The sequence below is a fragment of the Notothenia rossii genome, assembly GCF_949606895.1.
Source record: "Notothenia rossii genome assembly, chromosome: 3".
NCBI lineage: Eukaryota > Metazoa > Chordata > Actinopteri > Perciformes > Nototheniidae > Notothenia > Notothenia rossii.
This window is the reverse complement of record NC_136901.1, coordinates 9,052,104-9,124,192: the sequence shown is the minus strand read 5'-3', so window position 1 is coordinate 9,124,192 and position 72,089 is coordinate 9,052,104. Positions and strand designations below refer to the sequence as shown.

The window sequence follows — 72,089 nt, the reverse complement described above, 5'->3', positions numbered from 1 at the left end:
TCTCCCCACAGCGGAGACTAAGATCTGCTTTAAGTACTATCATGGTGTAAGTGGAGCGTTAAGAGCAACAACACCTTGCATCACTGTCAAGAACCCTGGAGTGCCGGTACGTTACCCAATCTTTCCTCCTATTTTCTCTCTCTACTCCTTTCTTTCTCATGTTACTTCCTTTACAACTTTTCTCCCAGTTTTTCTGTGCATTGGAATTTCTCTCACATGCTCAATCCTGCTGCCTAATCGGATTCCAGATGATCAGTGAGCATATTTCAGAACAAGAACAGCCTTAAAGAGCTAATGGTATTACTGGAGACTCTTGCTCCATATACATAAGGCCTGTGCGTATGAGGTGAGGCATTAAGCATTTTCCACTGCCTACTACCGGTAGGCCTATATACAAATGTTTTAAAATGAAGGCTAATAATATGGTTCAGTTCAGGACATGTGCTCTACGAAGAAAATCCCCTTCATTGCAGCCCCTTAACACCTAGATTGAATTGCATAACATTTTGGGCTCCTCTTAGCAAACATAGAAACAAGAATAGAGAATGCAGGGAGGCAGAAGAAACTGAGATGAAGTGACTCTTGCTCCAGTTCAGTCAGTACAGTTTAAAGCCGTTATGTTGAACTCTCCGTTATTCCTTTCCTTCTCTGATGTTCCTTCTTTTAGCTTTTCATCAAACTCTCATGTATTTTTCTCCCTAACAAATCACTTAAAGTAGTCAAAAATAATCCACTCATACTGCTCTCCTATTGGTTTCCTCATCAGGTGGGAAGTGAAGGCCGAGTGGAGGACCAATCAGGCGTTGAGCACTGTCGGAAACTAGTCAGCTTCACCCTATCAGGTGCGACGAGTGATTCTGTTCAATTGTGGTGTGTAGTCCATTCTTATTAACGTGAGGTTTCCACTATAGACATCCGGGCGGTGGGTCTGAAGAAGGGCATGTTCTTCAACCCCGACCCCTACCTGAAGATGTCCATCCAGCCTGGGAAGAGGAGCGGCCTCCCCAAGTTCACCCACCATGGCCAGGAGAGACGCTCCTCCATCATCGCCAACACCACCAACCCTGAGTGGCACGGAGAGGTCAGCGCAAACACACACACCGACAAATCCAAGGCATCCGAAAGTGTTTAAATTAGTGTGAATGCACAATGAGGTGGCCCTAGGGTAGCAAATATTCAGAATAGGGAATACTTCCACAATTTCAGCAGTTAAGGGACAAAAGCAGAGGTGGAACTAACCCAGCAAATGCTGATTAATAACATTTAAATCCGATGTATCTCTGTAGAAGTACACCTTTGTGGCGCTGATGACGGACGTGTTGGAGATCGAGGTGAAGGATAAGTTTGCCAAAAGCAGACCAATCATCAAGCGCTTTCTGGGTCAGCTGATCCTCCCTGTGCAGAGACTTCTGGAGGGGCCGGCATTGGAGTAAGTACACACACACACACACACACACACACACACACACACACACACACACACACACACACACACACACACACACACACACACACACACACACACACACACACACACACACACACACACACACACACACACACACACACACACATAGCACCTCTTGCTTTTTTGAATGTGCACTCAGACAGAAAGCAGAAATGTGACCTTCAACACTTAACCACAGTGACTCTACAAACTTGAGTCAATACCGATCAATGAGTCCTAATCAGCTCATTGTTCAGACATTGATCTGATATTGATTAGCGACTGAGGACATCATGTACTTTAGTGAATTGTGATGTATAGTATGTGCCCAGGGGGACCGTTTGTAGGCCCTTTTTACATTTAGATACATATTATATTTCAGAAATATTAGGTATATGTAGTGGGTGCACACAATTGCTTGTATGCCTGAATTATGTGTCTCTGGGAACTTCTGATGATGTATCGTTAGTATTGAAATCCTATGTATGCATGTATGTGTGTGTGCAGTGATCAGGCAGTCAGCTACAGCCTGTGTCGGCGTCTCCCTACGGACCATGTGAGCGGGCAGCTCGTGTTCAGAGTGGACATCACCTCTATTGGACATGAAGGTGTGTGTGTGTGTGTGTGTGTGTGTGTGTGTGTGTGTGTGTGTGTGTGTGTGTGTGTGTGTGTGTGTGTGTGTGTGTGTGTGTGTGTGTGTGTGTGTGTGTGTGTGTGTGTGTGTGTGTGTGTGTGTGTGTACATTATACTTTTTGTTGGATATGTATATGAGAATCACATAATTGATGTAACTATAAACAAGTCCTCAAGTTTCAAATACCAGTATTTAGTATTTTGGCGGGGATAAAAACAAATTCACATGTATTGTTGAAATAAAGAAATGCATGAAAACTGGTAAGAGAAACCAGAGGGTTTTTAACTTTATTATAAAATAATATCTGAATTGGCATGAAGTCCGACAATTTCCAGAAACGTGGCTAAAGGATCGACATGTGATTCTCTCTTTATTAATTCTCTACAAAATGACATGTGCCGTTTTTGGAATCTTTCCCCCCCCCCCCTCTCTCTGTTAGAAGCCTCTCCTGACATAGTGGGGACCCTCCTAGGTGACGCAGTTAACGGGGACCCTGGGAGTCCCTCAGACGACGAAGACTTCCCCCACCTGTCCTCCTCCCCACGCGTATACAGACCTTCTCCCACCGGCCCCGATGAGGACTCCCTGTTAGTCAATGGCGCTTATTGCTATGGCGATGACAGTGTGTGGCGGGAACCGGGGCAGATGGGAGAGGAGGATCTGCTCGCCCTGGCAGTGGGAGGTCACACCCACCGGCAGGTGTCGCTCAACGACTACCTGGACGCCATCGAGGCCCCCACGAGTCCAGAGGAGCAGCCCCCAGCGGGGCCTTCGCCCAAACTGCGCTCCAGCTTTCCCACGGACACGCGGCTCAACGCCATGCTGCACATAGACTCAGACGAGGATGAGGAGGCAGGGCAGCAGGAGGCTGGGACGCAGCAGAATACAGACTCATCAAAGACATCCTCTGAGTCTCAGGAGAACCAGAGTCCAACCGCAGAGACCCTCACTGGAGCTGCAGAGGGGGCCGTCCAAACTCAGGCCGGAGCAACAGCTGCTGGACCGTCAGCTTCAGACAGTTCCTCAGCTCCCAGCTCATCTCAGGCAGCAGGGGCGGAGGCAGCATCAGCAGCAGCAGGGCTGGGGGGGGCTCTGGGGGAGTGTACCTGTCAGGAGCAGAGCAGCAGGATGGGTGATCTGCCCTGCACCCCCTCACTTGCTCCACTTTCCCCCATTCAGGTGAGCAGCTGTAGTTTGTTGACTAACTTACTAACTTCAAAATCTCTTCATTACATCAAATGTAGCTTTTATTTCAACTGGCACACATTAGCTTAAAATAAACCAAACTGATGCGTATATCACTGGCTGTCCTGATATCAATTGAGAGCTTGATCCACCAGTTTAGAGACACAATACAAACTGGCAGGTTTTAAATCTCTTTTTCTATTGTCCTCAGGAGGTGGTGGACACAAGGAAAGAAGTGGCTCCAAAGGCGGAGGAGGAGGGGGAGTCATCGAGCAGCGAGGCCAACGCTCCGGTAGCAGCTGCTCCTGCAAACCGCAGCACAGCTGACCAGGCAGGAGCGACATCAGAAGTTGGTAGGTGGTTGTTTAAAACACAATGATTACAATACTACATCTCATATGAAATGTGTCTAACGGTTTAAATGACTTTAAATCTCCCACATTAGAGTTCATTCACACATTAAAAATGTTGTTGTTTACAGGAGCGAGGGCCAGTAGCAGGAGCAGTCGGGAGCAGCAGGAGGAGGAGGAGGTGTGGACGAGGAGGCAGTCCCTGCAGGCCTGTGCAGGCCCGGTCCAAACCCAGGAAGTGGGGGTGGAGGGGGAGACAGGTGAGATGCTCGATTATCTCAATTAGAAGTCATTTTTATATACAACCGTTTTTATAGCAACACTTATGATTCTCCACACACATGATCTGTATTTGACAGAATTGTTCACATGTTAAAGTGGCATATTAAAACAAATTGATCCCATGACAAAATTAATCATATGCTGTACCGAAATGAGTAATAAGAGAAACATCCCCATCCAACATTTGGACCACAGCCTTCGTGTCATAGGCTCAGGGATTAATAATATTAAACTGGAGTGTGTGTGTGTGTGTGTGTGTGTGTGTGTGTGTGTGTGTGTGTGTGTGTGTGTGTGTGTGTGTGTGTGTGTGTGTGTGTGTGTGTGTGTGTGTGCAGGTGCCACAGCTCAGGTCAATGGCCAACAGTCTGTTCGCTCTCTGCCATCTGTGCGCCATGACATCAGTCGTTACCAGAGAGTGGACGAGCCACTACCACCTAGTGAGTGTGTGTGTGATTTGTCAGCAGATGGATAAATACACTTTTCCAAATCTCTTGCAGACATAGTGTATTGGGTTATTAACCATTGGTTTATTCTAAATGAACTGCTTCTAGATGGTAAATAAGGGGGAGTTGATCTTGCTTATCATGTATTGCTTTATTGTTAATATTATTACAAAAGCTACTCTGCTGAATGTGCTCTCACTTGTGTGTGTGTGTGTGTGTGTGTGTGTGTGTGTGTGTGTGTGTGTGTGTGTGTGTGTGTGTGTGTGTGTGTGTGTGTGTGTGTGTGTGTGTGTGTGTGTGTGTGTGTGTGTGTGTGTGTGTGTGTGTGTGTGTGTGTGTGTGTGTGTGTGTGTGTGCCAGACTGGGAGGCTCGTATCGACAGCCACGGTCGGATCTTCTACGTGGACCATGTGAACAGAACCACTACATGGCAGCGTCCCACCGCTCCGCCCCCCCCACAGACCCTCCAGAGGTCCAGCTCCATTCAGCAGATGGAGCAGCTCAACCGCAGGTCAACACACACACACACACACACACACACACACACACACACACACACACACACACACACACACACACACACACACACACACACACACACACACACACGTGTTATGCAATTAAAATAATTTAATTTAATTTAAACCGCTTCGTCCTGTATTAGTGTCCGCCTTGCTCTGCCTCCACATGACATGGTCACTTTACCTGTCACTATGGTAATTAACTAAACACTTCTGCAGGTATCAGAGTATACGCAGGACAATAACCAATGACAGCAGACCAGAGGAACCGCCAGCCAATGAGCTGCCTCCAGATGAGACTGACATGCAGCCGTCCATCCCAGGTGATCCTGTCGATGCACTGCATTCTGGTCCATGTGTAAAGCATGAGTAAATACTGATACGTTGTGTGTGTGTGTGTGTGTGTGTGTGTGTGTGTGTGTGTGTGTGTGTGTGTGTGTGTGTGTGTGTGTGTGTGTGTGTGTGTGTGTGTGTGTGTGTGTCAGAACTCCGCAGGGACAGCGTAGTGGCTCAGTCCAGCTCCAGGTCCCGCCTCAGCCTGCTGCTCCAGTCCCCCAGCGCCAAGTTCCTCACCAGCCCCGACTTCTTCACTGTGCTTCATTCCAACCCTGTACGGACTCTTTTTCTTCTTCTATCGCTTTATTCTTTCCAAAGATCAGTCTCTCTTTGCCCTTACCTCCATAGTATAGGTCGCACTAACGTAGATAATTCACTATTTGCCAAAACTACATTCATTTCTGGAAAGGGTTGGATGGTAGCCCCACACACATTTAGCTTTTACTCATTACACTACTGCTGAAATTGGTGAATTGATATAGATGATATAATATCCCAGTGCTTCCACTTCACTTAACTCCACGTTTCCCTGGTGGATGTGTTTCCTCTCTCCTTCCTCTCCTCTCCTGCTTCCCTCGCTTGCTCAGAGTGCCTACCGTATGTTCACCACCAACACGTGTCTGAAGCACATGATCAGTAAGGTGCGGAGGGATGCTCACCACTTTGAGCGCTACCAGCACAACAGAGACCTGGTGGCCTTCCTCAACATGATGGCCAACAAACAGCTGGAGCTGCCCCGAGGCTGGGAGATGAAGCACGACCACACCGGCAAGGTGGGGGCGCACCCAAAGTCCTTAGCATTATATTACATTTGAAACCTCCATCCTGAGTACATCTAGAGTTAATTCAAGCCGTCTACCTTGAGCTGATGTTTTAAAATATGTGAAGAAATACTTAGGGAGGCTGTGGCTCAGTGGGTAGTGTGCTGGACTTCGCAGGTTCGAGTCCCACTGCAGTCAGCATGTCATTGTGTCCCTGGGTTAGACACTTCACCCCAAATTGCTCCTGTGGGGATTGTCCACAGTATTGAGTATGTAAGTCGCTTTGAATAAAAGCGTCTAACAAATGACATGTGATGTAATGCTTGACATTTGTTGTGTTGTGTATACACGCAGCCTTTCTTTGTGGATCATAACTGCCGCGCCACCAGCTTCATCGACCCCCGGCTGCCCCTGCAGAGCACCCGGCCCCCCAGCGTCCTGGCTCACCGCCAACACCTGACCCGCCAACGCAGCCACAGCGCGGGGGAGGTCAGCCCCCGACGACTGGTACGTCAGCTACATACCTGAAGCACCTGTGTGTCATCCCAAATAACTTAAAGTAGACTGATGTTTTAAATGTGCAGTGCAATACTGACCAGCTAACTGCACATTACCCACGTTAAGGACGGCTTACTAAATACATCTATCAACATCCTATGATCAACGTTATGCCTAACAGCAGTCCTCTCGAGAGTAATAACAGACCATCAAATGTGGAAATGGACCAATCAGGATCCAGTATTCAACTAAGCCGTACATAAAATAATTGTCCTCTCTGAAGGTTGGTGAAGACCCTCGTCACGCCGGCCCCCCGGTCCTGCCGCGACCTTCAAGCACCTTCAGCTCCACCAACAGGGGGCAGAGTCAGGACGTGGTGCCAGTGGGTCAGTACCAACACACACAACCTGTCTGCTTTTCAGAAACGAGTCAAATATGACTGATACAAATATCTCTGCTTTTCTTCCAGCTTACAACGACAAAATTGTGGCGTTTCTTCGACAACCAAACATCTTCGAGATTTTACAGGAGAGACAACCTGAGTTCAACCGGAACCATTCACTCAGGTACACACACACACACACACACACACACACACACACACACACACACACACACACACACACACACACACACACACACACACACACACACACACTCAGATTCACACATTTGACTGATGGGTAAAAAAGCTGTTACGAGTCCTGTATTCAAAATCACAGTTACAGTCAGCAGCATCTGTTTCATTGTAATGTTGCTATGACGACAGGGAGAAGGTGCAGCTGATCCGCACTGACGGAGGCTCAGGATTGGCCCGGCTGTCAGGTGACGCTGACCTTGTCATGCTGTTAAGGTAACAGCTGAATTGAATTATTTTCCCTTTCCGTGGTCTTATTGTATTATCTGTGTATCACTCTTCTTCTTCACTTCCTCCGAATGTGCCTCCTTCCTTTCGTACTTTCTATTGAATGTGTTTCCTCTCCTCTCTCTCCTCTGCAGTCTGTTTGAAGATGAAGTGATGTGCTACGTACCGCCTCACGCCTTACTGCACCCGAGCTACTGCCAGTCTCCCCGGGGGTCGCCCGTCTCCTCCCCGCAGAACTCTCCTGGTAAGAGACACAGACATGGCATCTTATTGCATTAAGGCCAACACCGTATAGGCAGAAGTTATTAGAACCTACAGTAGCTGCCTTCAGACCTGCATTGATATCCTGTAATACCAGCTGTGGACACGGGCCCTGAAGGAGTACATGTCTCCCCCCCCCCCTCCTCTCTGCCTGTAGGGACTCAGAGAGCCAATGCCAGAGCCCCAGCCCCGTACAAGAGAGACTTTGAGGCCAAACTACGCAACTTCTACAGGAAACTGGAAACCAAAGGCTACGGTCAGGGACCAGGGAAGCTCAAGTAAGGGATTCACATCTGTCGGAGGAAAACATCTCCTCTGTGTGTCTGTCCGCTCACCTGCCTTCTGTCCCTGTCTCAGGTTGATCATCCGCCGGGACCACCTGCTGGAGGATGCCTTCAATCAGATCATGTGCTATTCCCGGAAAGACCTGCAGCGCAGCAAGCTCTACGTCAGCTTTGTGGGGGAGGAGGGGTGAGTAGGTGGGAGGGAAGGAATACGCATGAAACCCACACAGGTGGAATGTAAATAAATATATCCATCAGAATCAGAATACTTTAAGTTATCATCATAACTTGGATTGTACAGCAATGCAGTAACTATTGGTATCTAAATGTGTGTTTTGCAGGTTGGACTACAGCGGGCCTTCCAGAGAGTTCTTCTTCCTGGTTTCCAGGGAGCTGTTCAACCCTTATTATGGTCTGTTTGAGTACTCGGCCAATGACACCTACACCGTGCAGATCAGCCCCATGTCCGCCTTCGTAGACAATCACCACGAATGGTGAGCTTCTACTACCAGGTTTATTCAACACACAATGAAGCGCACAGAGGATCTAATGTGTGTGTGTGTGTGTGTGTGTGTGTGTGTGTGTGTGTGTGTGTGTGTGTGTGTCAGGTTCCGGTTCAGTGGTCGTATTCTGGGCTTGGCTCTGATCCATCAGTACCTGCTGGACGCCTTCTTCACCAGACCCTTCTACAAAGGCCTACTGCGCATGTACGTACAACGTGTGTGTGTGTGTGTGTGTGTGTGTGTGTGTGTGTACATGCACAAATACACATTTATTAAATGTTTATATATATTTCTGTTGACGTGTTTAAAATGTTGAATATTGGACTATTCTTCCACACATTTGCTGCTCCTCCTCGGCCACACACACACGTTCCCACACTCACTCCCCTGCCCCCCCCCCCCCAGCCCCTGTGAGCTGAGTGACCTGGAGTACCTGGACGAGGAGTTCCATCAGTCCCTGCAGTGGATGAAGGACAACGACATTGAGGACATGCTGGACCTCACCTTCACCGTCAATGAGGAGGTCTTCGGACAGGTGTGTGTGTGTGTGTGTGTGTGTGTGTGTGTGTGTGTGTGTGTGTGTGTGTGTGTGTGTGTGTGTGTCTTTGTATTTGTATTTGTGTTGTTGTGTGTTTCCTTTTCTTCTTAATGGTGTGCATCGGTGTGAGTGAGCTTTCTTCGTATTTAATTGTGATGTGTCTTGACAAAAGAAGCGATGGGCAAAGTTAGTTTGATTTCCCGCATGTGTGTGTGTAGATCACAGAGAGGGAGCTGAGGCCCGGGGGAGCAGACATCCCAGTGTCGGAGAAGAACAAAAAGGAATACATCGAGCGGATGGTGAAGTGGAGGATAGAGAGAGGGGTGGTGCAGCAGACCGACAGCCTGGTCAGAGGCTTCTACGAGGTACTTCAGGTTGTCCTTTTATGATAAGCTTATACTGTCTGTACAAATATGAGTTCGTATTCTGATCAAAGTGCATCTGTTTAATGAAATCATCTGATATGTAAGAAGTATAAACAGGTACAGTAGGAAATGGGATCCTCAGAGGCTCTTCATGTTGTGTTCCAGGTGGTGGACTCCAGGCTGGTGTCAGTGTTCGATGCCAGGGAGCTGGAGCTGGTGATCGCCGGCACAGCGGAGATCGATTTATCAGACTGGAGGAGCCACACGGAGTACAGAGGAGGTGAGGGAATAAAGGCACGGCTATTTCATGCTTCTCGAGGGATCCGATTACCGGCTTCTTGATGATTTGATGTGATGTTTTATGTCTAGGTTACCATGACAACCATATTGTGATCCGGTGGTTCTGGGCAGCGGTGGAGAGGTTCAATAATGAACAGAGACTACGGCTCCTGCAGGTACGTGTGTGTGTGTGTGTGTGTGTGTGTGTGTGTGTGTGTGTGTGTGTGTGTGTGTGTGTGTGTGTGTGTGTGTGTGTGTGTGTGTGTGTGTGTGTGTGTGTGTGTGTGTGTGTGTGTGTGTGTGTGTGTGTTAGGGGTTTCACAACTACCAATACTTACTAGTCGACACATTTTTCAAAATAGTAGTCGACTAGTCGTTACGTCATAATAAAGACACACAAAGAGAGGTGTACAACTGTATTTTATATTGGAACTCATACAGTAACATTAAACACTGCATTTTAATTTGTGTTACATGGCTGAGTAAATAACAAACAGTAACTGGACTCACCAAAATCGACAGCAAAAAACTCTTGTTTACATAAATGCCACGTAAATCCAGTGCGCAACACTTTATTCGCTGTCCTCCACGATAACGTCCACCTTTCCATATTTTTGGTTTGGTTTGAACACCAACGCATCGACATGTAGGGAAGGAGGCTTGACCGCTTTCGGGTGACAGTGTTGCCTGCCAGGGAAAAAACCCTCTCACTCGGGGTGCTTGTGGATGGAATAGCCAGGTAGCTCCTCGAAAGCGGGGGAAGCGGTGCACGTTTTCTGCCCACCACTCCAGTGGATTATCCATCGTGGGGATATGCGGTGTCCGCTGGCAGTAATCCCGTAGCTCATCATCCGCATCACTGTTGACCCGTGTTTTCTTGCTGCTCGTCTGCCTCTGTTCAGTGCTGACGCCGGTCCGTTGCTCACTGGTGCTAGCATTACTGCTAGTGCTAGCTGTCGGCAGCGGGTGTTTCATCTTCAGATGGTTGCGCATAGCAGATGCATTTGTATTGTACTTCAGTACAGCTGTACACAACTGACACTTCACTGTGGAGTTGGTTACATCTTCGTTGAAGTACTGCCATACATAAGAATGTCGGACGTGTTTTGTAGCATTTTGCAGCACCTCGTTTATCTCCGTTTTTTTCCACGACTAGTCGACTAGGTCCTACAGCGCCGACTAGTGGTAAAGGTAGTCGACTAGTCGATTAGTTGGTGAAACCCCTAGTGTGTGTGTGTGTGTGTGTGTGTGTGTGTGTGTGTGTGTGTGTGTGTGTGTGTGTGTGTGTGTGTGTGTGTGTGTGTGTGTGTGTGTGTTTCTCCATACCTTCAGTGTGTGCATGGTGGCTCCTTTGAAAGCGTTCGGGGCTAGAAGCGTGGGGGGTAACCCGGCCTGGGGGCCCGCCGCAGCCACCAGACTCTTGCAGTTGATGAGGAAGTTGATGAGGGTGAAGGTGTGTGTTCCCTCCACACACACCAACGACTCGGGCTTGTGGTCCAGAGACACGGTCTGACCCTCCTTTTGCCTGCACTGGGGTCAAGGAGCTTTAACTGCAGCTATCACACGCGGTACAACAGAGTGGTGCAGGAATGAGTCCTAAACATAGAAATGATTGAGGAGGATACATTTGGATGGTGTTGCTGTCGGGCTTGCGTGCGTGCGTGCGTGCGTGCGTGCATGCGTGCGTGCGTGCGTGCGTGCATGTGTGTGTTGTGATATTTCTTTAACTTTTGAGGTAAAGCACAACAGTTCAAACCCCATCTTCTTCTTCTCTTTCTGTTCCATCCCTCCCCCCCCTCTCCAGTTTGTGACGGGGACGTCCAGTATTCCTTACGAGGGCTTCGCCGCCCTGCGAGGCAGCAATGGGCCCCGCAGGTTCTGTGTGGAGAAGTGGGGGAAGGTCAGCGCACTGCCCAGGTAGGAAGCTCAGCATGGTCTGCTTCTGGACATTTTAACTGATTTCACATCGTTTTTAGCCTCAGGAAGGTAGACTGTTGAAAATACGTAGTTGTTCTTTGGGTTTAAATAAGTAAAATACCAAGGAATGGAGACATGGTTGTATAGCCTTAGTATGGAACTATTTAGAAAATCCCATACATTAATATAACACATGTTGAAATCAACATTCATTTCGTGAGATAAAGCAGAGTTCATTTTGAAAGTATTCTCTTCTTTTGTTACTATTATAACACAATATAAGTCATTAGTTGGCTCAAATTGTCACAGTTCCACACCCTACTTTTTTGCTTAATTGTAAATATTATCTTACGGGTATATTTCATTTTTATAAAACAATACCTTGGGCTATATAAATACAATTAGATTGAGGTGTGTTCAGAAGGGTCAAGCCACTTCAACATGAGCTTCACAGTGGCTAAAATGTTATATTGATTATACAGACGTTCAATAATAAACTGATCCTTTGAATGACATCGTGCTAACATCCCCCCCCCCCTCTGCAGAGCTCACACCTGCTTCAACCGCCTGGACCTGCCCCCCTACCCCTCCTTCTCCATGCTGTACGAGAAGATGCTGACGGCCGTGGAGGAGACCAGCACCTTCGGACTAGAATGAAACCCTGGTGTGCGACCAAGAACCCCCTCCCCCCTCCCAAGGACTGCTGCTGGGAGAGAAGAAGAAGTTGGATTAAAGCCCCGTCCCTGTCACGACGGGCTACATTTGATAAAGCTGCACTCGAAGGACCTTTTTGTTGCACGTATTTAACTTAGTGACACACCTGTGTGATGTGAGGAATGAAGAATCACTGCCTTTGGGACCAGAACTTTTACTGCCAGGGTTCTACCAATCGGAGCCCGACCTGGGGGGTTTGTTTGTATCACTTTAGAAGGAAGAAGAAGAAGCGAACACTGCCTTCACTGCTAGAGCTGCAGCCTCTGGTGGTCTCGGGGGTCCGACCCCTTGGCCCGTTCACTCTGCACTCCCCTTTCTCGTATGGCTTTTGGTAATCTTTGAGCGACTTCCCTGAGATGTTCCACTGCTCCTTTTCCAGTGCAGGAATGGCATTGTTACAGTATTTTCATCGACAAGAAGAAATTGGATTTTCTAATGTTCTGTGATTTGAATGTAACTCACTTTATGAGGTAGTGTTGTTTGTGATGATTTTGTACCAGATTTAAAAAAAAGGGTTAACACTTATTTGCAATGTTTTAAATGACCTAGTAGGTAAGCATATACATTTACTCTGATTTGTTATATAACTGAAAGATAAATTGAAATGATCATGGTGTGTTTTTAACGAGGACCTGCACCAAACCGGATTTTTTATTTAGTCTGTAGAACACTGGGACTTCTCTGCAGCGCCACAAGAACCTATTCCGGATAAAATCATTATCCTTTTTTATACATTTCAATTAATTGTGCAGTTGATCATTTGCATTATTTTATTTGTAATCTCCGCATGATTAAAGATCTGCTTCTGCCCCACACAACCAGATCAGACCAGAATATAGTTATTCTAGAGGGAGGTTTAAAAAACAACTAGGTCATCTGATTTAAACATGGAAATGTTTTCATAGGAAATGACCCTGATATTTAATGAAAGGAGATATGATCCAGCTAGGGACCTTTGTTCACACTTGAATGTACAAACTAATATTATATCCATTCACATTATGAACATTGTTATATTTTCCCCTCAGTTTGTCTTACCAGAATGTACCAAAGTGTCGAGCCTCACAGCATCTCTTCTGTACAGCCACCTCACTTTAATATGAATGTTTGTCAGCACTATCCTCCTCAAATAAAAGGTCATCACTCTATGCAAGCTTTGGCTCTCCTTCTATAATGTGTCCATTATTACCCACATAAGTAAAGCTATTTTTATAACCTTTATTTCTAAATGTAATCTGATTCCTGTTCTTGGCTTGGAGCAAGGCAGTTATTTCATTCCAAAAGCTTTTATTAAACAAGAAGACTGTTCCCCAACCCTGAAGCCAGACCAGAGCAACACACACAATGGCAACCGAGGACTTTTTCACATTGTCCACGTGTGCTTGTGTGCATGAGAGGACATGACATACAGACACCTGATGCTCAGATCAAATAGCTTAGAGAGATACACAACCGCTCAGCAACCCTGAGGTCTTAAGTTCGATCCTCGTGAGGTGCAGTGATTTTTGAAAGCCAACACCCAAAGTGAAGAATTACATTAAAATGAAATGGAGAAGAGCCACAACAAATGGCTCAGAGATCCAACATTGCCCCGAAAGCTAAAGGTTGTTAGATCGATCTTTGTGACGTGCATTGTTTCTTAAAGTCCATCATCCCAAATAAAAAGCCAAAATCACTTCAAAACCTTCTCACACTGTGTCAGGTCAAATGGCTCAGAGCGTTAGAAGACTGCCTGTGAGACTGAAGGTTGTGCGTTTAAGGCTCTTCAGGTCCAGTCATCTTTAAGGTCCACAAACTCAAATGAACAAGACATAAGCTCTACGAAACAATAACGTCTCAAGTCAAATAAGAGGTGCTTGAGCTGTGTATTTTAAAGTCCAAACCTGAGGTGAAAATCTCAGATAGGCCAGGGAACATCTAACTGTGTCAGGTCGTATGGCTCACTGTGATAAGAACCCGTCTTGGAGACCAGAGAACGTGAGTTCAAATCTCGGGTGGTCCACTGGGTTTAAAGATCCCAGGAGTTTGAGTCTTGTGCCATGCAGAGTTTTAAGGTGTCTTTCCCTTGATGAAGAAGTCAAATACAAGTAACAGCAGAGAATTGTCATCAGGTCTCATAGCTCAAGGAGATAGAAGGGTGGTTGGTAGACCAGAGGTTGCAGGTTTGAGCCTTACACGTTGCAGAGAGTAGATGGATAAGGGTAAGGGTGTAATGAATAGGTTAATAGGATGCTAATTAAGGGAATAGAATAAAGGAGTGTTAGGAAGTGAGAGAGTAGTGAATAGCATACTATCTTGGGAACTGTAAATGAACAAAAGAGACAAATTTATTTTAAGAAACTTTTTTTTATTCACATTTATTCATTTTATTCATACATAGCAGTGAAGCCTTTTCCCTAAGTCTGCTAAACGTCCCCAAGTCTGCTAGGTCTGCTAAACGTCCCCAAGTCTGCTAAGTCTAATAAGCGGCCGATAGGTGGCTGCCGGCTCTCACTGCACTCCTGTGCAGGGCCCTGCAGTCACTGCCGATAGTCTGCTAAGTCTGTAGGCCTGCTAAGTCTGCTAAGTCGGGGGGGCTGACGTGGCTGGGGGGGGCTGACGTGGCTGGGGGGGGCCGCTCGGCACCCCAGCCACCGCCCCAAGTCGGCTAAGTCTGCTAAGTGGCTGTGTGCTCTCACTGCAGCCACATCGATATTCTGTTAAGTCTGCTATACGTCCCTCAGGCTGCTAAGTCTGCTATACTTCCCCAAGGCTGAAAACGTCCACAGGTTGTTCAGAAACATAGGCAGCCGGGGTCTTAATTGATGGGGGGGGGGGGGGGTCCTCTCTTCACTCTCTGTGGGAAGAAAAGAAGAAAAAGACACCATGAAGTCAGTATAGCTAACCCTAACCCATGAAAACATTGTATTTTATGTGGAAATAAGGCACGGTTTAGGGCGTAGACACAAGGCGTAGTATAGTATGTTGATAACGATGACAGAAAAGTCAAAAAAGTCATAACCCTAACCCATGTTGGAAAAATACTAAAAGAAAACATCGTACAGCATGTCGGAAATATCATAAAAGTCAAAGTATAGTACCTTAAGTTCTTCAGAAACTCCAGAAGCCACCGTCTTCATTGATGTCAGATGAATGTCCTCGCAGTCCTGAGGGAAGAAAAGAAGAAAAAGACACCATGAAGTCAGTATAGCTAACCCTAACCCATGAAAACATTGTATTTTATGTGGAAATAAGGCACGGTGTAGTGTGTAGACACAAGGCGTAGTATAGTATGATTATAATGATGACAGAAAATTCATAATATAGCATTTCGAAACATTGCAAAAAATGTGAAACGCCATAGTCGATATATGTTGAATGTATGTCGATTTAAAAAAGAAAATGCAAAAAAATAATCAAAACAATTATTTGATGCCATAATAAGGCACGGTATAGTGTGTTGATACCAGGCGTGGTATTTTATTTTGTTCAAAATGACCGAAAAGTCCTAATATAGCATGTTGAAAAAAATGACAAAAAAAGTCATAACCCTAACCAATGTTGGAGAAATGCAAAAAGAAAACATCGTACAGTATGTCGGAAATATCATAAAGGTCAAAGTATAGTACCGTAAGTTCTTCAGAAACTCAGGAAGCCACCGTCTTCATTGATGTCAGATGAATGTCCTCGCAGTCCTGTGAGGAGAAAAGAAGAAAAGACACAATGAAGTCAGTATAGTAGATTGAAAATGTCAGAAAAAACTAAATAGTATAATTTCGAAAATATGAAAAGAAAACATAGCAAAGTACGTCAGAAATGTAATTCAAACTAATAATATAATATGATGAAAAATGTTAATAATAAACAACATAGTATAGTATAGTAATATCAGAAGAACATTTTAAAAGGAGACATAGTATAGTATGTTGGAAATATCATAATAGTCATAGTATAGTACCGTAAGTTCTTCAGAAACTCAGGAAGCCTCCGTCTTCATTGATGTCAGATGTACTTGCACTCGGTGTTCCAGGAAAAGAAGAAAAAGACACCATGAAGTCAGCTTAGTAGAATGAAAATATATATAATATATAAAAATGCAAAAAATCAACAAGTTGACAATATCATAAATAGACATAGTATAGCATGTCGGAAATATCAGAAAAGTCAAAGTATAGTACCGTAAGTTCTTCAGAAACTCAGGAAGCCACCGTCTTCATTGATGTCAGATGAGTGTCCTCGCAGTCCTGTTCGGAGTAAAGAAGAAAAAGATACCATGAAGTCAGTTTGTCGAAAATATCAGAAAAACGTTCTGGTTTAGTGTCAAAAGATCCAGGAAAGTATGTCCAGCTATGTCCAACATTTAAATACAAATAGCACACTATACTATGACTAGGTTGGAAATAGTCATAGTGTAGTATGTTGGAGATATCAGAAAAGTCCTAGTATAGTGCAGTGGCGTAGGCAGATATCAAAGAGTGGGTGGGTCCAAAATAAATCAGGTGGGCCCAGCCCGTTCAAGACCACACACACTTAATATGTCCTAACACGCATGTTAACTGAAATAAGTCAGAATGGACCTCCTTGAGTTCTCCGATTGGTTGGTTTTGTGGCACATTTGTAACGCTGTGCAAACCTGAGCGCGCACAGGGTGGAGAGGTTGAGCGAGGGAGAGAGAGAAAGCGCGTGCAGCGGTCTGCTTGCGCACGGAGCAGGAGTTTGTGAGAGGGCTTAGAATCAGTTGTGTTTGCAAAATATGTTTTTCTGTGCTCAAAATGTTTCATTGCGTGCTCAGAATAGAGGCACAAAAATAACGCCATAGACGAGAGCCCGAAGGACACGATTCATTTGAGGGAAAATGTCAGTGGGACACGAGTCGAGCACCTCCACGAGTGATGGGAAGGTTATGCCCGCTGTCACCTTTCTCTTTAGCTGCTGTACAAACACTTCCACACAGATGGGCAAGTGTGTGCCGGCAGGATGAATTCATTCATTGTCACCAAAGGTAGACCGAGGCAACAATGCTCTCATAAACCCGTCTGAGTCCGCCTTAAACCGAGAGTCCAGTTCCATAATCTGCCTGTCAAGCACAGGATTCAAAGTGTTGTGTAGGTCCTTTACAGGGGAGGCTTTGCCCAGAGTAGATTCACTTTGCCAACCGCCAAGCTTTCCTAGCAACCTCCTCTTGTGACGTCACAGTTCAGGATGTCGTGTTTTTTTATCAAATCATCTTTCAGTGTCACAAGTTTAATGAAGTCAGCTTCTGTTTTCCTCAATGTAGTATAGTTTTCCTATAGGACCCTCGATTAGATCGATGCAATCTGTGACTGTTGTAGTGGAACATTTGCCTAGTCGCTCATTTCAAACAGCCTGTTGAACATGACGAGAATAAACACACATGTATTTGTGATGAGTAAAGAAGCAGCCATTTGCAGTATCTCATTCTGGATATCGGGGCTTGTAAGTTTCCCGTTCACCGGCAGGTCGTCCAGTCACCGTTTTATTTCTGGGTCATAGTGAGAGATCATAAATCTATCAATTAGATTTATGATTTGAAAATGATAAAAGTAGGGTAGACATGTGGATATTATCCGGCTGAACAAAAGGTGCATTTATCTAACAGGTTGGTTTCCCACAGATCTTATTTCCAGCTATTTTTCAAAATCCTGTGGAGAAATCTCATGGCTTTGTTGTCGAGGGAAGCCATGTGCAGCTTACTTCTGGGTTTTAGGACGCGTCACTGCACCTCTCTATATCTGAATTTGTAAAGAAGTAAGATACAATGATTTTCGAAAAATAAAAAAGTATTGAAAGTCAGACAATTTACAATACGCTACATTCACTGGCTGCTGTGACAGATTTTACAGATCATTTTTCAGCTTTTTGGTGGTTGCCTTGGTTCAAGGCCCACCCATAGCTACGTGTATGGTATAGTACCGTAAGTTCTTCAGAAACTCCTGAAGCCACCGTCTTCATTGATGTCAGATTAATGTCCTCGCAGTCCTGTGAGGAGAAAAGAAGAAAAGACACCATGAAGTCAGAATAGTAGGTACTGACTATAGAATGAAAATATAAAAAAAAAGCGACATAGTAGAAACAAGTTGTATAGTAGGTCAAAATGAACATACAAAAAGTAGATTAATAGTATTATGAATAAAATGTCGAAATATCTCAAAAATAATATCATATTATTTAATGCAAAGATATATTGTATAGTACGTGTCGTGGTAAAAAGCCATACAAATGTCATAAAAGGCATAAAAAGTAATGTCATAAATGAATTCATAGTTTAGTTACTCATAGAAATCCCACATATTGTTCACTACAATGTGATTTAGTGATGGTTGAAATAACGGAGACAAACCTGAACTCCTCCATAGTTCCCTCTGTAAGCACCAGCCCATCTGCAGACCTCCGAACGCTGAAACACAAGATAAAGAAAGTCCTCAGGATTTAATGTTGGAATCATTTCCATTTGAAAAACAAACATTATGACATGGTTATAAGAAAGGTTTCGTAAAAACGTTATTAAAAAAGGAAACATTTTGTACACTATTAATACATATATATTATATATATAGATACATATTAATAATATATATAAGGAGGTGATTAATATAGAATGTCATTGTGAAAAAAAATTGACATTAAAAAGTCATAAACAAATATTCAATATATCAGAATACATGCCAAAGTATGTCATTTACAAAATACAGAGTCAAAGAGAGATGCTGTTTTTACTCTACTGCATTTATTTGACAGCTTTTAGTTACTAGTTACATTTTAGGTTTAGATTATTAGCTAATATAAATCATTAATTTAGTAAACTTTACATATATGTATAGGTGAAGATATCCAGCAGCAGTATATAAAGTTATTCAAATGTATCTCATTAAATGTTACTCAGATTGTAGACAGTCCTATTCGCCCTAACATTAAGTCCCCTAATAGATCCTCCTTAATTGATCTAATTCTAACTAATGTTCCCTATACATACTAATATGTGGGAGTATTAGCTAATGATGTGAGTGACCACTGTGCTGTGGCCACAATTAGGGACACAAGAGTAAACCTCGCATTATCATAAAGAGAGACACAGGGTTTTGGGGTTTTGTACATGACCTGTTTGGTTTTGATTGGGGAAAAATCGATCTGTGTGATGATGTAGAAACTGCATGGTCTTATTTTTATCTTGGTTTTATGGAAATGATTGATAGACATGCACCCCTGCGTACATGTAGAGTGAAGAGACGAGACAATCCTTGGTTCTCTGCTGAATTGTCTAGTCTCCTGCATGAGAGAAACAAGGCCTGAGCTAAGGCTAGGGCTAGGCAATCAGGCTCAGAGGTAGCCTGGCTTCATTTTAGGCAGCTAAGAAATAGCTTCACATCACAAATCAAAAGTGCTAAGTCGAAGTATTATCTGTCAGTGACCACAAAGAACCTGAATAATCCTAGAACATTTTGGAAAGCCATACAATCGATATCCACCGGTGAAATCCGTAATGAGCTACCTCCTTGCCACAGCATCTGGCACTATATCGGACAGGGCCACTATGTCCAATTGTTTTAATGAGCATTTTGTGTCCTGTGGCTCTCTGTTTGATTCTGTGACTAACTCTGCTTCTGTGAACACCACAGTCTGTGACTCTGAACAATGTGGTTTGGAAAACGGATAGATGCTATGCAATCTGATACTGTTGGTACCTGTAAATGTCGTTAGCTATGTAAATTGTAACCCTGTAACTATGTTGTATGATGTCCTTTTGTTTTTCTGTTGTTTTATGTTTTTATGTCTTCATGTGTAGTCGAATTGCTGCAGGTCTCCCTTGAAAAAGAGATCAATGATCTCAATGGGATGCACCTGGTTAAATAAAGGTTGAAAATATATATACATGCTTATGCATAATGGCCCATTTCAGAATCGTAGAGTACTTTTACTTTTGGTACAGTAATTGTATGTAGTATTGCTACTTATAGCATGTGCAGTTAGTGACCACCAGGTGGAGCTATACACACATCATAGCTACAAGATAGGCGCATTATGAATTAAAACTGCACCCTAACACCACTGCAGAAAGAGTATATCTGCTGCTAAACATACATCACCAATGGATTAAATACCTCGAAAAACCATGTTTAAGCTATTGAAAAATGTATTAAGAGAATCATGTATGAAGTGATGTGTGTACATTATCAGAGCCTGTAAACCGGAAGTGCTCATCCACTGACAACTACAGTAGCGAACATGCAGTCCGTTAAAAAAAAAGAATGAAATGTCATGGTACTTCTCAAAGTATTCTATTATTTCAAAGCGACCATGACTCGGTTGAATTTGACAATGAGCGGTTTGTTTATTCGGCCTGACTGTAGCAACTGTACCGGCGTTAGCATAGCTGTAAGCTAACACAGCGGTACCGTGTTTGTTTGTTTGCTTATTTGTTCGCTTATGTGTTTGTTTGCTTATTTGTTTCGCTTATGTGTTGGTTTGCTTATTTGTTAAGTTTGTGTGGACGTTTGGCCATTGACTGACCTTTTAAATCACAGGAAACTCTAGTTATCGCTGTTTATTCCCTCCAGTCACTCTTCCGTGTGCATCTCGTGAGCTGGCGAAGTTGTTGTGAGCTGTTGCCATTGCGTCATCCGTATCAGTCAGCTGACCTTGGCTATGTAGCGTCTCTGGCCAGCAGGGGGCGTGGCGTGTACGGGTCATACCATCCTGTGGGGGGGCCATGGCAGAATAAACCATCTTCATGTTTAGTTAACATTGAATTGTGCCTGCTAAAGTTGGGCTATCCATGGCAAATAATTGTTGCCATAGTCTTTGGAAATGGTCTTATTCTCACCTAGTTTACTTTATATTTATTGTAAAAATGTATGTATAGGCAAATGCTGATTTTTTAAAATAGCTTATAGTTTATCTCACATTTTCGACATACAATGCTGTTTTTTTTCTTACTTTTATTCCATGGACAAAACATGTTTAAGCAACAGGAAATGTTTTTAAATAATGAATGTATGAAATGTGTACATTATCAGAGCCTGTAACCCGGAAGGATAGTAATCTATATAGTATAGTAATCTTTGACATGTAAAAATATAGAAACATTTCTACATACTATATTGTTTTTTCCCCATATTTTCAACAAACTATACTACGTTGTTTTCTTTAAATATTTTCCACAAACTTTTTTTGCATCACCATGAATGATGGTCTTGAATCACAACATCTGATGTTGCAACATTCATTTTATTTGATAAAACAAGTCATTAAATACATTTTAAAAAATATTAATGAATAATAAATGTATCAACCTTAAAAACACATTCACAATACATGCCAGACATACATAGATATTCAAATACAATAAAATGTGTATGGACAGAAACAGTTTGTTTTGATGTTTGTAAAGAGAAGGTGAAGCAGATCGAACAGCAGTGCTCCCCCCTCTCACAGCTGATGGCTCCATCACTCCTCCATCAGCTCCTCCAGGTGTAGCTGTAGTTGATCATGCTGATGTGGCTCAGAGCAGTCTTTCCCAGGGTGGAGGGCTGCGTCAGCTGCTGGATGGAGGCAGGGTGGAGGCCACAGGCAGACAGGTCCGAGGAGCCGGCAGAGCTCTGCAGACAGGAGGAGGGAGAGCATGTGCAGTGAGTGACCACCAGGTGGAGCTATACACACACATCATAGTCACAGGAGCATTTCTGGCATCCAGTGGCATACATGAGGAGCAAATTCTAAAAGTACACTATATACTTTTTCATATTTTAAAATGCCATGCATGGACTTTTCTCTCCATATTTTTCAACACGCTATGATTTAAAAAAGTGTTTGTGGGTGACCCCTTATAAGCCCTCCTACTATGTATATCTTTCATAATACTGTATGTTGATATCGCTTAAGCCAAGCAGTATCTGCAATTGCCATCATTATTTTACTTCAAAATGTGAAGCCGAAAATGTGAGCTCATGTAGCATCTTTAAGGCCTGTACTGCTGCCGTGGTGTTGTGTGTTCATGACAGCGGTAGGAGTGTGTGTGTAGAGAGCAGAGGAGAAGTTTCCCTTCTGTGCCGGCCGGAGGAGGTTGGTGATTGTGTGGAGAGACGAGGGGAGGATAGGTCCTGAAGAGAAATGACATTCAGAAAAAGTCAATTTCTGCCACAACTAAATAAAATTGCTAACAAAATGATGGAGGTATGAAATAGGACAAAGTACCTGTGATCTCCAGACTGCTGATGTCCTGGTAGGAACCCCCAATCTGGCTTTTTACATTCACACTGCGGGCCTGAAATACACACACACACACACACACACATTCAGTCATATGCACTGCAGACATAGAAATATGTATGTGTGTGTGTGTGTGTGTGTGTGTGTGTGTGTGTGTGTGTGTGTGTGTGTGTGTGTGTGTGTGTGTGTGTGTGTGTGTGTGTGTGTGTGTGTGTGTGTGTGTGTGTGTTTCTCCATACCTTCAGTGTGTGCATGGTGGCTCCTTTGAAAGCGTTCGGGGCTAGAAGCGTGGGGGGTAACCCGGCCTGGGGGCCCGCCGCAGCCACCAGACTCTTGCAGTTGATGAGGAAGTTGATGAGGGTGAAGGTGTGTGTTCCCTCCACACACACCACCGACTCGGGCTTGTGGTCCAGAGACACGGTCTGACCCTCCTTTTGCCTGCACTGGGGTCAAGGAGCTTTAACTGCAGCTATCACACATTTAATTAGACGCGGTACAACAAAGTGGTGCAGGAATGAGTCCTAAACATAGAAATGATTGAGGAGGATACATTTGGATGGTGTTGCTGTCGGGCTTCTTGATTTTGTCCTGGACCCCAATCTCCTTCAGCCAGGAGAAGCTGCCGTCTTCATCGTCGTTGTCTTCGTCCTTCTCTCCGTGGCGCTCCTCGGCCTCTTTCAGATCAGAACACCTGCAGATCAATACAAAATGTTTTGTTTGCATTAAAAAAGAAGGACATAAACAAATGACAACAACACTGGTTGCAGTAATGTACAGCGGACTCTTACTCCTGCTCCTCCCCCTCCTCCTCCTCCTTGCCCGGGTGCTTCTGCTGCTCCCTGCTCTTTCTCCTGTCCTCCACCAGGGGGAGACTGAACTCTATACCTGCACAGGGACACAACAGAGAGGAGTCCAATGAAAAACCAGAATAAGCAGTCAGAATAAAGGTTTTTAAAAAGTGTAATGGTAAGACTCACCTTCAGCCTTCATGGACTCTCTGAGACCCCGGGTTGTGGGAGAGATGAGGGCCGTGATGCTGCCGGACCCCCCCACTCCTGCTGCCCTGAACAACACTGAGAACTGAGAGTAGGTAGAGGGAAATCATCAGAGTTGGTAAGTCAACTAATTACTCTACGAAAGTACAATCTGGAGGTTCTTGTACTGCACTTGGGGATTTAGTTTGATACCAGTTTATACACAAAGTTGCAGTGAAAATGTCTATTTGGATGGTAGTGTGAAAAGCACCACCAAGCATGTTCTCCCTCCTTTATAACAGGATTCAAGTGACAGCGTGTACCTGATATGAGCAGAGGTAGAAGTACGGACACAGCTTGGTCTTCAGCAGACTGTAGAGGGACGACAGACTCACGGACCTGAGAGAAAAAGCAGAGTCCCAAAGTCACACAAAGGTCACAAAACTGTTCCTGTACACTACTTTGTCTCAAGCCTCACCATTCGCTCATGAGACTCTGCTGCAGGGCGCGGTCCTGGGCCCACGGGGTGCACTTCCCGGTGAAGCTCCTCTCAGCGTTGATGCGGGGGAACAGGGAGAGCCAGGGCAGGGAGGGGTGCTGCCAGTACACCAGGCTCTGCTGGAACGCACAGCGCAGCTCCGAGCACGAGCGGGGGTCCTGCAGAAGCAATGACATTGTTTACAAACCCCTAAAGACATGTCCCCTACTGTTGCTATTGTACTTCTCTTTCTACAGGTTCATTCTGGAGAGGAGAGCTTTGATAAGTTCAGAAAACATATTGGAATGTTTTGTTTTTTGAGAAACTACATTTCTCCAAAACAGCAACAGGAAAGTATTTCATAAGTAACATGATCCTAGTTAGGGCTGTACAATTCATTACAAATAATACAAAATATAGATTAGTGCAATGATCAAACCGCAGTAGGAATATTATTTGTTAGGCTTAATAAATAAAAGCCTACAAATGTCAGATGTGAGAGATCCAGTGTTGAGTCTACCTGCAGGCTGTGTGGCAGCGTGATGAAGTGAGCTCTGAGGTGCTGACTCAGCCCTGTGGCCTCCTCCTGAGCTTTGGGGTTCTCGGCCCAGGACAGGGTGAGGGGGGAGGTGAAGAGGAGGCGCGTCTTCAGGCTCCAGTCTGTGGGAAACACTGTGCACACGGGGGGGGCGATGGAGGCAGGAGCAATGGCCTGGGGGCTCTGGGGAGAGACATTGAAGAGGTTTTTAAACACATGTGGCTCATGGTTAGAACCTACCAACAGATGTTTTGTATAGATATGATATCCAACCTTTATTAGTGGGCTCATGACATCTTCCTCCTCTTCTTCGAACAAGGAGTCATCTTCAGAGAAAGATAGACATTTCTACAGCAGAGGACGGAAGGGTAAACATATCAAAATGTCAGCATGTCACCGCAAAAACAAATGTACTGTATACTGGAGTCAGATGAACATTAACTAAAGGTCTCTGGTGCCTAAACACTATGTTTGTCTTTCAGAAAAGTATGCATAAATAAAAGTAATCAATTGCAACATTTCCTTACAAGTTTATTTAACAGGGATCACATAATAAATATAAATTCTACCTGATAATTAAACACAGATAGACCTATAGCTAAAAGTGAGTTGCCCCAATGCCTCACGTGATGCATTTGATATTTACAGATCAGTTATGTTACTAACTGTCCATGTCTATTTAATGACAATGGTTGTTGTACTCATGGTTATTGTTTTGTTTAGGGTAACTCGCTCTGTAAAGCACTTATAACGGTTCTGTTTGTTCATATTAAATCTCAACAATATATTATACTGCTGTTTTTCATAATATTGTCTTTTTCTTTATATAATCGTTACATTTTTCTTTTTATAATTGTTATATTTTTGATCTTCTCTTACAACTTATTACCTTATGCTATGTTTATGTTTGCACCAAACTCCAAAGCAAATTTCTTTTATGTGTAATTAACCTTAATTCTGGTTCTGATTCTTATTATCACGAGGTTAAGGCTAATATACGGCACCTTGTTTTTCAAGACAGCTGTGCAGCTAGTAGTGGGGTTTTGCAAGTTAAAATAATAGTAGTAATAGTAGGTGTATAACTGACCTTGCTGTTAACATCTCGGTGTTCGTGTTTCTCTGCCTCAGTCAGCCTCGCACTGAGAGGTAACGCTGCATTACAGTCCGTCTTTGTTGACATCTCCTCCTCTCCCTCCTTTTCTGTCAATTTATTTTTCTTGCACCGGTCCACAGCTTCTACATGTTCGTCCTCGTGGTAAATTAGACATTTCTTGCTTGGACTGTACGTATTCTCAATGTTTGCGAACGGGTTTCTGCGCTTTATTCCACATCCGGGACGACTCTGGGTGTTAAAAAGCGGCCCCGGGGAGAAAGGCCGAACTCCTGCCGGCGAAGAGTCGCTTTGCCCGGCAGTGGAGCCCCGTCCGCTCGGGCTGGAGAACACACTGGCGTCGCTTCTGGTTCTTTTCCTCCTCATTCGCATAATTTCAGCCGGTCGCTTGAAGCTCGGTGAATAGCCCTCCGGTTGAGACATACTGCAGAGGAATAATTTCTCTAAAATACCAGAAATTAACCGACAAAATGCTAAAAACACTGCAGCTGTTGACACTAACGTTTTGTTGTTGCGCCTTCCGCACTATACAAATTTGGCGCGTAGCGTGCTGACGTCAAGCGTCACGTTGCGTTTGTTTTAGAGAGAAAAAAAAATTGAATTTGGGGTACTGATCTAAGAAGCAAAATCTACCACTTTAAAGTTTAGGAATCAAACTCTATTATAGTAGAGCGGATAACCATGAAATTGTGCACTTTTTGAAAGAAACATGAAACTTCTACCATAGTTAGTTTATACCATGAGGTTTATTTTCAGATGTGGAGGGAAGTCAGATTTGACCTCTGAGGCCCGGGAGAGGTCAAATCCAAGATGGCCGCCAATAATACTCAAAAATGCCTCACTTTGGAACCAAAAACTGTAGAAAAACACTTAAGGTGTCATTTCCCACACATTTTAGGGTGCCCATTCTGTTGGTGATACCTTTGAGACCAATAGAATTCAAGAAAATGCATTTAGATCAATGTGGAGGTCAAATAATGCAAACATAGGGTGGTGAACGATGCAAAAAGGTAGTTTATTTTCAAAATAATAACAGTAATGATAAGGTTAATAATGATGTCAATAACAATAATAACAATGCCAATAACAACAGTCATTGAAATAATAAGTAATTTTTTAACTGATTTATTATTTAACTTTTTAATCATCATCAAGGGACGGAGAAGTGGTTAACAACACCACAGTCCTTTCATGTCAGGATCACATATTGGTAGTGATCAAAAATCTTAACAGTCCCCAGAACAAAAGCAGAGATCTGTACACTTAAGTGCAGCTTTGACACATGAGCACCGTCCAGTGCACCCTTTCTGACAGTTACAGCGGATCAGCTCATGGCAAGACGTTGCTGCTTCAGGGAGAGTTGTCCAGAGTGGCTGCCACCCAGTGGTTTCTTTTGTCCAGCCCCAATCAGATGGCTCTGGCATCTCTGGGTCCAGGACCAGTGACTGGTTCCAAACGTTAGCCTGAAAGCAAGTACGCTTGATGTGCTGTTTGAGGGCAGCCTGGGTTGGAGGGATGTTTTCTAAACTCCTGGACTTCTGGGAGAAAAGCTGTTTCCTGGCATCATTCACTTCCATGCACTCACTCGTTCGGTCATACATGAGCACCACGAATCTTTCCAGCAGTAACATGGAATCTTCACTGACCTCACTTGGCATGCACAGGAGTTCCTGGAAAGCATCACTGACCTCTGGGAAAGACTTCCATCTCTCCCAGGCAATCTTCTTTCCACGGCCAGCAAATGCAGACACGGTGTCACATCCAGTGAAAGCGTGAAAGACAGGGAGAGTCAGGCATTGGATAGGAGTCATTGTGGCAACCATTTCATGAATAGCGATAAACCGGAAACTCGACCCAACACCAAAGGAAACCCACAGTTCATCGGGAGCTATTTTGCTAAAACAAGCCACTGCCAACACCACCACATCTGTATCAACGGTACGTATGGTCACCTTCTTACAACCTTTATGCACAGCGTCTGCCACATGCAGAAGTAGCCGGGTGTCTGCCTCTTCTTGTGAACATGGGGCAAGGCAGGTCACACATGAATCGGCAGGAGAGCAGAGGACTCCAGTTCCATCTGTTGCATACAGTTCCTTGCCCTGTGCTACTGGCAGACTTACGGCTTCTCGGGCCAGGAAGGAAAATAACTCTTTGTTTTCATCACATCGAAGGAAGTCTTTCCAGTTCTTGGGCATCACAGTAAGGGGAGCCACCCTTTTCCTCTTGCCATTTCCCCTCTTCTGTCTTGTTGAAGCTTTCAGGCTGGCAGATAGGTATACATCCCAGACAAGGTCAACACGGATGCTTACCTCTAGTTGAGCAGAGATGTATGGTATGAACAATGTTTCTCCATACTCTTGAAATGTTCTTGATAACTTTGGATTCAGCATTTGAACCACAGCTGCACCATCTAGAATTACTGCATCAGTCTTAGGAACACTCTTGATTTCAAGCAGATTTGACTCCAGGCAGCGAAGCAGATCTGCTTTAACCCTGAACCGAAGTTTTCCTCCACTTGACAGAGCTGGAGGTGCTGCCTGGTTTTCGTGGGAAAAGAAGTGGTTGATGTCTCCATCTCGTGTTTGACATGAGATGTACAGCCTTGAAAAAAGACCACAGTCACTCTTCAGTGCAGCGAGTTGTGCTTTCTCTTTTGATTTGACCTTCACAGGTGGTCTGCTGAATAGTGGCAACTTTTTTTTTGGAAGAGGGTGTGTGATAGGTGTTGTACACCTTTCCAGCCTTTGGGTCACAAACTTGGTGTACTGCTCCTCACCAATGGTATAAATCCTTCTTACAGTATCAGCAACTTGGGTATCAACGATGTCTCTTGTGTCAATGACTAAAAGATCTTGGCTGTGTTCTAGAAATGGATTCCCCATCTCTTCCAGCACCGTGACAAGTGCCTTAACCTCCTTCAGGAATGTGGCTTGCACTCCAGGTTGCTGGTCATGGTGTCTAGAGTCACTGGGTCCATGCTGTTGGTGTGTTGCCTGTTCTTCAAACTCTTTAGTGATCCTGGCGATTTCTGGTCCTGCTACCATCCAGCGTCTGAGTGCTTCTGGATTGCCAGTCAGTCCGATAGCCCCACCAGAACCTTTGACCATGGCATTGTTCTGTTCATGGCACTGGTCAAGTGCCATGGCAGAGAACTGGTTGCTGGTTTTGTGCACCACGAAATGTCCAGACTTGAATTCTGCCAGGACATCTGGGTGTCTGTCCGCAAGAGTCATCATATCACGGATGTTACTACTTCGTGTAACTGCATGGATCTTGAGGGACAGATATAGAGGGAGTGGAGTTTCTCGGGTGTGCCTTGTACGTGCTGAGCTTGGTGAATCCATGTTCCGTGCCTGCTTCTTACTGTTAAAGACCATCAATTGGGAGATTGTTAGGGCAGGTTTTGTGGTGGTCTGATGCTTAATGTTTGTACCATCAAGTACCATGTTGACGAGAGCCAAGAGAGATGGTGGCACAGCCCTCTGCTGGCAGTTTTCTTGGAATGATCCGTCAAAAGAGAAAGACGAACCAAAGATTTCTTTGCGCACTACTTGTGCTGCTCGCATTAAGTGCATGGCATCACTGTCAGTTTGACAGGCTATCATGAGAGCTGGTCCAATGTCATTCTCAAAACTCAGAAGTGTGTCTCTTCCTTGTGAATGTGCCCTCAGATGTGGAAGCTCAGAAAGCAGTCGTTCTTTCAGTCTGGTGGTGTGAATCCGTTTATCTACAGTCAGACCAAGTTGTTCCAGCCTGGTCTTGTACAACTGAGCGATGTCAGTCAATTTCAAGACAGGGGAAGTGTTCTCATCACTGTTCTTGTCTTCCAGATATGCCACTAACTGTGCAAAGGCTATGCCATGTAGGCAAGTATCATCTCCATCATTGTGTTTAGATGCAGCCTGCCTGGCTTTGTTGTACAATGAAGACAGACAGCGATGATGGTACTTGGCCTCAATGGCAATCATGTCACCCTCTGCGAGCTTGGCCAACAGAGCAGTGTCCTCAAGCTCAAGGGCACACTTCCTCACATTTCTGTCAATGTTGTAGGTTGATGCATTATGCAAACCTGAGGAACCTGCAGCAGGCTCATTGCAAAAGAAGCAAGTAGGTTCTGTGGACTGTGAATGGCTGTGGGCAGATCGCGTGTGTACAGATGAGGTACTTTGTTGTTGTGCTGTAGTTAATTTCCCCCGACTTAGCTCATCATATGCTTTTTTGTTGAATTTTAGCCGACATCTCTTGTGCCACTCTGCCTTGTGTCTCTTCAAAGTGGATTCTATGCCATCTCCATCATCTAATCGCTCCAGGTTGAGGTCCATTGGCATATGCTGAAGGGTATGGAACCGGAGAAGGTCTTCTGTGAGGGATACATAGCCACTACCAACAGACTGTTTATATTTGTTTCTGAGAGGACACTGTAAAGGTTCATCTGTTTTGACTTGACAGAGGACACAAATGTCCCAGTTAGTGCTGGGGGGTGGCTTGGATTGCTTGGATAACGAGGGCTGGGTAGGGACCATCAAGCTGTGATGCTTTGACATGGTGAGGGTTAAAATTCCAGCAAGACGTGGGAATCTGAAAAGATAACAATTTAACATTGTATTAAACACTGTTGTCATTTTGTCATTCGGTTTTTGTAGGGTTAGGTTAAACCAAATGACACTTAATGACAATGATATGACATATATGTGTCATATATATATGACATTGACATAATGTTTATGACATGTTCGTGACATGTCCGTGACTGTGTTTTGTTACTGTTATGACAGGTAAAATGTTACCCAAATTTGACATAATAACCAAGTTGACATCTCTAGAAAATACTCTGTTCAATCATTAAACTACTCAGCTCAAACAGAAATGTTCCAGACTGTCTTCTACTTAAGCTAGGATAATTATTTTGATCACGCTAGCTAGCTAGCTAGCTAGGAGTTTTCCTTGCTAGCTAGCAAGGAAAACTCCTTCCTGGCTACAGTCAAATTCAATACATTCGCATTCAAAGGCATATATTAATATTAATATTGTTTTTAATAATATTGTTTGTTCATAGTCAATCTTTTTACCTGTTAGAAATGTCCGAAGTGTCAGAAGTGGCATTTCTGAATACTTCTCACCATGTTGTCTAGAAACAACCCCTCGAATAAGTAGGCTACTGAAGCTTTAGAGCAGGGGGTTTTCAACCAGTGGTCCGCGGTGGTATTGCAGGTAGTCTGTGGAAATGGTCTAGGGGGGTCAACTGCTGATAAATCAGTGCTGAGAATGCATACAAATATCCACACACCCCATGAAATAATAACTTATAACTAAATAATACTGACACTACAAAGAAATCAATTGAAGAATGTTCTTGGGTACATAAAAAATAAATATTTTGATATATTTTTACCTTGACTTTAACATAAATGGATTTTCTTGAATTATATTGGTCTCAAATGTATCACCAACAGAATGGGCACCCTAACATTTGTGGGAAATGACACCTTAAGTGTTTTTCTACAGTGTTCGGTTCCAAAGTGAGTCAGTTTTGAATATTATTGGTGGCCATCCCCGATTTGACCTCTCCCGGGCCTCAGAGGTCAAATCTGACTTCCCTCCACATCTAAAAATAAACCTCATGATATAAACTAACTATGGTAGAAGTTTCATGTTTCTTTCAAAAAGTGCACAATTTCCCTTGATTTGAGGGCTTAACCGCTGTACTATTAGAGTGTTTCAATAAATGGCATCTTTAATACACCTATAACAATGATCCCATGTTGAAGTTGCTGTACCATGATAACACACAGAATAATGAGCTGAAAATATGCCAGCATAAATACTATATAAGCCACAACTTCCTTAAACAACACTAATATGTATCTTCATATTGAAGTGTATGCCCTTTTGGTCTTAAGTGTACAGTTTGTAGGTAATTTAACTTGTGGAGCAGCTGCAACAGAAAAGCCTTGTGATTCAGTGTGCGTCATCATGAAAAAATTTGCATTGATGACCACAGAGGACAGTGAATCTCCCTGCTAAAGCTGCCCCCCCTGCCCAACACCTCTCATTGCAATCTCCACCTCTGTCCCTCTGTCACAGTGATTAATAGGACATTATGTAAATGTTTTCTCCCTGTTAATTTCTCCCTCGTTTGTCATTACTCTGGGTCATCAATCACATCTGAACCTCAGCAAGGCTAAATGATGGCTGCTGTTAGGAAATCAATTCTCATATATTTTGGTAGTGAAGAAGAGAGAAAAGTAGTGCTATTTGCATCAAAAGTCAGGTTTGAATTGATGGCTAGTGACCTTAACAGGGCTGCTGAAATCATGGCATGTACGCGACCCCCAAATGAAGATGCATTAGGCCCAGTGAACTCCATCTATAAGAAAACATTATTATTGTAGTCGAAAAATTAACCTCTTTATACCCAATTGGGAGATAATGTGCCATTAAACCACTATAAGTCACTGTTTACCGAAGCTAAACAAGTATCCAAGCAGCAAAATATTCCATATTTGGAAATTGTTTAACTGCCCCGCGAGTATATTGTGCTTCTCTTGTTTGTTGTTAATCTTAAAATAGGGACATTTTGTGTCAAATGTGTGATTTGTATCCAGTTGAAGTAATTCTATTTGTACCTTTAGGGTCATGTCGATGTAAAAGTACTATCTAAGTGTATATAGCTTTTCATACTGTGGACTCACTGTATGGCTACACTTGACCTTTATTTAGCAACTTGTGTGTGTGTGTGTGTGTGTGTGTGTGTGTGTGTGTGTGTGTGTGTGTGTGTGTGTGTGTGTGTGTGTGTGTGTGTGTGTGTGTGTGTATAAACTGGCAGAGAAGGCAAGCTAGGGCTTGTCTGTTGGCCTGTAAATTCCTACAGCTTTAGGAATAGCAATGGATAGATGTGTTTGTGTGTGTGGGTTACATAGGGTAAGGATCAGACAACCAGCAAACACAGAAAAAAAAGTTTGATTATTTCCCAAGAGCTTTTATATAAAACACAAATCAAAAATGTACTATCAACATGTCAGAACAAAAAGAGAAGGGGTGATGAAAACAGGATCAAATGCCGGTGTCATTTTCAGCCATGGTTATATACAGTACAAATCGACAGTGGATCCCTCACACACGCATGCACGCACACACACATACACACACAACATGCTACCTAAATGGAATAAATTAATGCATTTTACAGAACTCCATGCTGTAATGTTCTCTCAAAAATATGTAGAAATCAGTGTGTTAAGGCCTGTCCATGATAAATATGTAATCAGTCAATTAAGATTTGTTGCAGTTTTTATATTTTCTGTCCAAATTTGTCTCAAGGGCCGGAATAACACCAATAGTCTTCATATTTTATTGATGACAGTAATGGGCAGTTTTTTGAAAAATGTCAGAAGAATGAGAGAGGAGGTACAATCATGGGAAGAAACAATGACAAACAAACAGGCAATCGTATTATTTGGCATGAGCAAATCATCTCTAATGAACAACATTTATGAGAAAGTCGCTTTTTTTACAAAGGAAGCTGCGCTCATCTGTCCATATCCACTACATTTTCTCCAGTCCTTTTCAATGTTATTTCACTGCTGTTTAAACTGGGTGCTCTTATCCCCCTCCTGGTTAAGTCATGACGAACCGTGCTCTGTGAAGTCTTTCCAAATATTTAATGTCACGAAAAAATCCAGTGCTTGAATATAAATAAAATAGTAAGCAGGTTTTAAAATGGTAGTTTACCCAAGGAAAGGTGACCCTCAACATTGTACCCTGTGTGGCAACATTTCCTCTAACCTGACTGATGAAACTCCGCTCACAGTAGAGTTGTGTAAAATCAGTAAGGTCTAGGATGAAATCTGGGAACAACATAGACAGCAGAGGGATGGTAAAGTCAGAAAGCATCCAGAGAGAGAGACACACATGGTTGGTTTGGCGCTCTTCATGCGTAAAAAATATAAAATACCATCAGACTTCCTCATCCTTTAACCGAGATAAGATTGTTGGAGCGAGCTATCTGTTTTTTGACACGTTTTTACATTGACTTGTGCCTCGTGTCACATCATATTTTGTGTTGGTGGGTATATTCAGTGAAGTCACATGACCAGGGAGCACCTTAAGCCTGCTTCAGTACGGTCTCCAGACGGACTCTGCAGCGGCCATGTTTGTGGGGGAGCTACTATGGCTGGACTCCACCTCCACCCCCACTCCTTCATTCTGATTGGGCAAAGAGGGGTGCAGGAGGGAGGAGCCTGTGGAGGCGTTGGTGCACGGCGGCAGGATCCTGGGCGGGGAGCGAGAGTCGGTGCCTCCCCCACCGCCGGCCATCATTGAGAACTGGTATGATCCGGCGGTGGTGGAATAGTACAGGTGATACGGTGAGGAGGTGGACTGGAAGGGCCCGTTCTGACCCTGGTGGGGGGTGTTCGCCGGGTAGGGGGGAGGCAGGTAGGTGTGGTACCTCCCCGCTGGAGTGTTCGCCATGGCCGTCGCCATGGATAGACCGAGGGTGCCATTGGATACGGCGTTGTGAGAGGGGGCGTAGCTGAAGGCGGTGGCTGTAGAGGGGTAGTGGACCCGGGGATCCGAGAAGCGGGAGTCAGGTAAGGAGGGGAGGGAGGTGAAAGGTCGTTCCAAGGTCATCCTGTGGTCGCCAAAGGCTGTGAGGTCAGGACCTGAGAGAGCAAAGGTGGAAGGTTACTTATACAGTCTATTCTCTCTGTTTTCCCAAAGTCAAGTATGCATCCTGGGAAAGAAGTGGCCTTCCAAGTACATAGGCTAGGTTACAAGTGTTCAGAGGACGCACAATATAATTTAACCAGATAGAGTCCCAGGGTGCAGGAGAAATAGATTTTAGTATGTTTTTAACCGCTATTGAGGATATTAATTTTGCGTTCCTCTAAACAGTATGAACAGACTGATCAGTGTATATGCTCGTGTGTCTTACCTGTGAGACGCGAGGACAGGTCACTGAGCGTAGATCGACCAGGCGAAAGGGGATTGGCTGTGTGGACGGTGGGCGTGGTTATCTGGCCAAGGTAGGGATACGATTGGTCGTAGGACCAAGATGGAGACGACTGCATCTGCCTGGAGTCTGAGAGAGAGAGAGAAAATCATGGAGAAACTTAGAGAAGTCTTTACATGATTGAAATGTGGTTGCACAATGCTGCTCACACAAGACAAGTAAGAATACAGTTAAATAGCATCATCTTTGAAGAAAGGGTGATTTTAAATGACTTGAGCCAGAGGCTGATGATAGTGAAAGAAACAGAGGAGAGAGACGGAGAAGAGGAAGCAGTTAAGTCTGGGGGTCGACGGATGAAAGGAAGGGCTGTGTGTGTGTGTGTGTGTGTGTGTGTGTGTGAGATATTTCATTCAATCCCCTCTTTTTCCACACAGTCTAATAAATAGCACTGATCACCCACAGACTTTCAGACAAGGGTGTGTACATGTGTGTGTTTGTGCGTGCATGTGCAGTCAGACGAGGAAGCAAATTGTACACAGCAGCCAAGACGTCAATGAAGGCTTTTCAAGTCTAGCCAAGAGTTTGTGTGTGTGTGTGTGTGTGTGTGTGTGTGTGTGTGTGTGTGTGTGTGTGTGTGTGTGTGTGTGTGTGTGTGTGTGTGTGTGTGTGTGTGTGTGTGTGTGTGTGTGTGTGTGTGTGTGTGTCTGGGTGGTGATGAAGGCCGGCCCTGTGCCAAGCCCCCTCCTCTCCAGGCTTTTCTCCCGGGGCACAGAGCACTAATATGAGGCAGGAGTCACCCCGGCTGGCTGCTAAGAAGTAGAAGTAGAACACAAAGAACTACATACTGTATCTGTGGCATTTAACGGTAGGCTAATTCATGTCAGAAAATTATGAAAATTATGACACTTACCCATTTTGCCATGTGCAGTTAGTGCTAGTGAAATTCTAATATGATGAGCAGATATGATAATTCCTATGATGGATAATAATATTCCACCAAAAAGTGGATGTCTGTAGCTTGTGCTGTTTTGTGCCAATTGGGCATAACATAGGAAACGAGAACGGTGAGCCCTTGACCTGCCCACTTGTGTGTTGATTGATTGACAGCTGACCCAGGTAATGATGATGGTGATCTCTTGCTTTTATACACTGCCATTGGATAAAAGGCAAGTTTAGAATGGCAGCTGTCAATCCAATGCTGGACATTGGCATAATGTACGCGGCGTGGGACACCTGTTCACCCCGAGAGAGATTGTTTTGGACATTTTAATATGAAACAAAGGCTATCATGTTGTATTTAAGTTTGGTTAAAAGGTGAAGTTCAGAAGATGAGTATAAATAAAGAAAAAGCAGTGTTTTTTTTGTCTATCTTGCATTTATTAATTACTATAATTATTTGTTTATGGTCGTCTAAGGCCTGACTTTTTATATTTTGGATGGTAAAATGAATCATAGCCAATGGTTGACACGCTTTTCAGATATCTTGGATGCTTCAAATTCTGACAGTTATAGATTTGATTTTTTTTCTCACAGTAGCACTTCCTGCCAGCTGACTCTCATTTCCTCCTTCAGGCATGACTTGCTTCCTCACCCACACACATACACACGCACACACGTGGCGTCACTACCACTAAGACAAAAGAGGAACAGATAATGCATTTTGGTGGTAGTGTATCCACGGCAACCGCAACACACACTCACACACACACACACCTACACGCGCACACAGACCACAATGGATCTCGCTAAAACCACAATGAGGAACAATGAGGTTTGATGCAACCTGAATTCACAAGTTTGAGAAATACACACACACGCTTTTTGACGTTGATTAAATGCTGGAAACGAGTCCGTTTGATTCCGCTCTAAAATGTAATTAGATTTAAAGATGATAAGTTAGGTTTATGCTAATAACATAGCTGCTTGACTGAGCATTGAAGAGTGTAGATGCATGGAGGCAGCTACCGGCCATTAAAGAAACTGCAGTTTAAGGCAAATCCCTGGCTTTCCGGTTATCAGAAAGTAGGGTTAGGGTTGGGGGCAACCTAATAAGGTCATACATTCTGACTATTATGAGAATCATTATTATGATGCTTATATCATGCAACTAGATCATTTCCAAAAAAGTCCCTTGCACAGCTGTGCAAGTGTTGCTTCCAGAAAAAGATGAACTAAGTGATGGCTCATCACACAGGGTTTCTGAGGAATCATAAATAAATAACTTACTTCTCTCTGCATCTATTTATGTTAAAGTTTTTTTGGGGGAAATTTCTTTCTGTGCTGCTATCTATCAAAACAGTGACCATTCAAGTTTCTACAAAACTAAGCTACAGTGAATTAGTTTCCATGAAAATAAATCTCTAATCATCTGTGAATCCCCTGTCTTTTAAAAGAAGATGTATTATAGTCTAAATTATAGCCTGATGAACCAGTCATACTTTATATCCGGGGTCTAAGACAACAACGTATTTAGATGAGTTGGTTTAGCAACTCTAGCTTAGCTCAGTTTGAATTGATAAGAAAAGTTGTTTGGTGGTTGTGTTTTTTAGTTATAGTACTTTTCCTGAAGTCAATTCATCCCTGAAAGCCTAATTCTTGCTGTGTACAATATGGTAAATGACAATTCCGTTAATTTCTTGATTTGGGCTCATGGATTGAATCCCTTTAGATCTCTTACCAGCAGTAATCTGAGCGTGTGCAGGGCTGGAGAAGTGGCTGGCAGAGTTGAGTGCTGCAGACTGGCGGCTGTTGGCGGGGTGTTGATGGTGATGGTGGTGAGGGGGCGTCAACCTCATGGAGCTCCGTCTCAGCTGCTCCAGCTCTGTGAGCCTCTCGGAGAAAGCCAGCGTTCCGGGTTTAACTTCATCCATCTTCTGACGATGACCTGGGAGGAAGAGATGACACAAATCTGTCAAGATAACCGGTGGTCAAATTTAAATATGAAGTCGAAAGCACCAACTTTTTCCAGTTTCATTGAAAGTAATCAGCTACCACAATTGAAAGTGTATGGCAGTGTCTTGAGAACTAAGTAAAAGTAGTGGCCAGTACTTTGAGAGGTGCCAGTTCACCTTCTAGGCACTGGCCTTTAGCTATAATACCTGCCCACAATAATAGGATGGCTTCAATGCAGAGGCTCAATTTCACTGTGTGCGTGGTGCTGGGTGACGATTGAACATGGATTTGTTTTCAGTCCTCATTTTCCGTTCCATCAAAATATGAAGAGGTGATTTGTCAGCAGATGACTTCCTGCTTGTGTTATGATTACATAATATAAGGATTACTGTAACAGCTACAACCCAAAGCAGGCTGCAACAATGTCCCAACATTGTTAACACACTGTCTGCTAATGCTTTCGGAAATCTGACGATGGGCGCCGCATAGGGGTCTGACTGTCTCTGTGTGTGTGTGTGTGTGTGTGTGTGTGTGTGTGTGTGTGTGTGTGTGTGTGTGTGTGTGTGTGTGTGTGTGTGTGTGTGTGTGTGTGTGTGTGTGTGTGTGTGTGTGTGTCTGTGTGTGTGTGTGTGTGTGTGGTGGTCTGTCACGCTGTCTGTGGTGTTGGCTGCACTTCAAAGCAGTGAGACTGAGATCCAGTTACAGGCACTTCCTCCCAATGGGGGAAGTGTGCATGTGTGTGTATTTATACTGAGTGTGTGTGTGTGTGTGGCGAGTTAGAGACGAGTGATGGTTATTCACAGCTGAGCGGAGCTGGCAGGAGTCTTCCTCTCTTTCTGTCACCTCATGTCTTATCTGAACACCGTCGCTCAATTCACTCCTAATCAAAGCAAACTATAAGTATTTGTGTTTATTATTAAAAAAAAAAGGTTTTTCTTCTTCTCTGCCTTGAGAATTCCCCATGTGTCATCACAAAGGAACTCAGTGTTGCATTATCCTTATTGACTCACAAACCAAGAGTCTGTCTCTATGGATTACAGTCTTCTCTGAGTATCTAGTTTATAGACTACAGGATATGCATGAATAAAAATGTAAAACGTTCTGGGGACCCAAATGTGAAGCCTGTGGGACTCCACATGTTATAAACTGCTGTGGAGAACATAGTGATGTGTCACTCACGTCTTGGCTCTCGGGGGCCGTCCACTGTAATCTTAATGGCTCTCTGGTACGTGGCCACCTGAGGAGGGTTGGTGAACACGGTGATGGTAAGAGTGAAACTCTTCCCTATGAGAGAAAAAGGAGAGGCAAAGGGGAAGAAGACAAGAGAGAGTATAGATGAGAGGAAGAAAGAGGAAGAAAAACAGGGAAGGAAATAAGTGTTTATTAGTACTAGTATACGTGTCCTCCTAATGTTCTCTCTCCTGTACACATTTAGTGTGTGTTTGTGCGGACCCTGAATGGGGGGGGGGTTCATTGCCAGACACAGCTATTGGAAGACACTCACTCAACACTTTTGCGACCGCACACACACACACACACACACACACACACACACACACACACACACACACACACACACACACACACACACACACACACACACACACACACACACACACACACACACACACACACACACACACACACACACACACACACACACACACACACACACACACACACACACACACACACACACACACACACACACACACACACACACACACACACACACACACACACACACACACACACACACACACACACACACACACACACACACACACACACACACACACGCACACACACACACACACCTCCGCTATTGTTTTATGCCAGGGCCGGAGTAAAGTTACCATATGCAGACAGTGATGCCACACACACCATACTTTTGTTGGTAATGCCAGGTGTTACTCTCACTTCTCTCTCTCCCTAGGTATCAAATAACAACAAAAGTTAAGGAATATGAATATAACATAAAATTAGGGTTGTTATAAATGAACACATCTGTTTTCTTTACTTGCATAACAGCCATTTTTTTTACATTTTCGATAAGGACCATCGTGTTGTAAATACAAAAGAATGCAGCTGTGCCAACTTTCCACACTTGTAAAGTCCCTTCACGAATATTATGAAAAATGTCACAGTGTTATAGTGACTGATAGACGTTCAAACTCATAGATCAAACACTCAAACTCATTAGTATATGTAGCAAGATGCCCAAACCAATGCTGCCCTTTTTGTTGTCTGACTGAATGCTCAGATGGCTTCCTGTCCTTAGTGCAGGTTGCTTACAGAGAGAGTTTACAGTAAGAGAAGGTGGCTGATAGAGACACAGGAGGAGGGAGAGAACAGCTGAAGTCTGTGTGTGTTATGTCTATCAGCCAGCCGGTGGAAACACACACACACACACACACACACACACACACACACACACACACACACACACACACACACACACACACACACACACACACACACACACACACACACACACACACACACACACACACACACACACACACACACACACACACACACACACACACACACACACACACACACACACACACACACACACACACACACACACACACACGACCAAATCACAAAGGCGTGTGTATCTTGACATCAGTGCTTTTCAGGCCTCTATAATCATCTCTATGTCTCTGTCATCCACTGAAGATAAGAGCAAATTTCACAAGAGGTGTGTGTGTGTGTGTATATCGCATCGTGTCAGAGCTTGCTGAGTTGGGGTTGTCCAGTTTTACTCATAATCATTTGATCAGACGAAATCTCTTGTTTACCATCTTCAACAAAGCAACATCAGTGTGTGTGTGTGTGTGTGTGTGTGTGTGTGTGTGTGTGTGTGTGTGTGTGTGTGTGTGTGTGTGTGTGTGTGTGTGTGTGTGTGTGTGTGTGTGTGTGTGTGTGTGTGTGTGTGTGTTTGCAGAACACATACTGATATCTGCATATCAGTGAACATCATCTGTTTCCTGCCACTATTAATCATATACAATTATATTCCTGAATGGTATGGCAACCCCAAATCCAAAAATCCCCAAAACCGTCGCCTTGATGTTAAAACACACATATGAAACGATTTTGGGAGAAATTGCTGATTTGTTGCTGCAGCCGTTCCCTCATTCATTTCAATGAGAGTACGGTCTGAGCACAAAGCAACAAGACAGACCTTCAAACTCGTAGATCAGTGACTCACTCACGTTTCCAACATTATATCTCCTAATCTCATCAGTTCCTGAAGCAGCATGCCTACAGCAACGCACCCTTTTGTTTGATGCACCGCTGTTACTGTTTGAGTAAAGGTTGTTGTGTTTTGTAGCTAAGTCATTGTGTGAAAACAATACAGATTTAACCTATAGGCATCTCAGTGCAACAGTGCATACGCACTAAGGAAAATGATGATGCAGCATGTGTCATGCGGTTTCTCATATGATGTTTCAGCCTACTGCCAACGCGCGTGTGTGTGTGTGTGTATGTATGTATGTGTGTCTGTGTGTGTGGCTCATGTGCAACCAGTTTTCAGTCTCTCTTTTAGTTCCTCTTTTTAACAGGACAATCGCTTTTCTCTTTCACAACATTCACCCTGTGTGAACACACACACACACACACACACACACACACACACACACACACACACACACACACACACACACACACACACACACACACACACACACACACACACACACACACACACACACACACACACACACACACACACACACACACACACACACACACACACACACACACACACACACACACACACACACACACACACACACACACATACCCAACCACACACCGCTATTATAACCACTAAACCATTCTTTGGGGTTAGCCGCTAAGCTAACCCTCACCACAGACAGTTGATGGCCGTTTGGAGGTTTTGGTGGAGAAGCTGCTCCACATGTGGCTTGTTATCTCATGATACATGCAAATGATTCACTGTTTCCTCCACAAATCATGGAGGAGAAGCTCCTGAAACAACCCAGGACCAACGTTAATATTCCTCAGTGTTATACAAAAACATATGTGTTTACCCGTGTTACTTTTTTTGAAAGAATATGCTTTTATCATTAACAAATTATTTTAAATAAATATAACTCGAATATATCGAAATGTTTAGTCCAAATGGATGAACATTATCATGTATAGAATAATATGAACATGTTATCATTTAAATTATTTAAATTCTAGTGGCACATGAAATACATCTAAAAAAATCTTTATTAGCAAGTTACTCATAACAAAAAGAAAAGTGAAGAATGTAAAGGGTTCAGTTTAAAATATGATACATGACAATTTCTCTCCCTCTTACGTTGCAGATGTGAGTTAATAACTCCAAAGAAGATCGCGTTTTGTATCTTAAAATACTGTGAAAATGTTCTCATTGTCCTCTGTCCGCTTACATTTGCATCTAAACAAATGTTCACTCTTCAACTTTCTAAATTTGAATTGGACTGCACATGAATCATTAATGTATGCTAATTTCCCAACAGCAGCATTGTGGAATCTATCAAATATTGAGAGGTATTCCATATTGCCATTCAGCAGCATGGGGAGTACTTGTCATTTTTATACGTGTGTGAGTGTGTTAGCAGAGCTTGTGTACACACTGTTTTAAATATATTAGTGGGGACATTTGCCTGCGACTGATTTAGTGTAACTGTAGTAGTGTGTCCGTTGAAGAGAGAGGGGGGGGGGGGGGGGCGTTAAACGGGGAGTTACGAGGAAGTTGAGACAACACCGTTTTTATTCACATTTACTTCCCCTAATTTATCCATGCTGTGTTGTGTAAGAGTTTGAAGCCCCATCACACTCATATTTGGGTCAATGGCACTCGTGTGTTTGGTGTGTGTGTTTGTGTGTGTACCTCTTCCACTGCGGCCCACAAAGCGCAGGTCATTGAATCGGGCCACCTGGTTCTTGAGGGCGGCCGTGGCGTTACGAAGCTCAGCGGAGAAGTTCTCGTCGTTTCCCGCCATCACCGTAACCAAGGTGCCGTCAGGGGTGTCGCCAAGGGCAACCACCTAGAGACATGGAAGAAAATTGTCGGAAAGTTTGAGATGTGTGATGTCTCATAGAGGATATTCTGAGCTTATACATGTGTTGATGGTTTAAAACTAAAATAATGATATTCAGTTTCACTCGTACTAAAGTTCCCATCATGCTTTTAGGCGATAGAAGCAGATAGTGACCTTATGTGCTGCACCCCACAGACACACAGATGTACACACACGCACAAGCAACCACACACTCATACTGCGATATATATGGAATCTTCGCACACACACATGCACAAACGAACACCAACACACACACATGCACACACCCAGATAGATACTCAGACACAGAGAAGCGATAAGCTTGACTACCTCAAAACTTAATGAAAAAGTTGCAAATGATGGAATAAAGGTAAATGATTCTCCGTATGTGGAACATGTAAACAAGAAACTTTCCGTGCACTAGAGAGCACACGGTCCTTCTCCACACCTCCAGCAACATTTCCATACGAGCGCCGATCACACCGTCCGTGTGCAAATGAGTAACAGACACTCTCCTCTCTGTCACCTGAGCTAACCGCTCTGTTTTTAATAACGTATTGCTATACCCATGTTCTTTATGTCTTAAGTTCTTTGGTATGAGCTGAAAATTCGCTGTGCTGATGATGACAGTGTTGAGCTGATCTGGAGTGGAATGGTGGAATTAATGGTGAGTGGGGATTTTAAAGAAACAGTTACTCTGGGTTTGAAAATGAAAATACAAGTCTTGGCACAAAAATATTTCATATAGGAGAACTGAAAGAGGAAGAAAGAACACACACACACACACACACACACACACACACACACACACACACACACACACACACACACACACACACACACACACACACACACACACACACACACACACACACACACACACACACACACACACACACACACACACACACACACACACACACACACACACACACACACACACACACACACACACACACACACACACACACACACACACACACACACACACACACAGTAAGGGAGCAAGACATAAGCCCAGCGGATAAACAGGAAAAGGCCAGTGTGTGTGTGTGTGTTCTTAAACCAGGTGCCTGTGAATACAAAGATATTAATGGTTTGACTTTTTAATCCATTTCTAGTTTAGTTTTAGGAAGTTATCAGATTCTGTTTGCTAGTTTCATATTTTAATACATCTATTTTGTGCACCTATTGTGTGAACAGTTCCCTGTATAGTATAGGTTTTTATAGTATGTTTTCTGGTTGTGTGTGTGCATCATAACAATCGCCCATTATCAGTAAGAGGCAGTGACATCCGCTCATGACGCATAATGCACCAAACACACACACACACACACATGCATGTGCGAACACTAATGCATAAAACTCAATAAATCAATCAGCCGTGTGTTCTGCGGCTAAAAGCTGCTTTTCCACAAATGCATTTTGTCTCAAAGTGCAGATAAGCTGTGTGATAAATAAACACACACACACACACACACACACACACACACACACACACACACACACACACACACACACACACACACACACACACACACACACACACACACACACACACACACACACACACACACACACACACACACACACACACACACACACACACACACACACACACACACACACAGGGGAATACACAGCCATGATATATCCAATTATTCTCTTTCTCATAGGAAATAGTATAAAACCCAAACAATCGTCAAATTGTCGCCTATGGAGAGAGCTTTACATGGAAGGAATTGTAATAATGTAATATATTATAAAACGAAAATAACTGTATGGAAAGATTTTCCTACTTTTAAGTGAATAAACTATTTAAAATATTACTTTTTATCGAGGAATGCAACTAACTTAGCAACCTAACGGTCTCTTATTCTCTATGTTTATATTTTATATTGTGTATGCGATTGTGATATATTGATCTGGTGATGATATGTATATGTTTACTGTTGTCTGTGCTGTATGTTGATTTTCCATCATATTTTATTTTGTATTAATTTGCAATGCCTTGTTTACATGCTGCTGTAACAAATAATTATAATAATCAAATAAAACTGGGATCAATAAATGACATCTAATCTAATGTTTACTGTGTGGCACTTTCATCTCTAACAAATCAATATGTTTTATCATACCTAATAGGTTAAGGGTACTGTTGGATGCAGCAGTGGATTGGGTGAAGGTACCCACCTTGAAAGCGATGGGCAGGGTCTTGTTGCACCTCCAGTGTGTTGGCAGCACGGAGCACAGGAAGTTAGGGCTGTCCGTCTTCACCAGTTCCCCTGGATGATCTGAGATCACCTGAGAGCACAACGGAGAGCCGTGAGGGACATTTACATCAGTACAACAGATATTAATAAGGAGTGTGTGTCAGCGTACCTCCACCATGCCTCGGTCAGCCATGCGCAGTTTGCCCATCAGAGAGGCCCCGCCTCCGGCCTCCTGGGCGCCCAGGGGCAGGGCCTCGGCCATCTTCCCCCCCGAGGCGAGGGTGGTGGAGGGGGGGGTGTAACGCCGGCCGGGGGCTGGGTCTGAAACAGAACACATGAGTTGGTTATTCTGCTCTTAATATCTCCATGATGATCGCTGGTTCAATAAAAAGATTTAAATATCTGAGAAGGAGACTTCACAGTCCTCTCAAATATTCTAAGGATTTATTATAATATGCACAATAGCAGTATTTGTTGTTGCAATAGGTCACAGAATCCTCCAATTATGTAATGTACAGGAATTTCAGGAATAATAAATATGTATACGTATATAAGATATGTGGTCTGTTAAAGTGCATACTTAATTCAATACTGTATATTTATACGGTGTATTCAATAGATATACTCTACGGATATATATTTTTCCCTGTACATATTTACTGTTTCTGTTTATTCTCTCATTTATTTAATTTGTATTCCACGTGAAATGCCTTACTCCCAAATTAGGATCAATAAAGTAGTTCTAAAAATATAACCTAAAATAAAATGAAATAAAAAAACAGAGAAAACAGAATGTAAAATAAATAATGTATAGTAGAATAAATACTGTACAGTAATAATATGTATTTTAATAATAATACACACTTTTTCTCAGTCTTCTATAATCGTACATGTATTTTCTTTGAGTTTCGGACTATTGGTTAGACAACACAAGATATTTGAAAGCGTAATATCGCTCAGTATTATATGTCCTTCAAAGAGCCATGGAGAAAAGAAAAATAGTTTCAGCCATATCAGTGAGAACTGTGATATATAAACACTATTGGAACAGATACACAGTTGCACACACACACACACACACACACACACACACACACACACACACACACACACACACACACACACACACACACACACACACACACACACACACACACACACACACACACACACACACACACACACACACACACACACACACACACACACACACACACACACACACACACACACACACACACACACACACACACACACACACACACACACACACACACGATGACACACACGATGACACACACTGTGGTCACACTGACTGAATACCACAGAGTGGAGTCATAAACTGAAGACAGAAGCAGCACTTCTGCCCTCTCTTATAAAAGAATAAAAGTGAGGGAAGTGGTACGCCATCAAAAACAAATGGTCAATTTCAGAGCATGTCACATAATGAAGAGAGAGCCTCACATACAATACGATGTGTGTTAGTCAAGTCTGTGTGTTGAATTAAAAAAACAACAACTTTAAATTCACTGTAAAGTATTAGAGTTCAGTTCTAAAAAGTTGCATTAATAATGTGGAGATCCAGAGTTATTTGTACTCCTTTTTGGACAAAATGTCCCAATTAAAACGATTTGTTTTAAAGTCAGCATGTGTCGTGGAAGGAGATGTTGTTTACTGCAGCAGATAATGAAGTGAAGTTGGATAATATCTCACATTTGTTTTAACTGTACATTGTCTGGAAAGTAGGGAAAAAAGAAAAGAAAAAATGAATGACTTTTGTAAATCATATGGACACTAAATTATTTTTTAAATGTTTGAAAACCAGTTTTGTTTTGTGTATAATATGAGTCTTTAAATGAGTCCACATGCACCCTATGATATTAACCTACGATAGGAACGAGTTTTTCTAATATTTTTTTTATAATGCACCATGCTTTAAATGAAATGGTAAGTTTCACAAGTAACAAGATAAGAGAGACTAAGCTCCCAACTTCACACAAAATAACTTAGGTATATTAGGTGTGTGTGCAAAGACACGTACTATAAAGCATAACAAACAGATCGTAGAGAAATAGTTGTACCGTATTTCGCGTCCCACAGGAACACCATTTGTGCGCCACGGTGCGTCCAGGTATACCCAGATTGCTTCACTGTAAACCCCCCGATTTTCGTCTTGTTTGGAGAATACGAAGCAGAATATTGTATGTATATTTTTTTAAGAGCGTGTCACGACGGTAAAAATGCTCCAGTTAAGGCGCTTTATCCAAATGCGCCGGATTTCAGCCGTTGTGCGTAAAAGTCGCGGACAGAACCAAGCAGAAAGCAGCTTTCCAAAAACCTGGACGGAGAATTCAAGACTCGAGACTTGGGATGACAGCTGGAACATCTTCTTGCAGCTTAAAATCACACATGTTTGGCATCAAACGTGGAAGGAAACAGACGAAAACACGAAAAAAAGAAGGTAAATGTGAAGTAATTTTCCTCTATATGTCGTTTCCTCCTGATTGTAACATTACACTGATGCAGTGTTACTAAGAAGCTGCGCTCTCTCTCCCTCCCCCTTGAGATGAATGGACATCCCGGCTGACAGCGCAGGGCTTTTACTGGCAGACCTCGCGATTTGCATCTCATCTGCGCTCCAGAAGCTCTCAGCCAATGACGGGGGTCGCCGCGGAAAGGGATTGACCAATCAGAGTTATGTCCGTCCAAGAGGAGGCGGGGTTTATGGGAAACGGAGAGGGGGAGAAGAGTCGTACTTCCTCTTTTGCGGAGAATGAATTCACTATGTGCTCAATATGTATATTGTATTTGAATTCAGGGACATGTCTAATATCTGGGTAAAGGTACGCACACAATGGACATGGAAAGGAAAGATTGAGCCGCATTAAAATAACTCAGTTACATTGAATACCATTTCAAAATTATGTCAAAAAAGGTTTTCCAAATGTCTCCCTGTGTTAATCCACATATCTAGAACGTAAAATATATTTTACCCTAGTCCATCCTTAAAGATTTCCACTTAGAAATACTACATGCCGTCGCTTGATTAAAACTATGCAAAACAAGTGCATCTGCTGCAGGCTGTCAATGCCGGATATAGACAGCAGGGGGCAGTAGGCGATCTAAGTCCTACACCAAACTCCATGTTAAAAAAACGAAGTTATATTTGGTGTTGTTTTTGACCAACATTCTTTTTTTTCTAATCTTTCAGTCCGTTTTATTTTGGAAGATAATTCGAAGGTGTATTTATGTTGTTTTAGGATTACGTTTGTTTTAGATATTGTGTCCCAATTAGGATGATATTTTCAACTCACATAGAAGTGGGTGCAACATTTTAATGAAGTAAGTATTACGTCTGTGGATTTGATTTGGATCAGCTTATTTAAAAATGTTTCCTGTTGTGATTATATGGAGAAACGGTTATATGACAAAGAACTGTCATTGAACCGAATACAATATGCCCAATTAAAAAAGACATGTCCTAAGCCATGCTTTTCTGAAATTGTTATTTTATGAATCCCTTTTTCAATGCATTTGTGTCCCTTAAAATAAACGACTTTAAATGATGCACTTTGGATTTTAAAGAGAGAAACTGAAACAACATTCATTCATTTCTCAAAGTAAAATGGCTAAGCTAAGTGGATTTTCAGTTGAAATACCATAAATACATTTGCTTTACATTTCAAATAATTACAACCATTATTTCTTATTTGAGACAATTCAGACTAACCTGAACATTTTGAAAACTGTTGGAATGGTATTTTAAGGTTAAACTAGGTTCTTTACATTTAGTAAATAACAAAAACTCTCTTTATTAATTCAGGAAAACTGGAAATACATCACCTTCAAAAATGTATTTGCACATTCAAAGTTAAAATATACTGTATATGAATATTCATTCATATTGAATTTAAGAAGCGTTGTTTTTCACTATGTCTTTATATATAAAACAATTGTTTTTTCTTCTCCCTGCTCATCGTTCATTTTAAGAATTAAGATAAGAATTTAGAACTTAACAATTCCCTCATCCCGCCTGTTTCACAGAGAGCCATTCTGGATTCAGTCAGTTCAGTTTGAGTTAGCTCAACACGCTGTCGGATGAGTTTTAGGGAAACGCCAGTCTGCCTCTGCGTCCGTCCCTCTGTAGCCAAAGGGGGGATGATAAAAAATGTAAACGCCTGCACTCTAGTCTCAGCCTCAGATGGACGTGACGTGATTTGCCCCCGGAAATATCTATTTTTCACTTCCTCATCGAAGGCTTCTTTGTGCTTTTTTGCTTGTTATGATCAATTCAGATGCCCTGATAACACTGTAATTATCCTCACTCTATTCTCTTCAGTTTCTCAACAATCACAATATTAAACCTGCAGCTAAAGCACTTCTGTCAACCTGCAATTTCATCAAAGTTAGTGACATTACATCTGACACTGGACATTTATTCCTCATATAACCACACTTATTAATAATTCAGGAACACTGAAGGATGCTTTGAAACTATATATCTGTGAGGCCTAATGCCAAATAAAGACTGATTCTATAGAAGCAATTGTGAGCAATTCATATAGCCGTGTAACATCATACACAAATGTACCCTGATGGTTATTTGTGGTCAAATGACACCACCATTCTTTTATATGCATTATTATAATGTATTTCATAATTCAATGCTTAGCTTGACTTGATCTCCTAAAATTAAATTGGGTTGGATGCTTTTAAGATTTGAGTCCAACTGGTCATGCAAGGGGAAAATAATTTGAGATTATATTAATATAAGACATGAATAAAAGAGTGAAACAAACAAGAAAAAAAGAGAAGCTGCGACAGAGGGAAGGGAGTGGGATTTCGCTCCGCCAGCGTTTCCCACTGCCTTGAAACGTTAGCTGTACTCTGATCCATAATCAATACGCAGTCACAATTGCCTATCAGTTATTGATGCCAGCATTCCCTAATATTATCAGTCTCAGTAAATACCTTGTTGTTTGTTTGTGGGTCAATTAAATATATATACCAAATAGAAAATATACCCAATGAACAATTTAACTGAATATAATCAGCATGTAGATTTAGGAATATTTATATTGTGATTGAATACCATAGATCCTCAAGAACTCCAGGTCACCCAAATGACCTCTAAAACCTGTCTGAGAACTACCAGAATAATGCTTAAAACTCCAGAAGAAGTCTCCTGGAGCTTGAGATGATTCTAGCACGGATAGGAAATATACTATCACCAAGACAAGTCTTACAAATCCAAGGAATGTGGTAAGTACTATGGAAAAGTACAGAGAGGAAAGATGACTACAACAGTCCTAAGTTCAGTTCACCGTGTAGCATTGCACTGTCTCCATCAGTCGAAGTTCTTCGAAACTATCAGCTGTTCGTGCTGGAAAACTAAAGCAAAATATTCCAAGAAAAGAAGTGCATATCAAATGTCTTGAGGATTGTAGTGTGACACGCTACTCAGAACAATGACAGAACATGAACAGGATTATTGTGGCCAGAATAATGTGAAGGCCACTCTTCTACAACATAACATGAAATAAGCAACATTGAGTTGGACATAGCAAAACAGAGAACTTGAATAAGCTAGATATTGATTTTGGTGAATATGATGAGGTGTCAAGAAGAGTTAGCTTTACCAAAGAGTCCGCTGCCTGTCCGGCCTTTCCTCATCAGGTACATGGCCCAGGACAGGGGGCCTGAGCTGGAGAATGCCCCAGGGTTCATGCCTCAATCCTGGGTGCAGAAGCAGCAACAGCTGGGGCCAAATTTCCAACACCCAGAGGGAAGAGAAAAGAGGGTATCAAGGGAAAAAATAATAAGATGAAGAGGTAAGAACAGGAAGAGGGAATTTGTAGAAAAAGAAAAAAAGGCAAAGAGAAGGAACAAACTATTTGTTTCTACTTTGGGTAAGTCCAACTTTGGAAGTCAACTAGAACACTTTAAAGACCGACGGCGAAAAAGAGCTCTATCCTCACCTTCCTAAACGGCTTTTATACGCCTCATTCATCACATCACCCCCCTTCTCCCCCCCTTCCATCTCACCCTACATATTAGTAAAAATAGAAAAAAAATAAGGGCGTTAAAGCGAGGGAGAGAGGAGAAGGAGGAGAGGAGCCAGTCAAGCTGAATTCATTCCCTCCTTCTCTAAAGCGTAGCCACGGGGGACACGACTCCACTTTGCCCTCGGGCTCTTTAAAGCTGCTAATTTCATTTAGCTACTCAAATGATTTTCTCCTGTTTTCCTCCCTCCCTCCCTCCTTTCCTCCATCCCCCTCCTTCTTCCTTGCTATTTGGAAGTTCTGGGTGAAAATTGAGGTCACACACACTTGAGTGATATGAGTTTGTTTGACGAGTACTGAACCTGCACATTGCCCATTTGTTGAGTTATTTGTTTGTTCTTTTAAAAACTGTGTTCAATAAATGGGATTAATATACATAGTTTTAGCTTGTGAAAGGTAGCCATTTTTTGTTGAGAACACTACATAATATGTAAGGGGCTAACGATCATAGTTTGTTTAGCCAGACAGCTAGGCAGAAAGAGAAAGAAAGATAGATAGTGGCTGTTTTGGCTATATTCAATATCCTTTTGGTTTTAACATTTGGATATGAGTACATTTTGATTAGCATGTTGCTCATTTGGTTTGTTTATATGCTATCTACAAGCTAACAAAGCTAAAAACTAACAAAATAACTCAAATTAGAGTTTAAAGTAGAGGGTTGTGTGGTTCTCATGAGCCACTTCCAACTTCTTTATAAATGTTGCTGATTACAGCTCTCTACAAGTTGACTAATATTCATTTTCTACAGCAGACTATAGCATGCAGTATGTCATAGGAAGAGATTTACTTAATCACTTTACCTGTTTATAAACACACACACACACACACACACACACACACACACACACACACACACACACACACACACACACACACACACACACACACACACACACACACACACACACACACACACACACACACACACACACACACACACACACACACACACACACACACACACACACACACACACACACACACACACACACACACACACACACACACACACAGAGAACTCTCAGCGGCTCTTTGGTGCCGACATCACCACAAAACTGCCTCTGTGTCTTCAGAGAAAGAATCTGTGTGTGTGACATATGACAACTCCGCAAACTCAGACCAACAGTGTGACTGTGTGTTTGTGTGTGTGTAACAATGGTGATTTGTTAATACTGGTTTTACTACAACAATATCGCTATTAAGTGATTAACTAATTTGAACTTAGAATAATTGTATACTAATTAAACCTATATTGTTGACTTTAATTGCATCATGTCCATTTGAAATGTATTCAATCATTTCTTTATACGTTTTTGAAACAGGCTTTCCACCAAAGCAAGACATTTAGGGATTTTTAAAATTAAAATCTGATTTGATCATCAAATTCAGCTCAGTAACCTTGTAGTTTTAACTTTCTAAATAATAGTTAATACAAATAAAAGATAGAGATAAATTATGATGTTCATATATTCTTGAAAAACAGGATGTTGAAGGTGTTAAGGTGCTGATGAGGTACCAGAGATAAAAGCAGAAGTAAAAATCTATCACTCCATCGATCCCTCGCCAAGGGTGGCAGCATGCGGGTGTCTGTGTGTGTGTGTGTGTGTGTGTGTGGTATTGATCATTGCCATGCCACTGTCACTGGCCTCAGGGTGGCCCCAACTCAGGGGACGAGAGGGACAGACAGCCGCTGGCACAGAGAGAGAGAGGGAGAGGGAGAAAGAAAGAGAGAGAGAGACTTTTTGACTTTTAACAACAATTATTTATACCACTTTATAAAATGATTCCACTTAGGTATTAATAATGCCATTTATAAAAATACCCAGGCATTCTCACTACAGCAAGATCAACACACACACACAGATGAAGATCCAGACGCTAAATGTAAAATAACCATGAATGTTAAAGGTTTGCAGTCCTGTTGTTTTCAAGTAAGATGGACATGGTGACACACACACAGTCAAAAGGATAGAGAGCGATAGATATAGAGTCAATTCAGTCACTTCAGTGTGTTCAGTTGATTTGTATCACAGCACTCTCATCAATTGATCAGTGACGGAGGAGCTCGCAATTGTCTCTAGTTAACAGAGCAGCCAATTCTATCACACACACACACACACACACTTCGTCTATAATTCATGGGGTGTATTGTGCGGATGCAGTTAACTGCCGCTTAAAAGTAATTAATTGATTTTCTGACATATCAGTTAGCAGCAGCACCAAGTGACACACACACACACACACACACACACACACACACACACACACACACACACACACACACACACACACACACACACACACACACACACACACACACACACACACACACACACACACACACACACACACACACACACACACACACACACACACACACACACGCTCGCAAAAGGTAGGTTATTCACAGGAGACTCTCACACACATTACTTCAATCATCCTGTTTGTAAGATAAATATAATCCCCAACACACACACTCACAAAAATAAAGCATGTAGCATTAATGTGCCTCATTTGCAAAAACTATAGTTTATTATGTCTCTGCCATACACCTACTTAACTTTTGCACACTTGCACCGTTTACTGCATGGTGCCGCTTAGTGACTGGATTACTTTATGGCACAGAGGGGCATTGCTTTACGGCATTAACCGCGAAGGGGAGCTGTTGTAAAGCTCTCAGTGTTTCTGCAGGATGGAGGAACAGGTGAAAAGGTTGGTGGTCAGCAAAGGTCATCCATGGATAACTTACGAAGAGGCGTAGGGAACAGGATGGATACAAATTGAGTGTCATTGGCTCGATTGGGTGGGACCCGAGGACTTCTATGCAGATTCCAGCTCAAAATCATGTCAAAAGTGCAAAATGGCAGCGCCTGCATTCAGGACATTTTGGCGTCACTTTTCTACTTTTCGAGGAAGTATGGACCATCTGTAAAAACATTCTAGGGTTTGAGCAATCAGCGACAGTCTTTCCTGCAAACTATGCTTCTATAGTTGATAAACCATTAAAAGTCCTTGAATCAAGAGCAGTGGTATATACTCTTTTCTTAAATGCTTTTTTGTACACTACAAAGGTCCAGCAATAGTCAAGAATACATAAACACATTTATTACTAACTTGGCCAGCTGTTACTGAGCCTCTTCAAGAAAAGATTACACTGGGAAAGAGGTATAATTGTTGGTAGACCTATGAGGTCCAATAATGTCTTAAACATTTTCTAAGTGAAAATTCCCTGAAGTGAAAAAAAATGTGTGCATGTGTGTGTATTGAATTATTCAACCGGCCTCTACGATGAGAGAAGATGGGCTTATTCTTGCTAAACAAAAAATTGATTTTCTGACACAAGAAATGCAGGAGAGACAGACAGAGGGAGAGAGGAAGAGAGAAAGGTAGAAACAGGGGGAAAGAGAAAGAAAGAGACAGAGAGGGGGGGGGGATACCTATTCAATCATGCACACAGTCAAAGTTAGTTAAATGTTCATTCTTTCATCGTAGAAATGTCGAAATGGAAATAGACAGAGCAGAGTGAGACAGTGTTTCTGAGGCAGGGAGACAGCATGACAGAAAGAGATGGAGAGAGGAAGACAGAAGTGCCTCAGGCTGTGTTTAGTGCAGTTTGAATGGCTGAGCAGGTGTATTAGAGCAGAAACTTTTAACTCACAGACAGGCAAGCACACACACACGCACACACACACACACACACACACTAACATACATGCACACACTTGGGGCTGGACAGTGAATATGGACCTCACGACTGATCAGGAAGCTTTACTGTGAGGAGGTCCCATCAGTGTCCATTCCTGAAGAGCTGAATGACGCCCGCCTCACACTGATGCAGGTTGTATGGGCTGATACAAATGTCCAAAACTCTGCTGGAGCATTGACACAGACAGTAAATAAAGTGTGACTTATAATATCTGTGACGTTCAAAAGCCAACAGAAACAGATGGGCCTAAGAGAAACTAAAACTGGAGCACATGTGAGGAATTACCCTACAGAGATGAACAAAGGTTTATCTTATGTGTCAGAACAGTTCATCCATCCAGTGCGGGAGGCCTAAAGCTCCATTTTGTTTTATCACACACAGCTGTTTAACTTTCCAAAAGGCTTAGGTTTCAGCCAAGCTAGCAGCTACTTGGACAGTGGTGCTTTGAGCTAAATGCTTACTGTCAATGGTTATAATAAGCATATTTACCATGTTAACCATCTTAGCTAAACACTAGCTATCACTAAACAAAGGGCTAATGCTAAAGGGAATAACTTCATGGATACGCTGGTCTTTGTCTAGGAACATTCTTACTTTGACTTTAACGGTGTGTCTCTGGCTCAGGTTTATCAAGACAATGTTCATTATTAAAAGCCACACATTGTAGCTACATGCACTTCAATATGCCAGTCAAAATAAGACAGCCCAAAAAAATCAATGAGTGTTTCCATGGCCGAGATCATTTGTGACAGTTAGAGAAGCAGACTTACAATCAACTAATCAGCCATTCACACCCCTCAGGCTTTGGCTACGTTATGCTTTTTTGTACGGTGTGAGTGTGTGTTTATGTGAGTGCACATTTGCATGCCAAGTTAGCTCGAAGGTTCTGGAAAACAGAAATAGATCACCAAAGTGGAAGGAAGCAGCCAATCAGACTCACTGCAGCCGACCACAAGGGGACACACAGGAGTCCCAAACGAGCCAATGAATAAATCAGAAGGCGTAGTCGTTGGGCGGAATTTTAGAATAGAGAATAGAAGGGCGCTAATGGGTACGAGCCACACATACACACACATAACGACAACACTTTGCATTCACTTGTTAACCACAATGTGGCGACAAATGGGGATGGAAGGAAGAAAGGGGGTGAGGAGGAGTGAGAAAAGGGCGAGGAGACTCTTTGCATGGCTTCTTCGTTAACCACAGGACTGAAGGGACCTCGCCTCGACTCACACAGGACCCGGTCCCACCAGACATTACAGACACGCACCCGCCATCTCGCCCATTAAGGCTGAGGACGAAGCAGTGCGGTTTGGAGGAAACATTGGAAAAGCTGTGGATGATCAGAGGCTCCATCGATCGTGCGATGGCTGTTCGCTGTTGGCGGTTTCTCGAAACTTCGGGAGAGGTTAAAATCAGCGGGGAACTGTAGCGAAGCAAAGAGGGCGGCTGAAAATAGAGATTGGCGACGCCATTTTTAAAACCAACAATGCTAACATATTAAGTTTATTGTAAAAGCGCAAGAAAAACTGTCAATGTTTTTCCCTGTAACAAAACCCAACTGCAAGGCTAACCACTGAGCAACACCACACACACACACACACACACACACACACACACACACACACACACACACACACACACACACACACACACACACACACACACACACACACACACACACACACACACACACACACACACACACACACACACACACACACACACACACACACACACACACACACACACACACACACACACACACACACACACACACACACACACACACACACACACACACACACACACACACACACACACACACACACATTGTACATGGCATTGACTGGTGTGCTCGGATTGGGAGCACACTGTGGTATGGTTCAGCTTTACCATTATTATGGTTCTGTGGCCTAGCTGGTGGTACCCCTCACAACTCACATGCATGCACACACGCACACGAAAGAACTGAATCAGAATGAGGTTTATCGCCAAGTGGGGTATTCATCGAGGAACTCTCATTGGTGTTTGGTTCAAACTCAAATCGACAGCGCTTGAAACAATATTTAGATCTCTGTAAGGAAATCTATCCCATTCTTCAAAGAAATATCTATGTGTGAAACTATCAGTCAAATCTCACCAGTACAGACACTATCCAGAACTCTTTGATATTACAACATTGAAGTGATTAAGGAGGGCGGTCGGAAGGAAGGAGAGATGAAAAAGAGGAGAGGAAATGAAAGGATCTTTATGGGAGCCCCGTCTTCCTGCTGCAGCTGATGGCGGAGGAGGGAAACAGGCTCGAAAAGGAACGTTAAACTCTTACCCAGAGAATGCAGTGTTGCATGTGACATGGACACACACATATAGGAGGGATGGAGACAAATAGACCCCATTACACTGTACACATTGTAGTCGATTTAACTTCATTCAATCTTTTCCCTCTGTGTAACAACAATGGGCCACAATTAACATGAACACACACTTTATTTCTGCTCAAACACACACCCTCCTGCGGCCACATACACTCTCTACACTACCAAATGTGGATTAATCCGCCGCTTAAAATAGTCCCCAACACACTGTTTCTGTCTGTTTATACGGAATATGTGCTAATCTACAATAAAAGTGAGTGTCAACATTTTTAGCAGGGGGCGGTGCGGAGATCAAACAGCAGAGCCCATCTGTGTGATGTGAGGCCAGGACGCCACATGGGAGCCACTGTGTGTGTGTGTGTGTGTGTGTGTGTGTGTGTGTGTGTGTGTGTGTGTGTGTGTGTGTGTGTGTGTGTGTGTGTGTGTGTGTGTGTGTGTGTGTGTGTGTGTGTGTGTGTGTGTGTGTGTGTGTGTAAGGGAGAACATGTATATATAAAAAGGCATGCTATGCTTATTCCCAGGCTTCAAAATAAGTCAGAGATCACAGCTGGACAAATGACCAAAAAGACATACATACACACACACACACCGAGTCAACATGCATGGATTCCATTTTTTTTGAGCACCATATCCAAAAGGAACACAAAGATTTTCAGAGCCGATCAGAAATGTGGTAAATCTGCAGAAGTGGAACTATTTTGCTCCCGTCATGCTGTAGTTTTGTGTGTGTGAATGTGGGTGTGTGTGGTTTACCAGCATGGTTAACCAATACTCTCTAAATGCAAAACTGGGCACCACACACACTGATCCTCTCTCTCTCTCTCTCTCTCCGGTTATTTGGTTACATGTGTACATTCAAATTGTGCACGGACAAATATTTGTTTAGAGCGGTTCCTCTATCATATTACAGTTAATCACAAACTTTGTGTATCAACGCCTGCTTGTGAAAAAACCCACTAAAATACACTGTAGATTTACTTCCTGCAAGTTAACCGCGACACCATGTGGTGTGTGTGTGTGTGTGTGTGTGTGTGTGTGTGTGTGTGTGTGTGTGTGTGTGTGTGTGTGTGTGTGTGTGTGTGTGTGTGTGTGAGTTGAATGCGAGGCCTTGTCTTTCCAACGGTTGCTCGCTCACACACATCCTCTCTGCTTCCTTCTTCCTTCACTATCTTCTCTGACTGTTACAAAACACACACACAGACACAGCCAACAGACATTTTGAAAGAGTGAAACAGCCTCTGTGTGAACATTTCACAAACCCTCTTATTGTGAAAATAAGAAACATGAAATTACATTTTATATGAATGGAATAATATAATTGTACAGATATTTATATGACTATCAATTTCTTATTATTATCAATTTTTTACTTATTATTATTATACGTTTTAGTCCTACAGAACTTGGGATTTGACAACATTACTTTGGAACTGTTAGTCACTTTTATATCCTAAATAATGAAGAACAGAGCTAGTTGCAGCAGTATTGACCCTGGAGCTTGTTAGTGACTGCACCGCTCTTATTTACTGCGCTTTGACACTGATGAATGTCAGAAAGCTCATATATTAGTGTTTGTGAGGTTGTATAAGTGCTTTGTGGCTGCACACTGAGAGTCAGCATCATCTCTTGTAAAATCAGCAGAGGCAGACCTGTGGAGTTTCCTCTGCCTCTCTTTGCCGTCTCCTGATAACGCTGAGCTGCTGTCTCTGTGTGCAGGTGCAGCGTCCAGATAACCAGAATCTGCACAGTCGCACACCACGGCCCAACAATGTGCACAAGTGGAGAGTGGCATGCAACACGATGGGTTCACACGTAACGAGAGGCGTAAATTAAAGAAAAAAGGACTCAGGAGAACAGAAAAACCGCTCCGGAGCAGTTTGATATATGAACAGAGAGAAGGGAACAATGCTAATACAACAAGCGGGTGGACATTTACAAAAACAAGTTGGAGTGGTGGAGCGTTTTCAGCCAAAAATATGAAATTTATGGAGCGGGAAAGGAGGGACGGAGGAAATATAGAGAAAATAAATAAATCACATTGATGGAGAAAAGTAAAAATGCAGACTATTGTTGTTATTTTAAAGAGTAAAATGTTTTTAATATATATTTTTAAAAGTAACAACAAGCAGTATTTTTTATTTTAATATCACTATTTAAAAATCTTTTTATTAATTTTTGTATTTAATTGAATTATATTTATTTATTCTGGATTCCGAATTCAGTTTAAATCTCTTCTAATCTACAAATTAGTTGAAGTTCAGTACACAGCTTTGATTCACAACAGATTCATTTTCTACACATACAAAAATACAACAAAAATGTTGTTTAATTATTTTTTTTACAGGTTTGACAGATATTTTGGCCTATAACAGTGTGTGGATGTTTTTATTGTGATCAATTCAGTAACAATTTGTGTACATTTAGAAATATGAAAGCTAAATGTAAAGCTGAAAAACTTTTAATTACTGTAGTCAGAGCAGATCATCTCAACGGGGGAACAACTACAGTCACACACACACACACACACACACACACACACACACACACACACACACACACACACACACACACACACACACACACACACACACACACACACACACACACACACACACACACACACACACACACACACACACACACACACACACACACACACACACAGTCACAGTCACGTAAACATGAAGATAAGAGATAAAGAGGCAACGTGCATTCAGTAGATTTGTTAGTAGTACGTGTGGAAGTGCATATTTGAGGAGAGTTGAGTGAGGCCATAGCCACTCAGAAACAACCAATAGGATTGTAGGAGGTCGAAACCAATCAGAGTTGAGAACCACAGAGATTCAGATGGTTTAACCACATGTGATGTTTGACTTGATTTTGTCCCTTCTCAGTACAATGCATTTACTTTTCCCCCTAACAAAAGCTAAAACACAATCTGGAAATACTTTAAAAACCTAAGCTTTGTTTTAAGCCTCCAGTTGAATATGCTCACACTGAATTCTGTAAATGCATCCACCAACAACGGACAATGCCTGCAGACCTGATTTAAAATAAAATATTGGCTACAACTTAAAGTGCTCCCTGCTCGACCACCACGAGAACCAGAGTCAAATCAAATTCTATCAGCACACACAATCTCACACACATAGTAAAGTGCAATGTAATCTGTCCCTAAATAGAGACAGTATACTTTTCTGTACGTTAGCTCTACAAACATTTTAGTTTCAATGCGTTGAAACCTAGAAAAAACACACAACGGAGCAGCCAAAAACAAAAACATACAAAAAGCCCCACTTACCTATAATCAAAGCTGACGACAATGACCCAAAGACACTGTTGGATGCCATGAAAGGATTACTCGTCAGATGTTTTTCAGACTCCACCTTTTTACATCTGAATAAGAAAAATCACAAATACAACAGAAAATGAAAGGTCAATTGGAGATCCTCCAACGAGCTGCGACATCAACTTTCATGGCCAATCTCTAAACCGCAAACCACATCTATGTGGGCGTGCAAGTATGTGAAAGGGAACATGTAACCCTCGCTGATCTACACCAGTTACAGGAAGTCTCGTTCACAACAACCCACTGCACTGCAATAGACAATCGACACGACAAAAATGATTATGTGAACACAGATGCTGAGTTAGTTCCATTCATTTATGGAGGGAGCTCTGTTTAAGGCCTTCTGAGCCTGTAGCAGCCAAACTAAGGGCTGGTCCAAGGTAAGCCTGAGCCAGACCTAACTACCCCCAGCTGGTTAACTGCCTCTTGCAGGTAAACTGGTACTGAACACTAGCGATGTTTAAATTAAATTACAGAGAATGATAACTAACATTTGGCACTACGGTTAATAAGAACATTTTGAGTTTTGAATAGTTGGGTGTTTAATTGTATGCCAAATCAAGCTTGCAGATACAAAAAACATCTGTTGCCAAGTTAATGGATGTTGAACAAACAATATGTAATCTACAGTAACTGCATTTCTTTTAAACAAGAAACGATGTGCAAGTCTATTCTGCCTTCCTATGTTTCACGTGCACAGGCATGGAGGTCAGAAGAACGGAGTATCAAGCGAGCACGTTGGGTATATTCTCCTCAAGTGCAGCTATGTTTTAGTTTTGTGCAGAAATGATGACAAAGTGAGGTAGATGGAGCTGTGTTTCCTGCCAAGACGAAACTAAAACTGGAAACGTCTTTCGAGATGTGTAAAAACCCAACATGCATCGGCTCCATCCTGGTCAAATCTGAAGAAGTTTAAAAATGATTTAAATAGAAATGAACACAGATGATTTCCCCCTTAGTGCTTATTTTTCTTCTAATGATAAAACTCTGAGATACAAACAGAAAGTCTTAAATAGTAGCGAGGCACTCTTACCCCAGCTGAGGTGTCCCGCTCCTGAGAAGAGGTGGTTGAAAAAGCTCCTTGGTTTTCCCAGTCGTCCACTCAGATGCAAAATAATCCACAAAACTCATTCTGTGTACCTATCTCTACATGGCGTCTTCTCTGTCCGTGGACGTGTTTGCAGCTCGGCTTCCGCTCTTCCTCTCTGTCACCATCTTCCTCTCTCTCTCAGCGTTGAGTATGTGGTTCTCCAGATCCCCTTGTTGATGAGCTTTTTGACATTCAAAGTCGCCGAAGACTCTTTCTCTTCTATTAATCTGGCATTGTGGCTTTGTTGTGTGCTTGTGTGTGAGTGTGTAATCAAACTAACCACCTGCCCCCCTCAGCCAACAGTCCTCACAGAGGAAGTAGCTGTGGTTAGGGCAAGCGAAATGGAGGGAGAGGGCGTTGTAGTGTGTGTTTGTGAGTGCCCATATGTGCGTTTGTGGTCTGTGTGTTTGTAGCGGGGTTAGACAGAGGGAGTGAGTCACCTTTACTTCACCAAGCCTCACAGCAGGTCAGACTGTCAGACCACGGTGACCACTAGTGTGTGTGTGTGTGTGTGTGTGTGTGTGTGTGTGTGTGTGTGTGTGTGTGTGTGTGTGTGTGTGTGTGTGTGTGTGTGTGTGTGTGTGTGTGTGTGTGTGTACGAGCATGTTGAAGGTTAGTTAAGGAGAGAAGTGTATCCATTGCGTAGAACTGATCACTGTGTAGCTTTTAATACAGGATGCATGTGAGTAACAATACTTAAAGGGGAATTCCACTGACTTGACATGTTGCATAATGTATTCTGTGGCTCCAAGACAGTTGATAAAAAGAAACATCACAGAGAGCTGCTGTCATATTTATCACTTTAAAATGTACAAGCTATGAGTGCAGACACTTAACGGGGCCCTGTGAAGACTCCTCTGCACATTGCTTCTGGTAAAAGGCTGAGCTGCTGGTCAACACCTTCCTATGTAGATACGCCTGGTTAATTGGATTGTGCCATTAGGCTAAGGTTTAGCAGACCATTTACATGTACAGACAACTATATAACACACTAGAGGGAAGGGAACCCCCCAAAACATATAATAGGGCCACTTTAACCAGTAAAAATGGAAGTCAAATAGGGGTATACAGCTTCAGGAGTCTTAAGTCTGAAAGAAAACCCTGTTAAATACATTTTAATTGTAATGTATATGTGTGTGGTCAAACACCTGCTGGTTAACTATATGTAATCAGCCTTTTGAGACACACACACGCACACACACAAACACATGCAACTTGAACCTCAAGTATACGCCTCCTTACACCCCAACACCTGCACTGACACACTTCTACCCCTCCCTAACTGCAACAAAGCCACCTCACCCAACCCCCTCACACACACACTAACCGTAACCCACACCTACATGGGTTTCTGACACGCATCTGAAGAAGAGCCAATACACTTCCTGTTTAGTGCTAAGCTCAGCTGAAAGCAAAAACACATTATGTTAAATATTTGTTTGTTACTGATGCACAGTGTCTAGAAGAAAGCTTACGTTTCTCAGGACGGAGGGTAGTTGAGGACTGGGTTGGGAATCAGGTCGGTGGATGTCCTACTGTCTGTCCTGGGAGAGCTCAGTGGGAGGCAGCTCACCCGATGACCCCTGACCCCTCCCAGACACAACATGACCTCCAGCTGCAGCTTCCTGGGTCACACCGGGGTCAGACACCGCCACGGGGGGCAAAATCTGAAGAGAGAGAGAACATAGCAATATTCTCAACAGTTACATTAGCTAACTGTGGATTGAGGGGTAAATCCTAAAAACCGGAAATGAGTCAGCATTTTACCACTTCCTGTCCCATGTCAACGGTTTTTTGTCAGAAGCCTGAAATGTGTATGTGGTTAACACTAGCTTAGGAGATTTTCACGATTTGTTCTATGACATCACTTTATGACATGTTCATATTTAACTTTTTTTACAGTTCATTTAGCTCTCAAAATGCTGTAAAATAAATCCCTGAGGTTGGTCCCCAGAAGAAGCAGTGATGAAAGAAAGAGTAGTATCTGCTCTCTCCTCCTACTCTTCAACTTTTTTCATCCCTTCTCTTCCAGTTCTTTCCCTGACCGTCCTCCTCCCCTTCTACAGTACACCCCACGGAGCTCCCACGACATCAAACCCCACCAAGTGAGACCCTGCTTACGTGTGTGTGTGTGTGTGTGTGTGTGTGTGTGTGTGTGTGTGTGTGTGTGTGTGTGTGTGTGTGTGTGTGTTTGTGTGTGTGTGGGCACGTCGCTGTGTGTGTTCTTACCAGCTGCTAAAATACAACAGTTCAAGTGGCCTTTGAATCAAACAACAAACAGAAGCAGACACACTGGATGCTGTCCAATGGCTGACTGAATTACCCACAAGGCCTCACTTTGTGACATACTGTCCTCTAGAATCTTACGCTGTCACTTATTAGTGAATTCAGAAAAACACATCCCTTTTCTTTTATGCAGCCTTTAAAGCCAGGAAGATACATGACTTGTGCTATCCTTTTTAGCCCTAAGATGAACAATGAAATGCAAATCATATACAACTATTTCACTCTCCTTCTTTTTTTTTAAATCAAACAGGGGCTTTCCCATTCAAGTAAATCTAATGACATCCACATGGGGACCTTCTTTCCCTCGCCAACACCTCAGAATAATGACATTATATGTGTATGAAGTCAGTGATACTCATCATCATCAGAGACGATATGATGAATGCTTCAGACATCCCATGGACTAAATGGAAGTCTAGGAGGACTTCTGGGAAAAAAGTTCAAACGGAGATTGTTAGAGCCATTTTTCCTTTTGAGATGTTCCTGGTAATCCGTCTGTCTGAGCAGTGTGAGAAAATACTGAAGCACAGTTAGTCACCCTCCTACACACACACCAAAACACACCAGCTGTCCACTTGCATCACTAAGGTGAACTTTGACAGTTTGAACTCAGGCACCAAAACGTAATGTATTGGTTTATTCCAATAGAGGAAATTGTAATATTTAATGAATGGTCTGTATTAAATGTGAACCATCGTTTGAATCCAGATTTCAGAAACAGAAGTACTATACTCAAACAATGCTTTTTGTGTGTGTGTGTGTGTGTGTGTGTGTGTGTGTGTGTGTGTGTGTGTGTGTGTGTGTGTGTGTGTGTGTGTGTGTGTGTGTGGGTGTGTGTGTGCGTGCGTCAGTCTAACAGATGTCAATGATGATGCATCGTCTGAGCAACACTGCCCATAAAGGACCAGTAAGACCTCTTATGACCACTCATGGGACATATACAACATGTGTGTGTGAATGTGTGTGTGTGTGTGTGTGTGTGTGTGTGTGTGTGTGTGTGTGTGGGTGTGTGTGTGTGTGTCTCACAGAGAGATGTGAAGGAGATTCCATCGCCTCCATTTTGATGATTCAGCAGGAGTAGCCGGATTCTTCCAGTAAAACACCTCCTCCTGAACACACACAATGATGATGCAAGTGAAGCAGTGTTTCCATCAGACACACCTGGTGGTGTGCAGCGGGACAGCTGCACATGAACATAGAGAATGTGGACATAAAGCTATCGGAGTATTTGATGTAAATGATGATCAATAGCAAAGCTCTGTGATGGTTTAATAAAAGCTTCCTGGATGATGTCATGTTTTCCTTTAAATGGACACATACACACACACACACACGCGCGCACACACACAGAATCATTATGCCATCTAAGGCTAATGAGAGGGTGAGTGTGTGAGCATCTCTTTCTCTCTCTCTCTGTCAGTGTACACATCGGGGGTTGGCAAACAGAGCATGGCAAATGTGATAATTGGTCCCATGTGGATTTCAGGAGTGCATTTCTGTGTGTGTGTGTGTTAAAGGTTTAGTTTGTTTGTTTGTTTATTTGGTAATTTTTTGTTTTTTTTCTGCCATAGCACTTTTGAGTAAAGTTTTAGTCCGCAAAGTTCATCTTAACTCAGTTAAAAGTGAGGAAGCAGAGTACAGAAAGGACAGGAGGAGAGAAAACACAGACCATTTGGTTTAATAAAACGTTATTCGAGGGGGAATATAAACAGGATAGCAAGATTTCTCCCACACAGTATATAAAATACAAATAAATGCAGTGTCCATGTTGAAATGTCTCCATTCTGTGTTAATGATAATACAGGCAGCTTCATCCTCTTGTGAAAGTAGACCCTGAAAGTTGCCTGTTGGGGTAACCAAATAGGACGTTTCCTCTTTACATCCTCTGGCTAATCAACAGCCCCCCGAGGAACCAGGAGCATGATGGGTATTCAGCTCTGAGAGGGGCGGGCACATGTGGCCTTCCTGCAGTAACGAGGACTAACGCTGCTGACGACTGGGTTACGACTGCTCTACGTTACTTTATGACATTATTACCAACTGTAAATGCTATGCTTTAATGAACACAACATATGTGTGTGTGTGTGTGTGTGTGTGTGTGTGTGTGTGTGTGTGTGTGTGTGTGTGTGTGTGTGTGTGTGTGTGTGTGTGTGTGTGTGTGTGTAACACAGGCTTACGATGTAACGACCAGGTTTATGACAACTGTGTGTGTTTATGACACAATGAGTGAATTTAAAGGCAACACATGGATGCCACACTTACTGTATAATGTGGTTGTTAATGCCTACAGTAACCACATTACCACTTCATGTGTATGTGTGTGTGTGTGTGTGTGTGTGTGTGTGTGTGTGTGTGTGTGTGTGTGTGTGTGTGTGTGTGTGTGTGTGTCTATGTGATGGCTTTAATGACATTACGACTTGACATCCCAAATGAGCTAACAGTATTACGAGCAGATTACTTGACGTGGAATATTCAAAGTGTGTGATACCATGGCTCTAATGGACTAATGGCTTAATGGCACACACACACACACACACACACACACACACACACACACACACACACACACACACAGAGAAACACACACGTCATGCACGCACACACACACACACACACACACACACACACACACACACACACACACACACACACACACACACACACACACACACACACACACACACACACACACACACACACACACACACACACACACACACACACACACACACACACACACACACACACACACACACACACACACACACACACACACAGAGAAACACACACGTCATGCACACGCACACACTCTCAAAAGAGTACCAGAAAATCTGATATAAAGGGAATGCTGTCCATCCTAACACAACAAAGTATACATGTCACTCTGTGTAGGTATTAATATTGCCCCTGCTTCTTTAATGTTCTATTAAATAGAGGAACAACTTGAATGCATACATCTTTATATGCATTTAGAATCAGCACTATGTAAGCCATCAAGGAGGGCAGCTGACACTTAGTTCCATACAAGTTAATAGAAATAAAGGATTAAAAGGGAATAAACCTGTGATCGCACCACATGCACAGGACACACACACACACTCTGCATTTAACCCTTCCTACATACATAGGTTTCATTGGTCATAAAGTCAGATGTAGGGCTTGTAAATGGATTTAAATCAAGAGACACTTCATTCTCAGTCATCTAACATGTAGCATGAGACTTTTGGTTGAGCTTTGTCTGACTTTTCCAAGGTTTTTTTCAAACATTCACCAGGATGTGCAGCACTCACATTCATACATGTCGACAAACTGTTAGTAAGCTAGCTCCGGTCAAAAGCACTGGACCAAGTACATTTTGTATTTATAAGCTAATGGTTTTATTAGAAGGGTTAGTCTGTTTGTCCAACATGTTGCTTGTTGGCACCTGGTCACCCTAATTAGCCCCCAAAGTGATGTCATATATAGAAATGATCATCCACGCTACAACAGTCCGTCAAACAATGGGACACACACCGGCAGTGTGTGTGTGTGATGCTTTGGTTTGCTGTGTGTTTGAGGGGACACACCTCCTGCATCTGTCCACTCTCTCCTCATGTCTCCCTGCTTCTTTACATCAAAGCTATCAATGACGCTGCAGCTAATTACCAAGCAAACACACACATACACACACGCGCAGCAACTTGATCAGTGGTGCGTTAATAGCAGACTTGTTCTGACACAAGACCGCCACGCTACCTTGAACACCATAATTATCACCAACACATGCACACACACACACGCTCTTATACAGTGTGTAATTACAGGTAAGAGGAGCTAAGGAGTGCAGCAGGTGGCCGCTATATCAGATTGTCAAATGATTGGACATTTAAACACAATTCAGGGACACAGGTGCTTTAATTGTATTTTTCTTATCATGTTCTTTCCTCAATAGATGTACACAATTAAGACTGAATTCAGACTCTTTATAAGTCGCTTTGGCCAGAGCAGCAGCATGAACTTCACTACATTAAGACAATGTTTTGCACAAAGAACTATGTGCAGATAAATTGTGTTCAATGCAAATAAACTATATTAAGAATAAGTCTAATAAAATAAGTCCATAATAGAGAGGTCGAACAGCTCTCAATGTGTCATTTAGCTCCGGCAGAACCTACAGTATGTGAATATGTACGGACGGAAAACACACACACATATGCACACATACAGACACAGATAGACCACAGTGTTGAAAGAGGTTTTGAGGCCAGAGTCTGACTGCCAAGAGGTCTGTGGTGAGCGCCTCACCACAATGTCGGCCAAACCCAAACACAAAGAAACAATGTGGTGTTTAAAAGGCCAAAATGAAAAGTGTGTGTGCATTTTAATCGTGTTTACATGCAAAAGACCTTGACCTATACCTATACTCCATGTACACTGTTATGTCTGTGTTAACAGAGTTGCGTTTATTAGATTTTATTGTCAGTATCTGATTGCCTACATTTCCCAGACTTCATTGCTGGAGATATCACTGTATGGTTGGAACACTTTTGTGAATAAACAGAAAAATCTGATTTACTCTCCTAAACTTATCCCTGTATGCAGCAGAGGAAATACAAAAAACACATATCATATGTATTTTATATTAAAAATGAGATAAATATATAATAATAAACTGGTGTACTAATATTTAGTATTTGTTGTTTAATTCTTGACTCTATTATGCAGAAGATCTTATACTTTTGTAGTGGGAGGTAAATATAATGATTATATTCTCTAATAACTTAACATTTTATTGAACAAGATCATTTAGTTTGACATATTAAACTTAACTAATAATTTTCTTTTTAGCTTTATTATCAATACCTTTAAGGCTGTTGTTGTCTTGGGCTTCTATAAAGGTTTATTCCAGGCTACTATGACAGTTAACTTAGTCCCACTGTACCAAGGCAGACATGACACATAACATTTTACAAAATGAAACAGCAAACAGAAAAACCAAAAGCTAGGGTCCGTCAGCAGGAGTTTGGGAATGTTGTTAAGCATTTCCTGGCAGAGACATTCGGTATTACTGGAACATCCAGTTGTTAGCCATTTAAACATCTGCTTTTAATGTGAGCTGCTACCAGCTAATTGTTGGGAAACACAGTTGGCTTTAATAGCAACTACCTGGCACCTACTGCTGCTGCTTTAAATTTAAAACAGAAATGACAGTTTGACACACACACACACGCACACACACGCACGCACACACACACACACACACACACAAACACACACACACACACACACACACACACACACACACACACACACACACACACACACTCTCTCTCTCTATCCAGCAAACAGTACATCTACTTTTATTGAAACAGTGTGTGTTTGTTAGCTTGTTTTTTAGTAATGTAGCTCATTTATTTTATCGTGTGTGTGTTGACTCACCTTTGAAGTATTGCTGTGTTTGCTAGCAGCCATTTAGCCATATGTGTGTCTCCCCTCGGCATGGAATGGTTTACAGTGACCCCCACAGGTCGGAAATGACATAGCAACATAAAGTTTCACCATGAAGAACATAAAAAAAAGTGTAAACTGATGAACAAATATGAAAGCTTGAGGGAAATAACGCACATATTTACGCATGTGTGCTGCGTTGCTGTCACGAGGTGCCTGAAGAGGTGCACGTGCAGGAAGTGCTGGGGACTGCTGCGGTTTCTGCCTCTCAACCTAGTCATCAATTATTATTTTTCCTTGTAATAAATCGTTTTCATTGAATTGTTTTACAGGTCCTTCTGTGGTGTACTTGGACCAGTGCTTGAATGTCGTTAGCATCACAGGGATGCTTAAATAGTGGGCCATAACAAACTCTTCCAGGATGTTCACTTTATTTATTTGTATTTACAGTTTTTCTCGATTGCTAACACACTAAGATGCTACATAAAGCACAATTATTTTAACTGACACTCAAAGAGCAAAACATCGGCTCAAATCTCCAAAACTCTAAACACGTTTGCAGCTTTTCACACAATTTGCAAATCAACATGGCACTTTTTGCAAACCACTGCACACGTTTCTCCACGTAAGACACAGGAATCTGACATAAAGTCACGTGTTAGCAGGTTTAAAACACTGATATTCAAAAGGCCTCAGACATGGACCAATGATCAAGAAACACGTTCCACCCGACTAAACACCTGGTAGCATAATTGTTGGCTCATCAATCAGGATGTTAGCACTATAAAAAGACCACAGGTGAGTACTTTCTTACAGCAACAATGGAAGCCAACATGGAAGCAAGAGCAAGAGGAAGAGGAAGAGGAAGAGGAAGAGGAAGAGGAAGAGGAAGAGGAAGAGCTGGGCTGAGAGTGAGAGGAGGAAGAATGAGAGGTAGAGGTGGAGCTGGAGGGAGAGGACGTGGACAAAGAAGAATACTCTCTAATGAAATGAAATGTTATCAACCATGGTTTGACGATGAGAGAGGCTGGACAGAGGGTTGAGCCTAATCTAAGCAGATGAACTGTTGCCTCTGTAATCCGGACACTTAGACTTGAAAACAGATTAGTTACCAGTTTGTAGCTCTGCATAACTCATGATATATCAGTGCTTATATCTGTTGTGTGAAACGTATTTACTTCATTACTGTAACTGAATTGTTGGCATGTTGCATACTATAACTGTACACAAATCCTGCACAATGTACTGTGGTAAACTTACTTTTATGCAACATAGACACTGAACATCCACTATATCTTTGTTGTTTATCTGAAGGACTGAGAAACAAAGATGTGCAGGTGGAAGGCTAAGGATTTTCCATGAGGCACAGGAAGCAGCAGTTACAAACTGGGTTTTGGCAAACAATCACACATAGTAACTATGTGCTGAGATGCATGTTGCACAATGTGATTTTTGAATAAAATGTGATTTGTTTTCAACAACTCATTTGTATTTCTTCTTTTACTGTATTTCTGTAAACTCAAGCAATCTTTCTCTGGAGAAACCTCTATTACGAGCATAGCCCATAAAAGATGAAAGTGCTTTAGATTATGCTCAGCAGTGTTTAGTTGGGTGGTCAAACAATCTAGTATTATGAATGAAGTGTGTTATATTTGGTGCTAAAGTTTGCATTTGGTAAGTGTTTATGTAGTTTTGAGGGCAGTTCTTCACTTAGCAGGAGAAATGAGGTGTTTTGCACTTTGGGTTTGTGGTTTTGTGAATTGTGTTTAGTGTTCTGAGAAACTGAGCAATTTAAAAAAAAATGTGTGTTAGCAATCGAGAAACTGTAATTCCTAAAAAACACATTTCATTTAAAATAACAAGTAAAAACATGCAACATAGGCTTACGATACTGGAAACGCTAATGTAAAACTATCATAAAATAAAATATACATATCACGTAGAAATAAGACAGCCACAGTAGAGGATTAACAGTTAAAGCCAAGAGTGAAAGGTTAGTGTTGAGGGCTTTTTTTACTTTAAAAAAAAAAAGTATGTGCTTGTGATTCCGGTAGGGGGTACAGGAAGCATAGTCAATCTGCATACATTAGCCCCTCTGTCATTTCTTCATCTGTTCTTGATGAAACAAGGTTCTCCCATGGGACACCATAAAGTAACCTGACTTTGAATTGAGGACATAAAGGAGTGTGTATTACACCAGTGGAGACAGGACTGGTTGCTGGCACCACTTGTTTGCTTGATTCTAATTGAAGTGTACTTTGGCAGAATGTCCTTGCCAAGATAGAGCTGCATGTCCGTCTGTTGGTTAGTCCATTACTTTGGTTCATACTGAAATATTTTAAATACTGTTTATAGCAATACACAGTTTGTTGATACTGTTCTGTGCCCTGAGTTTTGCGGTATGTCTTGAAGCTCACCCATGTCAAACCTGTATGATTTTTTACATTTGCCATACACCTATATCAGCGATAATATAATAATTCTGTCGTCGCCCAAGTGATGGAGTGTGATGTGTGCACACCGTTAACACAGGAAGAGGAAAATAACTCAGAGCAACAAACAGCCGGCGTGTTTTTGCAGCACTGAGAGGTGACTCTGTGCCTATTGTGACCAGTGACAGTTATATGATGCAGGATGAAGGGCAAACAAAAAGAAACCACAGCAACAGAAAGAAATGCATGTGTGTTTGTCTCTCTCTTGTGTGTGTGTGTGTGTGTGTGTGTGTGTGTGTGTGTGTGTGTGTGTGTGTGTGTGTGTGTGTGTGTGTGTGTGTGTGTGTGTGCGTGTGTGTGTGTGCGCAGCCACAGACAGCATGTCTCCTTGTCTGCTGGCCCCTCAAATAAATTCTGCGCTGCTGTTTTCCCACTAATACAGCGACTGGAACAATCAAATATATTGACCACCACACACACACACACACACACACACACACACACACACACACACACACACACACACACACACACACACACACACACACACACACACACACTGATAAGTCTTGTCATGCACTTGAGAGTGTATTGGTTGAGGTCTCCACAATTGGTCCGATATGCAACATTATCTGGTCACATACTGGCTCCACTATGGGCACACACACACATTTCAAGAGAAACAATGATGTACAGATGCACACTCTAATAACTCTGGCCACACACACACACACAC

General features: G+C 42.6%; 3 protein-coding genes and 2 long non-coding RNA genes across 10 annotated transcripts in view; 2 read left to right on the top strand and 3 right to left on the bottom strand.

Moving 5' to 3' along the window:
- hecw2b (HECT, C2 and WW domain containing E3 ubiquitin protein ligase 2b) overlaps positions 1–13,331 on the top strand; it is a 23,488-nt gene extending 10,157 nt beyond the window's left edge. The window contains exons 4-31 of one of the 3 annotated variants that reach the window (XM_079672709.1): positions 12–106; positions 767–842; positions 912–1,081; positions 1,287–1,429; positions 1,955–2,055; positions 2,524–3,260; positions 3,478–3,619; positions 3,748–3,876; positions 4,234–4,335; positions 4,702–4,852; positions 5,082–5,185; positions 5,348–5,472; positions 5,786–5,971; positions 6,314–6,466; positions 6,741–6,843; positions 6,927–7,023; positions 7,227–7,310; positions 7,457–7,566; positions 7,741–7,861; positions 7,941–8,054; positions 8,209–8,361; positions 8,476–8,574; positions 8,776–8,905; positions 9,127–9,273; positions 9,439–9,553; positions 9,643–9,728; positions 11,357–11,469; positions 12,015–13,331. In XM_079672709.1, the coding sequence (XP_079528835.1) occupies positions 12–106; positions 767–842; positions 912–1,081; positions 1,287–1,429; positions 1,955–2,055; positions 2,524–3,260; positions 3,478–3,619; positions 3,748–3,876; positions 4,234–4,335; positions 4,702–4,852; positions 5,082–5,185; positions 5,348–5,472; positions 5,786–5,971; positions 6,314–6,466; positions 6,741–6,843; positions 6,927–7,023; positions 7,227–7,310; positions 7,457–7,566; positions 7,741–7,861; positions 7,941–8,054; positions 8,209–8,361; positions 8,476–8,574; positions 8,776–8,905; positions 9,127–9,273; positions 9,439–9,553; positions 9,643–9,728; positions 11,357–11,469; positions 12,015–12,126 (3,998 nt within the window). In that variant the 3' untranslated portion in view covers positions 12,127–13,331. Of the gene's footprint in view, positions 1–11; positions 107–766; positions 843–911; positions 1,082–1,286; positions 1,430–1,954; positions 2,056–2,520; positions 3,261–3,477; positions 3,620–3,747; positions 3,877–4,233; positions 4,336–4,701; positions 4,853–5,081; positions 5,186–5,347; positions 5,473–5,785; positions 5,972–6,313; positions 6,467–6,740; positions 6,844–6,926; positions 7,024–7,226; positions 7,311–7,456; positions 7,567–7,740; positions 7,862–7,940; positions 8,055–8,208; positions 8,362–8,475; positions 8,575–8,775; positions 8,906–9,126; positions 9,274–9,438; positions 9,554–9,642; positions 9,729–11,356; positions 11,470–12,014 lie in introns of all 3 variants that reach the window. The other 2 variants (XM_079672708.1, XM_079672710.1) reach the window with 2 other exon arrangements.
- Positions 13,332–14,770: 1,439 nt separating this feature from the next.
- LOC307033494 lies at positions 14,771–16,307 on the bottom strand. Its single transcript, XR_013806530.1, has 3 exons — positions 16,121–16,307; positions 15,792–15,857; positions 14,771–15,019 (listed from the first exon to the last, which is right to left on the bottom strand). It is a non-coding gene; the product is annotated as an uncharacterized lncRNA (long non-coding RNA).
- Positions 16,308–21,366: 5,059 nt separating this feature from the next.
- Positions 21,367–26,023, bottom strand: donson (DNA replication fork stabilization factor DONSON). Its single transcript, XM_079671983.1, is given in 13 exon segments — positions 21,367–21,779; positions 22,152–22,170; positions 22,172–22,280; positions 22,375–22,444; positions 22,629–22,827; positions 22,940–23,080; positions 23,178–23,274; positions 23,367–23,469; positions 23,687–23,762; positions 23,842–24,020; positions 24,362–24,562; positions 24,653–24,727; positions 25,467–26,023. Coding segments are annotated over 13 exon segments (1,857 nt in total). The 5' UTR covers positions 25,914–26,023; the 3' UTR covers positions 21,367–21,638.
- Positions 26,024–32,830: 6,807 nt separating this feature from the next.
- On the bottom strand, positions 32,831–61,699 carry runx1 (RUNX family transcription factor 1). Of its 4 annotated transcripts, XM_079671976.1 has the most exons (10): positions 61,152–61,167; positions 60,071–60,165; positions 50,263–50,381; positions 44,793–44,944; positions 44,604–44,714; positions 42,239–42,395; positions 38,518–38,622; positions 37,124–37,330; positions 34,429–34,575; positions 32,831–34,156 (listed from the first exon to the last, which is right to left on the bottom strand). In XM_079671976.1, exons 3-10 carry the CDS (start codon positions 50,348–50,350, stop codon positions 33,609–33,611), a joined length of 1,515 nt encoding a protein of 504 aa, XP_079528102.1. In that variant the 5' UTR covers positions 50,351–50,381; positions 60,071–60,165; positions 61,152–61,167; the 3' UTR covers positions 32,831–33,608. The 4 variants fall into 4 exon arrangements, with proteins under 4 accessions (XP_079528102.1, XP_079528101.1, XP_079528103.1 ...); XM_079671975.1 differs by lacking the exon at positions 50,263–50,381 and having other exon boundaries at positions 61,152–61,699; XM_079671977.1 differs by lacking the exons at positions 60,071–60,165; positions 61,152–61,167 and adding an exon at positions 52,202–52,224.
- LOC307033489 lies at positions 60,364–64,786 on the top strand. Its single transcript, XR_013806527.1, has 3 exons — positions 60,364–60,498; positions 63,241–63,313; positions 64,523–64,786. It is a non-coding gene; the product is annotated as an uncharacterized lncRNA (long non-coding RNA).
- Positions 64,787–72,089: the final 7,303 nt, after the last annotated feature.

Excerpts from the sequence above, each read along its gene's own strand:
- runx1 (XM_079671975.1), bottom strand. The coding sequence starts at position 61,249 with ATGAGTTTTGTGGATTATTTTGCATCTGAGTGGACGACTGGGAAAACC. Across the intron at positions 44,715-44,792 it reads CTGACCGAGGCATGGTGGAG|GTGATCTCAGATCATCCAGG; the intron begins GTACGCTGACAC and ends TTGTGCTCTCAG. Across the intron at positions 34,157-34,428 it reads CCTGTCCTCGCGTCTCACAG|GTCCTGACCTCACAGCCTTT; the intron begins GTAAGACACACG and ends TTGCTCTCTCAG.